Source organism: Aquarana catesbeiana, linkage group LG01 (genome assembly GCF_042186555.1).
Source record: "Aquarana catesbeiana isolate 2022-GZ linkage group LG01, ASM4218655v1, whole genome shotgun sequence".
In the NCBI taxonomy this organism is placed as follows: domain Eukaryota; kingdom Metazoa; phylum Chordata; class Amphibia; order Anura; family Ranidae; genus Aquarana; species Aquarana catesbeiana.
The window spans coordinates 543,964,813-544,036,901 of NC_133324.1; the positions used below are offsets into that span (position 1 = coordinate 543,964,813).

The 72,089-nt window shown below is 43.8% G+C and overlaps 2 pseudogenes; both read left to right on the top strand.

Moving 5' to 3' along the window:
- Positions 1 to 11,707: 11,707 nt before the first annotated feature.
- Positions 11,708 to 56,544, top strand: LOC141126377 (posterior protein-like; annotated as a pseudogene).
- A 2,820-nt stretch (positions 56,545 to 59,364) lies between these two features.
- Positions 59,365 to 60,619, top strand: LOC141126387 (uncharacterized; annotated as a pseudogene).
- The last annotated feature ends 11,470 nt before the right edge of the window (positions 60,620 to 72,089 follow it).

Genomic DNA, 72,089 nt, shown 5'->3' on the forward strand with positions numbered 1-72,089 from the left:
GCAGCTACACTGCAACACATAGACTACTCCCTCAGTGTGGCATCCTATAAAATCTCTGATATTAAAAGTTTGTCCTGTATTGGTGGCTGTAAAGTCTTTGCGTTCTCCTTGGAATTTCTGTGGATGTCGGCACGCATAGCAGTTCCAGCAAGGGTAAAATCCCTTGCCAGAGAAAAATGTGTGTGCAGGTGTAAGGGGAGGTTCAACTACAGATTTCACAATAAGGTCTCTGATAGTAGGTGCTATTTTATAGACTATATTAGGTCTTTCTGGCAGATCTTCTTGAGGTCCTTGTCGTTCTTAAGGATGTGCCAATGCTTCTGAATAAGTTTAGCTCCATCCTTATGTTTTATATTATAGTCCAGTAGAAGGCAAGGTGCTTCATATTGGAATGTCTTTTTAGGGTAATTGCAAAGCATGGTTGTTCTATCCATTTCATTTACATGTTGGATCTGATTTTCTATCCATAGATCATCATATCCCTTCATCTTGAATCTTTCTCCAACATGTAAATAAGGGATGGGGGGAAGGTAGTTTTCCAGTGTCTAGGGATTAGTTGCCGTCCTGCCCTGAGGAAAAATTTTAGGAGATTGTTTTTTTGTGATTTGACAGTACCGGCTAATATGGAAAGGAGGGCGATAGAGGGGGAGGGTATGAGTGGTTTGTCGTATATTTCTGTATAGATCTGGAATATTTGTGTCCAGAATGGGCGAAGCACATCACATTCCCACCAGATGTGTTTGTATGTACCTTTTAGATGAGTTGCATCTCCAACATATGTCGGAGGTTGAGGGGAACATGATCCTGAGGTTGGTTGGCACTCTATACCACCTAGATACCAGTTTATAGTTTTTTCCTGGGTGTAGCACGAGATGAATGATTTGTGGGTAAAAAGAAAGGCTTTACTCCACTCTGCCTCTGTTATATCTCTCCCGAGTTCCTCTGACCAAACAGTGGTGTATTTAGGTAGGGTCTCATAAGTGCATTCTAGAATCAGTTTATAAATCAGTGATAGGGTGTGGCGAGGGGTTTCTGAAAGTGTGCATAGCTGTTCAAAACCAGTCAAGGGCCTATGAATCTGTTTGGAGTCATGGAGTTTTTTACAGTAGGAAGTCAAGTGTAAACGCGTAAGCCATGTTACATTGGAGGTTGTATTAGTTTGGTTCGTTTCGAAAGTGCCGTTGGTATTGACAAATTGTTGTGCTGTGGGCCAGGAGTCCCTATTGTAGTCATTTATGGTGTGGGTTGCACTAACGTCTGGGAGGGCCGGGTTATCGAACAGAGAGGTGAGAGGGCTCGGTTCAGAGGACAGCGAGTAGCTCTCTTTTCTTCGATACCAGATTGCCAGAGCGTCTCTGGTGAGTGGGGACAACCTTGAAAGAGATTTATGAGACCAATCATAGCCCCATAGCAGTGCTCAAAGGTCGGCTGAGGATAAATCTTGTTCCACCAGGGTGGAGGCTTTGAGCAAAGGACGGGGAAACCACTCTAGTATGCGGGAGATCACTGTCGATTGTATGGTAAAGCTCAAAATCAGGAAAGGGAAGGAGGGGGGACAAATAATTTCAAACAGAGGTACCTCACATTTAAGAGGAGGTCATAATCCTGAGAAAAAAGTCAAAACCTGTTAATAGAAAATAACAAATTTGTTAGCAACTTAATGTCTCAATAGAATTGTATGGAGGGACTGCTTCACTGGTCTGGTGCCTGCGAAGGAAAAATAGTCAGAAAGTATTCAGTGAAGGTTCATCCATCTGTCACCTTGGCGGCTTCTGATTTAAAGCGTTTATTCTTCTTCTTTTTTTTCTGTTTTTGCCAGCCTGAGGCGATCGGGAGTTGCAGCTTGTAGTAGCCAGTCTGGTATAGGGATCTGTGGCAGTTCAAAGGTCCTGAAGAACTTTGGAAGATCACCCAATGTTCGAATGTCACAGACTTCCCTTCGTAAGAAGCAAATAGGTTGAAAGGGAACCCCCAGCGATATTTCATTTGTTTTGCTTGAAAGGCTCCTGTGAGGGGTTTCAAAGCATGCCCCATGTCCAGGGTAAGTTTGGAGATGTCTGGGAGTAGGGACACTTGAGTGCCGTTGAAGTATATGGCATCTTGAGCACGTGCAGCATGCATTATGGCATCTTTAATCGCATAAAAGTGTACTCTTCAGATGACGTCTCTGGGATGTTCCAGGTTCAGTTTTTTGGGGCCAAGGGCTCTGTGTACACGGTCAAGTTCCAGAGGGGCATCCTTGTCTTTTTGGAGCAAGTTATTAAACATGGCGATGACTGCTGGGGCCAGGTCTTTAGTTTCCACCGATTCTGGGAGGCCATGGATGCATATATTGTTAGGTCTGGCTCTGTTCTCTTGGTCATCTTGGTGGTACATTAATTGCTGAATCTGTAAGGTGTGATCATGCAAAATGACTTAATGAGATTGTAGTGTGGAGACAGTCTCCTCTCCATTGTGTTCCACTTCTTCCAGCCTGCTTGTGACATCCCTGCACAGCTCTGACATCTCTTGTTTGTATGAGCACTCAAGTCTCTGTACACAGGCTTCAAAATCATGTCTGGTAAGGAGGGCCTTAATGTAGGCTTCCATGTCCCATCCACCAAAGGATCGGTGTGATTCAGGGAAATGACGAGTAGAGCGTATTGAGCCGTTTTAATTGTCTGCAGGAGACCTGGCACGCTGCCTGGTTTTCATATGAGGTGTGGAGCGCTGTGAATCAGCTCCCTGTAAGGCTGCATATGTGCCTGTGTGTGGTGGTACTTCTCCACCACCTTTCCTCCCCATTACCGACCTGTTTGCTGGGTCTGTGAAGCGCTGAGAGGTTTGAATTGTCCGGCGTGTGCGGGAGCTCCAGGAGGACACGTTCTACTGCTCCATGCGCTTGGCCACGCCCCCCCTTTACAACTCCTTAAAATAATGTTTGCTTACTATAGAGTTCTATATACATTTTTTTTATCATCCTTATTAGCCTGTTTCTTTCCTTTCAGTTTCCCAGCAATCCACAGCAGTGGAAGGAGGTTGCCAGTGATTTCCAACAACATTGGAGCTTTCCTAATTGTGGTGGAGCCATTGATGGCAAACATGTTCGTATTGTACCACCTCCAAATTCGGGCTCTTACTACTGTAATTATAAGGGCTTTTTTAGTATTGTCATGCTTGCAATAGTTGATGCCAGCTACGAGTTCCTTTATTTAGATATTGGCAAGAACAGGTGGAACTCCGATGGAAGTATCATCAACCAAACCGAGTTCTACAAGCTGCTCAAGGAAGGGATACTCAATATACAATCTTATGATGAAACCTTTGAAGGCATGAACTTTGTCTTTGTTGCAGATGATGTGTTTGCGCTCAGTGAACATATCATGAAACCATTACCCGTGAGAAATCTCACAAGACACCAGAGGTTGTTTAATTACAAGTTGTCCTAGGCATGCAGGGTTGTTAAAAACACCTTTGGCATCCTTCCCAATCGTTTTAAATTTTTTCTTACCACAATTAATCTAGCATTGTACAAAATTGACTCCCTTGTACTATACTGTTGTGTCCTTCACGACTATCTGCGGAGAAATTCCTAGGGATAGATGACATTTGTGCCCTTTGAAAGAGAGCCAGTGAGGTTAAAGGCATATGAGAGAGCCAGTGAGGTTAAAGGCATATGAAACAATTAGCAAAATATAGAAAAATAACATTGTTTATTATGAACATACAGTATATGCATAGAGCAATCAGAGGTTAAAAATCATGTATAATGATACAGAGTATACAATGAGCTCTTGTGTATCACAAGGGCTTATTGTATACTCTGTATCATTATACATGATTTTTAACCTCTGATTGCTCTATGCATATACTGTATGTTCATAGTAAACATTGTTATTTTTCTGTATCTTGCTAATTGTTTTGTATGCCTTTAAAGTCCGACCAAAGGATACCTACCAAGTATGCTTTCTTTTTCTCTGTTCCCCTTAAACTTTTGGATGTGGCAATGTGAGTGCTTTCCTCCCAATTTTTGATCATATGGGGGTTCTCACTCCCCTGAACAGTGGACATCCCAGGCTTCCCACACAAAATGCCTGGCAATGCCAATTTGATTACATGGAGTATTTTGTTGAAAGGGGGTTAGTTCTCTGGCAGGATGACAACTAAAAACACCACTTGGCCACTTTGGCCACATTCCCCAAATAAAATTCTCAACTTACGTCATCAGGAATTTTACTCTTTATTGTTCAAAAAAACAATGTTATGTGTTATTGCATTATTGTGTTTACTTAAAAAATATGCAGATTCTGGTCCCTTAAAGCAGATTACACAGCACAGTGTGTAATCTGCCCCCTCTAAACTATAAAAAAAAAAAAACCCTGAACATTGCACTTCCTGTATGGCCTCTCTAAACTCTGCTCTGCTCTCCTCTCTCCCCCCTCCTTCCTGCCTGTCATCCCCCTCTGTGTCTGTCACTGGCAGCCTCTCTTTTAGAGGTTCGCATAGCACACTATGCCATTTGTTTTCAAAAGCAAGCAGTGTAAATACCTAATTTGAGCTGTCTTCAGGCCGGTCATGTGACTCGCGGACGCTTTACAGCTCCGATACATGGCTTGCCACCTGCCCGGGTTTCACCTGGACAGTCTGGATTTTGAATCATGTGTCCAGGTTTCAGACTGGCTGAAACCCGGACACATTATTCAGATGGGACTGCAACCCCCCCTCCAACTTAGGCACAGATTCACCCTGTTGCCTGTGTTGCACACACTTATGCTACCCGTTAACCAAGTACCACAACCACCCAGTGCATAGGCCCTCCTCCCTCCCTTCTCTGTCCTGCCCCTGAGCAAATGAGTACACTAAGGTAAGGGGGACTCAGATGTAAGGGGAAGCTTTGGGAACCCTGATTTAATGGGGAATGCTGGGAATTCTTATGTAAGTGGGGGCTATGGTAAGCAGAAACCCCCTTACATCAGAGTTCAATTTTATACCACAGTCCACAGTGTTCCCCCCCCCCCCGGAAAAAAAAAAAGATTGCAGTGTGCCACTAAAGTGTTCAGGTTTGGCTTGAAGAAAAGGTGGCAACCCTATTCTGCGGAGGAGACGAGCGGCCACGTGATCTCCCCGGCTGACATCAGAGGGAGATCACGGCCCCTCCCGCAGAAGCAAATCATCAGAGCTGTAAAGCGTAAAATGTGACCGGCCTGAAGACCGCTCAAATTAGGTATTTACACTAAGAAAAAGGGAAAAAATAGCTGCGCTAACAGTGAAACATAGAACCAGTGATGAACCAGTGCTGAATTGAAAATTGGTGATAAATAAACCTATAAACACATATGTGACCTATTAGAAATATTACTGAAAATCCCCCAAAAAATTAAAATCCCAAAAATGTAATAATAAAGAAAGTCCCAACAATGAACATTGAATGAATAGTGTCCATGAATCACGTAATTCTAAACGTACAAATAGCATTGATTGAAATAAAACGGAATATGAATGTGCAATCTTCCACTACCAAAGTGTGCCAAATGAATTGTGCGCTTACCAAAAGTCAAGCAACACAAGCTTGCGGCTATACACCCAGCCGGGGCCCACAAATGGACATCAGGTATCACCCAAAAATGAGAGAGAGGGAACTTTCCATAGTGTAATACTGGTATTGCCATTTAATAAAGAAAAGTGAAAACACACTTACAAAAGTACAGTTAAAAACAGCGAGGATCATTACAGGATAGAGAGGTGGGAACATGGCGGCGTGAAGACACGTTTTTCAAGAGCTCCGGGACTTACATGCCTGCCCCGACTAGCAATCGCCGACTAGTGGCTGATACTGCGGCATGAGTGTAGGCAGAAGTTACAAGACCCGGTCCTCAACTAGGAGAGCTCACCCTCGTACCCCTCAGGGGGATATAGAGCAATGTTTTACAATATCCTCGAGAACACCCCCAGGCACCATAAGAAAATACGAAAGAACCCCCTAACGGGGCTTTAATGCAGCCAATAAATTCAGAGTGAATACATAGTCAAATAGTTTATTAGTACAAAAAAATTTATAAAACAAGTGGGTTCTGACCTACGGCCAGGACATGAACTGGAGTACAATGTAAAGTAAACAACAGCAACAACGGACAGTGCCCGTAATCAAGAACAGTGTACAATACAATGTATTTTAGACAACAAGATCATGAGTATTAAAATCCTGACGCGTTTCGACCCTAACTGGGTCTTCTTCAGAGGATGGTTGTCAGCTGTAGGGATGTAAACATATATCAAACATAGCACAAAAACACCACCAACAATAGACGTGTGTATATGTCACACGACATATCTTCATAAATTGCATAGTTACCAGTCACAAAGTTCCTGATAGCTCAGAGTGTTCATGATGAAAAAGGTATGGTCCCTCCTGTGTCCTTTACCTCCCCAATGACAGGCCAGCTCCCTGGAGAGCGGGTGATAGGCCAACATGCCTTACACGGGAGCACGCATAAACTACCCCCCAGAGGGGGAACCTGAGGGTGAGGAGCACACACTGCACCCAAAGCGGTGACGCTGGAATCAAATTAGAAGTAAGGAATCATTAGTTCCTCAAATCATACAGAAAAATAATTTACCCTAGCTTAGGACAGTTTTACTCGTACTGGGATATATGAGGGTCCATGGGTATACAGGGAACAGGGTGGGAAAAAAAGGGAGGGGAAAAGGGAAGGAGAGAGTGTGGAAGGGAGGGGGGGGAGGGGAAGGGGAAATAATAGGGGGAGGATAAAGACAGAGGGAAGATGGGGGGAAGAACGGGGAGGGGAGGGGGAGAAAAAAAAGGGGGGAGGGGGGAAGGAAGGGAGGGGAGTGGGGAAGGAAAGGGGATGGCAAAAGGTGGGGGGGAGAAAAGGGAGGGGGGTTTGGGGAAGGGGAACAAACAAGAGGAAAAAGAGCAGTGAGGGTTGGAGTGTGAAAGGAAAAAATGGCGGGGAATGGTGGGGAAATTGTGACATAGACTAACGTGGACGAGTACCCTGCTACCCATTAAGGACCATACAAAGATGAAGGTGTAGGAAAAGGTACTTGCCGTACACCAGTAAAAGGGAACCAGGGTGCAAGGTGAGGAAGACCAGCCATGGGCTGAATAAAGGGAAAACAAGTGAGGGTAGTGAGGTGGTGAAGGTGATGAAGTAGAGGAAGGTGACTAAGAGAGGAGAGGAAGGGAAGGAAGAGAGCATGTGTGTGAAAAAAACAACAACAAGGCGACAAATCGACAAAACACAGCCAAACCATACGTGATATATAGACAAAAGAGGTGGGGGAGTGCATGGGGTGACGGCAGTGCTAATTACCTAATACTGGGGGCAGGAGTGGTTTGAATCAAAATTGCCCAAGGTTCTGAAACGTTATAATATGTCAGCATCAGACATCACAGGTTAAAGAAAATGGGTATTAATACTATAAAGCTGTTATGTGAACCACACATCAAGGAGGATAGTTAGAAAGGTTTCAAGGGTTCTTACCAGTCGATCAGACCAGTGGCTGCATGCAGACGTTTGACCGAGTCAGGAGAGACTCAATAGATCTCCCCTGAAACTTGGTGCGTTTAAAAAGAAGTGCTGATTAGCTTGGCATCATCAGGTGCGGGTGCTCCTCCACTCCCCTCCCCTTTCCCCCTCCAATCGGGGGAGAGGGCGGCACAGGACTGCGCTCGATGCGAGACCCCCCCGGCGTTCTGTAGGAGAAATCTCTCGGGTGCCCCCGTCGCCTCCACCGCAACTGCGCAGGCGCCGTGACGTCACACGCACGAGGTCGCGTGCGTGTGAGCACGGCGTCCGGAAGAGATCCGGGACGCCGCTGGCAGGCAAGAAGGTGCCCAATCCCAGGAGTCGCCACCTGGTGGGCGCATCAAGGAGACGTAGGGCCCTTGCGTCGCCTCTCTTGTCCTGCCAGGAAGGCATGTGCGGCACAATCCCGCCCCCTGGGTGGAAGGCACGGCCAGTCAGGGGGAAACAGCCACAAAGACACAGGAAGAGGCATAGGAGTATATATAGAGATAGTACCAAGTAGTGGAAGAATCCACACATGCCATCATCAAACACTGACTAGGCATTATGTGTGGAGTGTGCAAGATCGTTGGTTTATATATCACATTATACATTACCACTGTCACATTGAAGTTGATTGTATTAAATTACATAATCCAATGTATTATCAAACTAATAAAGGTAAAGAAATTTAGATACTAAATACATGGTGGAAAAAACTGTGAACTATTATTCAAGGCTATGTACCTCTGAGATAGGGAGAATTACTGTTAAAAAACAGATACCTACTTCTATACGTTACGCTGTAAGCAAGGGAACATATCACATAATTGTGGATGTTTATAAATAATCAAATAAGATTACTAAGCACTGGGTAAGCCAGGCGGGGGTGGGCCATGAGATGGAAGACATGGTTCCACTAACTTTTGGAAGCTGTCAGCAGGGCTAAAGGGGGGGGTACATAAAAGTAAAATTAAAATTAAAAATGTCCCTGACACACCCCAAGGGCGTATCGCAGAAAATAGGAATTCGGAATTTTCTCCAATTCACTCATTGTGTCCTGCCAGAGGAGAACCCCTGCAGGAAGGGAGCGAATGAGATAGATTCATTGAGGCCTAGTGGACAGGTGGCCTGTAATTGAAATATCCATCTCTGCTCTTTTTGTAGCAGGGCCTTATTCCAATCGCCACCTCTGGTTGGAATACGCATCCTATAAAGGGCCACAAAGGTAACTTTAGGAACTCTATAGTTATGTGTTGAAACCACATGTCTCCCGATAGGGAGATATGGGTTCCCCACCTGCATGCTATATACATGTTGAGAAACACGCTTCCCAAACTCCTGCCTGGTTTTCCCCACATAGTAGGTGCCACATTCACATTCCATAAGATATACTACTCCACGTGTGTGGCAATTCACAAATTGTGTGGGTGTGAATGCGTTTCCATTGGGGAGAACAAAAGTTTTGTCTTTTTTAATTAGCGGACAGTAGGAACAATGTCCACAGGGGAAAGAACCTGCTATGGAACAGTGTTTCAATCTCCTATTCTCATTTGTATATTCACTCTGGACAAGTTTATCTCGTAATGACATAGCTCTTTTATATGTTATGGTAGGTTGCTCATGGACAAAATTGCGCAGTTTGGGGTCATCCGTAAGAATGCTCCAATGACGCTTTATAATCTTTTTGATGGCTGTGTGTTATTGCGAGTAGCGCATGATGATCCGAGTAAGGTTACATTCAGGGCTTTTGGGGGACTTGGATCTAAGTAGCAGCTGGAGTCTAGATTGTCCTATTGCTTGATTATACGCTTTTTTAAGGCAGGATCGGCTGTATCCCCTTGCTAGCAGAGGGCTCTGAAGCCCCTCAGCTTCTTTTTTAAATAAAGCATCATTGGAACAGTTGCGACGAAGGTGCAAATATTGTCCATAGGGGATTGAGTTCTTGAGTGGTGTCGGGTGAAAACTGTCCGAATGAAGAACCGAATTGCCAGCGGTTGTCTTTAGGAACAGAGTACTAGATAGCTTCCTTTCGGCAGTGACAAAAATGGAGACATCTAAGAAGGTGACACTGTGGAGGTTGTGGGTCATTGTGAATCTCAAGTTGCGATTGTTCACATTAATCCGATTAAAAAATTAAAGTAATTTGGCCTCAGGTCCCTCCCAGATGATGAAGACATCGTCAATATACCTCAGCCATTTAGATATATGGCTGGTGTATACGACAAGGCCCTCATCCTCCAGGAGGAACTTCTCCCACTCCCCCAGGTACAAGTTGGCATAAGAGGGGGCACAACAGGTCCCCATAGCCACACCCTGTACCTGGAGGTAGTGGGAGTTGTCGAAGCAGAAGTAATTGTGATGTAGTATGTATTGCAGACCATTCAGAATGAACCTGATCAATGCCGGATTGTATTGGGAGTGCTGTTGCAAGGCCCTCTGCACAGCAGACAGACCCAAAGAATGGGGAATCGCTGCATGGTCAGATTGGACCTCGTGGAAAAACGATTGTGCAATGGGAGAATCGGTCTCCATCGTCCGTTTCTTAGGATCGTGTTCAGGTGAAGTTCTATAACTACGATCTCTTTTTTGTTGTTTGTTATGCCCTTGACCGTGTTGGGAAGAATTTTTTCGTTCAGGTTCAAGGACTGGAGAAGTCAGAGATTTTGGAATTTGAGTGTTTTTAGATTCCCGACGCGGATGGTTATTTGATGGAGGCCCATACTTATACCATCTGTAGGCACGTCCCTCCGAAAAGGCGTGTTTGTCTCTCCAAAATTGCGTTTCCTTATTGTGTAAGATATTTTTGTTGAAGGCTGATAGATTCTCCTCCAAGAGGATCTGAGATTCAGATCCCAATGTTGACCTAATAAGTGACGAATGCAAAGCTGAATGGGAGGTCCAATCTTAAGCTGTGCTCCCGGGAGATGATGTCCATCCTGTCCAGGGAATACAGCAAACAAATTGCCCTCCTATACAGGGTCATCAACAATTTAGAACAAGCATTGATTCCGTATGCCCAACACCCCCTATTCTCTGAATCTCAGATCCTCTTGGAGGAGAATCTATCAGCCTTCAACAAAAATATCCTACACAATAAGGAAACGCAATTTTGGAGAGACAAACACGCCTTTTCGGAGGGACGTGCCTACAGATGGTATAAGTATGGGCCTCCATCAAATAACCATCCGCGTCGGGAATCTAAAAACACTCAAATTCCAAAATCTCAGACTTCTCCAGTCCTTGAACCTGAACGAAAAAATTCTTCCCAACGCGGTCAAGGGCGTAACAAACAACAACAGAAAAGAGATCGTAGTTACAGAACTTCACCTGAACACGATCCTAAGAAACGGACGATGGAGACCGATTCTCCCATTGCACAATCGGTTTTCCACGAGGTCCAATCTGACCATGCAGCGACTAAGGACTCTCTCGCTGACATGGGTCAGACATCCATTTCTGAACCTAACACCAGTACCTCTTTTTCACAGGAGCCCCATAAACATTCTAATCCATCTTTAGGCCCAACCAAAGCAGCTACACAAAAAGCTTTAAAGCCCGTTCGGGGACCCGGATCCCCGCAAACCAACAGAACAGGCAAAGGCCTGGACCCCTTTGTGGTGAGGATTTAACAAACCACTTAAGTGTGATTAACCTATCCTCTATGAACTTGTTACCAGCTGAGATACAACTCTTATCTCGTGGACTAACCTTTTGCCCCGAACAGAACTTTTTTTTTTTTTGAAACTATCACGGACTTACAACTTTTCGCACGCAAGTTATTATTATTAAAATACTTGCATGCCAAGGATGACTCTGATGTTGACACTGTGGAAGGGTCTCTTTACAGCATGAAGGAATGTAAGGCCTTATGCAATTTAACCCTTCTCTATCAAGAAAACAACACAGTGAATTTAATAGACCAAATTGATTTGGATGCCTTACTGCAGGAGGCTGACAAATCGACTCCAAATCCTCTATTGATGTTTAAAAAGGCCTCCACAACATTTCCCTCCTCCAGCATTAATCCTAATGTAGCAGTATTTCTAAAGCAGACCATTCGAGACATATGCAAATTACCACAAATCAAATTCAAGCCCACAAATGTCTCATATGGTGAAAATCAAACCCTCCATCGCCTTATAAAAAATCCCAAAATTGTAATAAAACCCTCCGACAAAGGGGGCAACGTGGTCGTCATGAACAATGATGACTACACTTCAATGTGTTTGAACATCCTAGAGAACAAGGAGTGGTACAAACTAATCTCGCCCCTTAGCATCAACCAATATAACTCTATTTTTTATAATATGGTTGACCGTGCATTCCACACAGGAGCAATCACCAAGAACATCTATGAATTTATCAGGACTCCACATCCCAAGGTAGCCACTTTCTATAGTCTACCCAAGATTCATAAAAACTCCACTAAACTCGCAGGCCGTCCCATTGTCTCTGGCAATGGGGCCATATCTGAAAACCTAAGCCGTGTCATAGATGCCCACCTTCAACCCCTTGTTCTGTCTTTGCCCTAATTTGTCAGGGATACAATACAATTTTTACAACTCATTAATGATTTAAGAATACCAGATGATGCCATCCTGGTTACCATCGATGTTGAGGCGCTGTACAGCAGCATTCCCCATTCTTTGGGCCTGTCTGCTGTGCAGATGGCCTTGCAACAGCACTCCCAATACAATCCGGCATTGATCGGGTTCATTCTGAATGATCTGCAATACATACTACATCACAATTACTTCTGCTTCGACAACTCCCACTACCTCCAGGTACAGGGTGTGGCTATGGGGACCTGTTGTGCCCCCTCTTACGCCAACCTGTACCTGGGGGAGTGGGAGAAGTCCCTCCTGGAGGTCGAGGGCCTTGTCGTATACACCAGCCATATATCTAAATGGCTGAGGTATATTGACAACGTCTTCGTCATCTGGGAGGGACCTGAGGCCAAATTACTTGAATTTTTAAATCGGATTAATGTGAACAATCGCAACTTGAGATTCACAATGACCCACAACCTCCACAGTAGGGATGAGCTTCGTGTTCGAGTCGAACCCATGTTCGACTCGAACATCGGCTGTTCGATCGTTCGTCGAATTGTGAACGATATGGGCCGTTCGCGCCAAATTCGTGTGGCGCGTCACGGCCCATAATTCACTGCGGCATCGCAGTGCATTGCTTGCTGATGATTGGCCAAGCATGCACTATGACCCGCATGCTTGGCCAATCACAGCGCCGCCTTAACAGAGAGCCATAATTGGCCAAAGCCAAGGAGGCTTTGGCCAATTATGGCTCAGGGGATTTAGTACACGCCCCACACTATATAAGGCCGCCTGCACGGCGGCCCTGTGCAGTGTGTTCCGGTGTGCTTAGAGAGAGAGAGAGAGACAGTGTCATTTCATTTGAGTTAGCTAGATTAGGCAGGACAGTCAGTCAGTTAGCTGCACTTAAAGTGTATTGTGTATATATATGCATCCCAGGTGTTGCATATATATATATATATATATATACATTGTATTCAGTTTAGCTAGATCCATTCCTGTTATCTTCTAGACTATTTACATTTAGTGCAGTGCGTCCTGCTCACAGTGTTCAGCTAGATCCGTTCCTGTTATATTCCTACTGACAGGCAGGCTTGTCTTGTTACAGTATTTTGAAGAAAATTACTGGTGTTCTTTTGATCCTATTAGTACCACAGTCAGGCAGCTAGACTATTTACAGTTAGTGCAGTGCGTCCTGCCCACAGTGTTCTGCTAAACCTACAAGTAAGTGGGGTGCGTCCTGCTCACAGTGTTCAGCTAAACCTACAAGTTAGTGGGGTGCGTCCACCTCACAGTGTTCAGCTAAACCTACAAGCTAGTGGGGTGCGTCCTGCTCACAGTGTTCAGCTAGATCCATTTCTGTTATCTTCTTACTGACAGGCAGGCTTGTCTTGTTACAGTAAATACAGCTAGCTGAAGAAAATTGCTGGTGTTCTTTTGATCCTATTAGTACCACAGTCAGGCAGCTAGACTATTTACAGTTAGTGCAGTGCGTCCTGCTCACAGTGTTCTGCTAAACCTACAAGTTAGTGGGGTGCGTGCTGCTCACAGTGTTCAGCAAAACCTACAAGTTAGTGGGGTGCATCCACCTCACAGTGTTCAGCTAAACCTACAAGCTAGTGGGGTGCGTCCTGCTCACAGTGTTCAGCTAGATCCGTTCCTGTTATCTTCTTACTGACAGGCAGGCTTGTCTTGTTACAGTATTTTAAAGAAAATTGCTGGTGTTCTTTTGATCCTATTAGTACCACAGTCAGGCAGCTAGACTATTTACAGTTAGTGCAGTGCGTCCTGCTCACAGTGTTCTGCTAAACCTACAAGTTAGTGGGGTGCGTCCTGCTCACAGTGTTCAGCTAAACCTACAAGTTAGTGGGGTGCGTCCACCTCACAGTGTTCAGCTAAACCTACAAGCTAGTGGGGTGCGTCCTGCTCACAGTGTTCAGCTAGATCCGTTCCTGTTATCTTCTTACTGACAGGCAGGCTTGTCTTGTTACAGTATTTTAAAGAAAATTGCTGGTGTTCTTTTGATCCTATTAGTACCACAGTCAGGCAGCTAGACTATTTACAGTTAGTGCAGTGCGTCTTGCTCACAGTGTTCTGCTAAACCTTCAAGTTAGTGGGGTGCGTCCACCTCACAGTGTTCAGCTAAAGCTACCTGTAGAAGGTTGGTGGTGTTCTCATACTACAGGCAGGCAGTTGATTTTGCTAGCTGCAGTATCAGTACATATATATATATATATATCCCAGCTTAGTGCAGCTACAGGCCATTAGTATGTCTGGAAGGCCAAGAAGGAGAGGCAGACAGTCACAAGCCAATAAGAGAGGGCAAGCAGGCTCTGTGTCTAGTGCTGGTCGTGGAGACGGTGCATCCTCATCAGCACGTGGCCATGAGACACGCTTGGCCTTTTTTTCGGCAGCTGGCCATGTTGAGCCGCAACATGCGGAAGACTTGGTCGAGTGGATGACCAAGCCGTCCTCATCCTCCTCATCCTCTCTCACCCATGCCCAGGGTACTTTGTCTGGCAAAGCAGCGGCCTCTTCCCTCGGCTCAATGTCATCAGTGACTCCTTCCCTAGCCCCACCATGTCCTCCTGAGGAGTCCCTCGAACTGTTTGACCACAGTGTTGGGTACATGCTCCAGGAGGATGCCCAGCGTTTGGAAGGCTCTGATGATGATACTGAGCTCGATGAAGGCAGTAACACGAGCACGGACAGAGGGGGTGCCCAAGAAGGACAGCAATCTGGCAGTCATGCTCCCCCTGCTGCAGCATACTGCCAGGTTTGCTCCAGTGATGAGGAGGGAGGGGATGATGAGGTCACTGACTCAACGTGGGTGCCTGATAGGAGAGAGGAGGAGGAGGAGGAGGAGGAGGCGGCACATCACCAACGAGGCAGGATGCCCTCCAGGGGCCAGCCTAAGGGCAGCACATTGACTGCATCACACCCCAAAGCTCCACATGTGCAGGGCGCTGCAGTCTCTGCGTGTTATTCAAAAAGTTCTTTGGTGTGGGCCTTTTTTGAGACGAGTGCATCAGATCGCACCGCTGCTATTTGCAACATATGTCTCAAGCGTATCTCGCGTGGCCAAAACATCTCCCGCTTGGGTACCACATGCTTGACCAGACATATGTTGACCTGCCATGCAGTTCGTTGGCAAGCGTATCTAAAAGACCCACACCAAAGAACAAAGAGGACCTCTGCTTGCTCCTCATCAGCTGAGATTTCCAACCCCACTAGACCTTCAGTCCTCTCTGAGACCTGCACTGAGAGGAATGAAGGTGTAGAATTAGGTGTGTCACAGCCACGTACTTGTGGGCAATCTGATTTTGGTACACCGACGTCAGATTGTACCAGGCAAATTTCCCTGCCCCAGCTGCTGCACCGCCGAAAGAAGTTTGCTCCCAGCCATCCACATGCCCAGCGGTTGAATGCTAGCTTGGCAAAATTGCTAGCACTTCAACTGCTGCCTTTTCAGTTGGTAGACTCTGCCCCCTTCCGTGAGTTTGTGGAATGTGCAGTTCCTCAGTGGCAGGTACCCAAACGCCACTTTTTCTCACGGAAGGCGATTCCGGCTCTCTACCAGCATGTGGAAGGCAATGTCCATGCCTCGCTGGACAGGGCGGTCAGCGGTAAGGTGCATATTACCGCTGACTCATGGTCCAGCAGGCATGGACAGGGACGTTACCTAAGTTTCAGGGATCAGTCCCAAGAAACACATGGACTTGTACGTGGCTGGGAGGAGGTGGCTGCGGACCATGTCGTCCTTAGTGACCCAGAGGACTCCGGACCGAATGCCTCAGCAAACCTACGCTGCATGGCCTCCCTGATCCTGCAAAGCCTGCGTAAGGATCCTCGTATTCGTGGTATCAAGGAGAAGGACCAATACTGGCTGGCAACCCTCCTTGATCCACGTTACAAGGGTAAGGTTGCGGACCTTATCTTGCCATCGCAGAGGGAGCAGAGGATGAAACATCTTCGGGAGGCCTTGCAGAAAGGTCTGTGCAACGCGTTCCCAGAGACTGGGAGGTTACAAACTCCTGTTTCTGGACAACGTGTTGCTGAGGCTTCGGTCAGTCAAAGAAGGAGCGGTGGAGAAGGTGGCCGTCTGACCGATGCGTTCAGACAATTTTTTGGTCCGCAGCCCCAAGGTATGATCGGTTCCAGCAACCATCGCCAGCGTCTGTTTTACATGGTGCAGGAATACCTAGGGGCAAGATCAGACTTGGACACCTTTCCCACCGAAAATCCTCTGGGTTACTGGGTCTTGAGGATGGATCACTGGCCAGAGCTTGCACAGTATGCAATTGAGCTACTGGCCTGTCCTGCATCCAGCGTTCTTTCGGAACGCACATTCAGTGCTGCTGGAGGCGTGGTAACCGATCACAGGGTGCGTCTGTCCACTGACTCGGTCGATCGACTGACCTTCATAAAAATGAATGAGTCTTGGATCACCACCAGCTACCAAGCACCTGATGCTGATGTAACTGAATAATTTTTTTTGAAATCTCAGATCCCTTCAAAGACTGCCTATGCTGATGCTGAGTGACTATTCCTGAGTAATTATCCTCTTCCTCCTCAATCATCAGGCTGATAGCTTGTAAGAGCATTTTTGGTTCTGGGCGCCACCACCAGTGCCTAAGGCATAATTTTTCAGCCCCTGTTTAACAGGGGCGTGTAATTACGATTTTTGATGTAATACTTTGCAGCAGGGCTCGTTCCTGCATTCCAACTAGAGTGTCTGTGAGGGGTTGCAGTGTTGTGGCACCAGCACCAGTGCCTAAGGCCCAATTTTTCAGCCCTTGTTTAACAGGGGCGTGTAATTACAATTTTTGATGCAATACTTTGCAGCAGGGCTCGTTCCTGCATTCCAACTAGAGTGTCTGTGAGGGGTTGCAGTGTTGTGGCACCAGCACCAGTGCCTAAGGCCTAATTTTTCAGCTCCTGTTCAACAGGGGCATGTAATTACAATTCTTGATCTAATATTTCACAGCAGAGCCCTGTGAGGGCTTACAGTGTTGTGGCCACAGCAACACCTAAGGCCCAAATTTCTGCTGAGTATATAGGGCAGGACCCTACTTTCAAACAACTAACTTACAAACGACTCCTACTTGCAAACGGAAGGAGACAACAGGAAGTGAGAATAAATCTACCCCTAGGAAGGGAAATTCTCTCCTGTAAGAGTTAATATGGGAAAAACATTTCTCCTTTCCACTGATGCTTTCCAATCCATTGGGACAAAAAGTGAGGTGAAATCTTCTGAAGAGGAGGAAAGACAGCAAAACAAATGTCACAGGGGTGATAACCCTTCCCTATGTTTTCCAAAAAGCTTAAAAAAGATTTTTTGGCTGGAGCTAAACACGTTAAAAATGTACCCGTTCAAAATTACAAAGAGATTCTACTTAACAACAAACCTACAGCCTGTATACTGCTGTTCAGAGTATATAGGGCCTGGTGGCCCCACACCTTTCCTTATTTTAATTTGGGTGCGGGGTTCCCCTTAATATCCATACAAGACCCAAAGGGCCTGGTAATGGACTGGGGGGTACCCATGCCGTTTGTCTCACTGATTTTCATCCATATTGCCAGGACCCGACATTACATTAAACCCGCAAGCAGTTTTAAATGAGATTTTTTCCTTTAAAAATGACATTTGGTGCAGGGACTGTTCTAAACACGGGAAACACGCGTCACTTTACAGGCATACTATAGACACCCCTCAGGTACGATATTTAAAGGAATATTTCACTTTTTTTTTTTTACTTTAAGCATCATTAAAATCACTGCTCCCGAAAAAACGGCCGTTTTTAAAAGTTTTTTTTGCATTGATACATGTCCCCTGGGGTAGGACCCGGGTCCCCAAACCCTTTTTAGGACAATACCATGCAAATTAGCCTTTAAAATGAGCACTTTTGATTTCGAACGTTCGAGTCCCATAGACGTCAATGGGGTTCTAACGTTCGTGCGAACTTTCGGTCCGTTCGCAGGTTCTGGTGCGAACCGAACCGGGGGGTGTTCGGCTCATCCCTACTCCACAGTGTCACCTTCTTAGATGTCTCCATTTTTGTCACTGCCGAAAGGAAGCTATCTAGTACTCTGTTCCGAAAGACAACCACTGGCAATACAGTTCTTCATTCGGACAGTTTTCACCCGACACCACTCAAGAACTCAATCCCCTATGGACAATATTCGTCACAACTGTTCCAATGATGCTTTATTTAAAAAAGAAGCCGAGGGGCTTCAGAGCCGTCTGCTAGCAAGGGGATACAGCCGATCCTGTCTTAAAAAAAGCATATGATCAAGCAATAGGACAATCTAGACTCCAGCTGCTATTTAGATCCAAGTCCCCCAAAAGCCCTGAATGTAACCTTACTCGGATCATCATGCGCTACTCGCGACAACACACAGCCATCAAAAAGATTATAAAGCGTCATTGGAGCATTCTTACGGATGACCCCAAACTGCGCAATTTTGTCCATAAGCAACCTACCATAACATATAAAAGAGCTATGTCATTACGAGATAAACTTGTCCAGAGTGAATATACAAATGAGAATAGGAGATTGAAACACTGTTCCATAGCGGGTTCTTTCCCCTGTGGACACTGTTCCTACTGTCCACTCATTAAAAAAGACAAAAATTTTGTTCTCCCCAATGGAAACACATTCACACCCACACAATTTGTGAATTGCCACACACGTGGAGTAGTATATCTTATGGAATGTGAATGTGGCGCCTACTATGTGGGGAAAACCAGGCAGGAGTTTGGGAAGCGTATTTCTCAACATGTATATAGCATGCAGGTGGGGAACCCATATCTCCCTATCGGGAGACATGTGGTTTCAACACATAACTATAGAGTTCCTAAAGTTACCTTTGTGGACCTTTATAGGATACATATTTCAACCAGAGGTGGCGATTGGAATAAGGCCCTGCTACAAAAAGATCAGAGATGGATATTTCAATTACAGGCCACCTGTCCACCAGGCAGTCTATCTACCTGTCTATCTCATTCGCTCCCTTCCTGCAGGGGTTCTCCTCTGGCAGGACACAATGAGTGAATTGGAGAAAATACCGAATTCCTATTTTCTGCGATACGCCCTTGGGGTATGTCAGGGACTTTTTTCATTTTAATTTTACTTTTATGTACCCCCCCCCCCTTTAGCCCTGCTGACAGCTTCCAAAAGTTAGTGGAACCATGTCTTCCATCTCATGGCCCACCACCGCCTGGCTTACCCAGTGCTTAGTAATCTTATTTGATTATTTATAAACATCCACAATTATGTGATATATTCCCTTGCTTACAGCGTAACGTATAGAAGTAGGTATCTGTTTTTTAACAGTAATTCTCCCTATCTCAGAGGTACGTAGCCTTGAATAATAGTTCACAGTTTTTTCCACCATGTATTTAGTATCTAAATTTCTTTACCTTTATTAGTTTGATAATACATTGGATTATGTTATTTAATACAATCAACTTCAATGTGACAGTGGTAATGTATAATGTGATATATAAACCAACGATCTTGCACACTCCACACATAATGCCTAGTCAGTGTTTGATGATGGCATGTGTGGATTCTTCCACTACTTGGTACTATCTCTATATATACTCCTATGCCTCTTCCTGTGCCTTTGTGGCTGTTTCCCCCTGACTGGCCGTGCCTTCCACCCAGGGGGCGGGATTGTGCCGCACAAGCCTTCCTGGCAGGACAAGAGAGGCGACACAAGGGCCCTGCGTCTCCTTGATGCGCCCACCAGGTGGCGACTGCTGGGATTGGGCGCCTTCTTGCCTGCCAGCGGCGTCCCGGATCTCTTCCAGACGCTGTGCTCACACGCACGCGTGACATCACGGCGCCTGCGCAGTTGCGATGGGGGCACCCGAGAGATTTCTCCCCTGGAACGCCGGGGGTCACACAGCGAGCGCAGTCCTGCGCCGCCCTCTCCCGCAAGGGGAGGGGAGTGGAGGAGCACCCGCACCTGATGATGCCTAGCTAATCAGCACTTCTTTTTAAACACACCAAGTTTCAGGGGAGATCTATTGACTCTCTCCTGACTCGGTCAAACGTCTGCATGCAGCCACTGGTCTGATCGACTGGTAAGAACCCTTGAAACCTTTCTAACTATCCTCCTTGATGTGTGGTTCACATAACAGCTTTATAGTATTAATACCCATTTTCTTTAACCTGTGATGTCTGATGCTGACATATTATAACGTTTCAGAACCTTGGGCAATTTTGATTCAAAGCACTCCTGCCCCCAGTATTAGGTAATTAGCACTGCCGTCACCCCATGCACTCCCCAACCTCTTTTGTCTATATATCACGTTTGGTTTGGCTGTGTTTTGTCGATTTGTCGCCTTGTTGTTGTTTTTTTCACACACATGCTCTCTTCCTTCCCTTCCTCTCCTCTCTTAGTCACCTTCCTCTACTTCATCACCTTCACCACCTCACTACCCTCACTTGTTTTCCCTTTATTCAGCCCATGGCTGGTCTTCCTCACCTTGTACCCTGGTTCCCTTTACTGGTGTACGGCAAGTACCTTTTCCTACACCTTCATCTTTGTATGGTCCTTAATAGGTAGCAGGGTACTTGTCCACGTTAGTCTATGCAACAATTTCCCCACCATTCCCTGCCATTTTTTCCTTTCACACTCCAACCCTCACTGCTCTTTTTCCTCTTGTTTGTTCCCCTTCCCCAAACCCCCCCTCCCTTTTCTCCCCCCCACCTTTTGCCATCCCCCTTCCTTCCCCATTCCCCCCTCCCTCCCCTCCCTTCCTTCCCCCCTTCCCCCCTTTTTTTTTTTTTCTTCTCCCCCTCCCCTCCCTGTTCTTCCCCCCCATCTTCCCTCAGTCTTTATCCTCCCCCCGTTCTTTTCCCTCCCCCCCCCCTTTTCTCCCCACCCCTCCCTTCCACACTCTCTCCTTCCTTTTTCCCCTCCCTTTTTTTTCCCACCCTGTTCCCTGTATACCTATGGACCCTCATATATCCCAGTATGAGGAAACTGTCCTAAGCTAGGGTAAATTATTTTTCTGTATGATTTGAGGAACTAATGATTCCTTACTTCTAATTTGATTCCAGCGTCACCGCTTTGGGTGCAGTGTGTGCTCCTCACCCTCAGGTTCCTCCTCTGGGGGGTAGTTTTTGCGTGATCCCTAGTAAGGCATGTTGGCCTATCACCCGCTCTCCGGGGAGCTGGCCTGTCATTGGGGAGGTAAAGGACACAGGAGGGACCATACCTTTTTCATCATGAACACTCTGAGCTATCGGGAACTTTGTGACTGGTAACTATGCAATTTATGAAGCTATGTCGTGTGACATATACACAAGTCTATTGTTGGTGGTGTTTTTGTGCTATGTTTGATATATGTTTACATCCCTACAGCTGAAAACCATCCTCTGAAGAAGACCCAGTTAGGGTAGAAACGCGTCAGGTTTTAATACTCATGATCTTGTTGTCTAAAATACATTGTATTGTACACTGTTCTTGATTACGGGCACTGTCCGTTGTTGCTGTTGTTTACTTTACATTGTACTCCAGTTCATGTCCTGGCTGTAGGTCAGAACCCACTTGTTTTATACAATTTTTTGTACTAATAAACTATTTTTGACTATTCACTCTGAATTTATTGGCTGCATTAAAGCCCCGTTAGGGGGTTCTTTCGTATTTTCTTTTGCATCTTCTGGGGTGCGCAACCCATTTGTCTGCACTCCTATGAGTGTCCTTGTTCCCTCAGGCACCATAGTGGCGGCATCACGAGGTTCGGGTCGTGCTGTAAGCACTAGGCTGGGTTCTCCGGCATCTCCTACCTTGTCTCCCAGGTCGGACTCCCTGTCAGAGACCTCGGCGCTCTCTCATCCTGACCCGTCGAAAGCAGCTGACTCATCGCAAGCCGAGGTCACAGGCATGCTGGAGGGGGATATTCGAGCATTATTGAGGGCACTGCCCACAGGCCAGGATATCGAAGGCCCTGATCTTCCGGGTGGAGGAGACGCACTGTCAAGACATCCAGGTGGTAAGGACGGACATTAATGTACTTGCAGAGAGGGTGAACACGGAAGAGGAATTAGTTTTCTCCCTGGAGTAACAGGTGGGGGCCCTTGAAAGAGCACAGACCTCCCATGCAGCTACAGCGGTGGACCTCGAGGATAGAAGCCGCCGGAACAATCTACCGCTCCGGGGCCTTCCTGAAGCGACTGGCGTGGAGGACCTCCAGGGTACATAAAGCCCTAGGCCCTAGATGAAGTGACCCAGAGAGACCCAGGGATGTTGTCTGCCGCCTCCACCGTTACCCGCTGAGGGAGCAGATACTCAGGGCAGCATGGGAAGCAGGTGACACTGTTTTCGATGGGGCTCATGTCAAGATTCTACCTGATTTGTCCCGGGCCACTCTCCAGCGCAGAGCCCAACTGCACCCAGTCCTAGATCTAGCCAGAGATCGGGGCTGCACATACAGATGGGGATACCCGTTGGCGGTGACATTCCGCAGAGAATCATCCTCATTTACCCTCCGCACACCGGCTGACCTTCCAGGACTATTTACATTCCTAGGCGCGGGTACCCATCCAGATCCCTAACTGGCTGTCGTTTATCCCACGCACGGGGGAGTCGCCCGGGCCCCTTGAGCGCGCAAGGGCACCGGAGTCGCTCTCAAGCACGTCAGATACAGTCCCGATGTGGATCCCAGGGTAATCCTGTGGACCAGAACCGAGATTCATGAATAATCGTTACCTGCATTTTCAATGAGTGAGGTAGGGGATAGTGGGGATATTGGTGGACGTTCTAAATAGTCCCCCCTACCCCTGGATACTTTGGGGGATCTCAACTCTAGTCCCTGCCTCACATACAGAGACATTTACTCTGCAGTCCCTGATGTGAAGTTATGGGCACTTGCCCTCAGTCCCTTGGGGGAACCAACTGAACAGAACTATTTGTGGGATTAGAAAGCTGCAAGCTCTTCATTTAGGGGGGTTGCCTTTTCATATTTTATTTGTTCCTGTTTTTTTTTGTTTTTTTTTCATTTTTTCTTGCTGCACAAGCAGTATGGAGTCAGAAGACGCATGCTTATTTTCTGGCTATAGTATTCATTTTTTTCTTGTTTTTATTATTTTGTCTTGCCCCTCCTTTATTTGTAATAGTGTTTTGTCCTTAGTTTTTTTTTTCTCCCAAAATATAACTGATTTCCTTTGTAGCACATTTGTAGCACTCATCTCTCTTTGCTGCATCTTTTGCAGCTTGTATATATACAGTGAAATGTTTCACTCTTTGTTATATTGCAGCCATTTGCTAAAATCATTTAAGTTCATTTTTTTTCCTCATTAATGTACACACAGCACCCCATATTGACAGAAAAACACAGAATTGTTGACATTTTTGCAGATTTATTAAAAAAGAAAAACTGAAATATCACATGGTCCTAAGTATTCAGACCCTTTGCTGTGACACTCATATATTTAACTCAGGTGCTGTCCATTTCTTCTGATCATTATTGAGATGGTTCTACACCTTCATTTGAGTCCAGCTGTGTTTGATTATACTGATTGGACTTGATTAGGAAAGCCACACACCTGTCTATATATGCTGATATAAGCACTATATATCTTACAGCTCACAGTGCATGTCAGAGCAAATGAGAATCATGAGGTCAAAGGAAGTGCCTGAAGAGCTCAGAGACAGAATTGTGGCAAGGCACAGATCTGGCCAAGCTTACAAAAAAATTTCTGCTGCATTTAAGGTTCCTAAGAGCACAGTGGCCTCCATAATCCTTAAATGGAAGACGTTTGGGACGACCAGAACCCTTCCTAGAGCTGGCCGTCCGGACAAACTGAGCTATCGGGGGAGAAGAGCCTTGGTGAGAGAGGTGAAGAAGAACCCAAAGATCACTGTGGCTGAGCTCCAGAGATGCAGTCGGGAGATGGGAGAAAGTTGTAGAAAGTCAACCATGACTGCAGCCCTCCACCAGTTGGGGCTTTATGGCAGAGAGGCCCGACGGAAGCCTCTACTCAGTGCAAGACACTTGAAAGCCTGCATGGAGTTTGCTAAAAAACACCTGAAGGACTCCAAGATGGTGAGAAATAAGATTCTTTGGTCTGGTGAGACCAAGATAGAACTTTTTGGCCTTAATTTTAAGCGGTATGTGTGGAGATAACCAGGCACTGCTCATCACCTGTCCAATACAGTCCCAACAGTGAAGCATGGTGGTGGCAGCATCATGCTGTGGGGGTGTTTTTAAGCTGCAGGGACAGAATGACTGGTTGCAATTGAGGGGAAGATGAATGCGGCCAAGTGCAGGGATATCCTGGATGAAAACCTTCTCCAGAGTGCTCAGGACCTCAGACTGGGCCGAATGTTTACCTTCCAACAAGACAATGACCCTAAGCACACAGCTAAAATAACGGAGTGGCTTCACAACAACTCCGTGACTGTTCTTGAATGACCCAGCCAGAGCCCTGATTTAAACCCAATTGAGCATCTCTGGAGAGACCTAAAAATGTCTGTCCACCAACGTTTACCATCCAACCTGACAGAACTGGAAAGGATCTGCAAGGAGGAATAGCAGAGGATCCCCCCCAAATCCAGGTGTGAAAAACTTGTTGCATCTTTCCCAAAAAGACTCATGGCTGTATTAGATCAAAAGGGTGCTTCTACTAAATACTGAGCAAAAGGGTCTGAATACTTAGGACCATGTGATATTTCAGTTTTTCTTTTTTAATAAATCTGCAAAAATGTCAACAATTCTGTGTTTTTCTGTCAATATGGGGTGCTGTGTGTACATTAATGAGGAAAAAAAATTAACTTAAATGATTTTAGCAAATGGCTGCAATATAACAAAGAGTGAAAAATTTAAGGGGGTCTGAATACTTTCCGTCCCCACTGTAAGTACCTGTAATAAATAAATAAGAGAATTTTATCCTCTTATGAAATCTTCCTCTTTTCCAAGAAACTTTTATTGCTGTCTGAACAGAAATTTTATTTTGTTTGAAACTATTTTGGATGTAAATATATTTATAGGAAATATTATGGTCAGAAGGCATTATTTTACAGAATCGGATGATAATGATTTAAATGTAAGATCAACATCCATGAGTAAGGATGGTGGCCAGATAAGTTTCAATTTTCACTATCCGTGTGCTTTAAAAGATTTGAGCTGGTGAGTGTAGTTTCCCTTCTGGGTTAGGTGGAGATGTAGTTAAAAAGGTTGTGTTTAAAATGCAGTCTGATTGGATAAGTTTCAAAAGCTGATTGAATGTGATTTGTCCAATCTTGCTATTAGAGTATCATCAGGTAATTTCACATGATAATTTGACGAGGATAGCACTAAAAATCTTGGAAAATTATACACCTATTGTCATTTGTAATACAGACAAGGCAAGCTTAGTCATAGGTATGGGCACTGATGTATAAGAATGAAACAATGAGACAGTTGTTGGATGGTAAGACATATACAGTTGTGGTTGAGATTTGGGCCCTGAAGGTGATGGACATTATTATTAATGTTACTTGCAGTGACTTTTCAATGACTATAGTTTGAGAACCCTAGTTTGGAATCAACAGAGACATCTTGCCCTGCTGTGGAATGTTATCTGGAGTGGCTATCTGACCATTTGATAGTACAGTGTCACTTCAAAAGAGGTGGGAGGTGTGAAGGGAACAGGAATAACCTGGTCATGATATGGTAGCTGGTAAGGGAGCCCCCCACCCCCATTGACTCAATGTAGCAGTTTTGGCATATGGAAGGAAGGGGGGGTTTACAAGTGTATATATTGCAGCACAGATCACTGCCCATTCTCTTGTGCTGATGGTCTAGATCAGTGGTTCTCAACTCCAGTCCTCGGGACCCACTAACAGGCCAGGTTTGCAAGATAATTGAAATACATCACAGGTGATATCATTTGCTGCTCAGTGATTGCAGTATTCTAGTCTGCATCTCCCCCAAGGTAATACTTAAAATCTGGCCTGTTAGTGGGTCCTGAGGACCGGAGTTGAGAACCACTGGTCTAGATGAAGGATGGTTACGTAAGACTTCTCTATACAATGTATCTCTATTATCTTCTGTCTCTTTTCTTTTCTGTAACCTTTTCTACTGTAGGATTTTGCCTTAATATATTATTAATCTCTAGCTAGCATGTGTATGACCATTATAGCAATATTTTGTATCATTGGTTTCTGTTTTACGGTTGTATCCTCCACGTTGTATTTGGTAATCTCTAACGTTCCTTTTCTGTATAAATAAATGTAAATGTTTATCTTTTCGCACTGTTATCATTCTTTTTTTAATCCTTATATAGGAAAAGGTTTAATCACTCCATATAAGTGAGGTAGGTATAAAAATCTCCTTATCACAGTTGTTCTCATAAGTTTACATACCATGGCAGAATTTATCATTTCTTGGCCATTTTTTAGAGAATATGAATGATAGCACAAAACATTTCTTTCACTCGTGGTTAGTGTTTGGTTGAAGCCATTTATTATCAATCTACTGTGTTTACTCTTTTTAAATCATAATGACAACAGAAACTACCCAAATGACCCTGATCAAAAGTTTACATACCCCAGTTCTTAATACCGTGTATTGCCTCCTTTAACATCAATGAGAGCTTGAAGTCTTTTGTGGTATTTGTAGATGAGGCTTTTTATCTTCTCAGATGGTAAAGATGCCAATTCCTCTTGGGAAAAAAGCCTCCAGTTCCTGTAAATTCTTGGGCTGTCTTGCATGAACTGCAAGTATGAGCTCTCCTCAGAGTGGCTCAATGATATTGAGGTCAGGAGACTGAGATTGCTACTCCAGAACCTTCACTTTATTCTGCTGTAGCCAATGATAGGTCAACTTGGCCTTTTGTTTTGGATCTTTGTCATGTTGGAATGTCCAAGTACGTCCCATGAGCAGCTTCCTGGCTGATGAATGCAAATGTTCCTCCAGTATTTCTTGATAACATAATGCATTCATCTTGCCATCAATTTTGACCAAATTTCCTGTGCCTCTTGTAGCTCACACATCCCCAAAACATCAGCGATCCACCTCCATACCTTTCATCATAGGCCTTGTTGACTCCACTCCAAATGTAGCATTTATGGTTGTGGCCAAAAAGCTCAATTTTGGTCTCATCACTCCAAATGACTTTGTGCCAGAAGGTTTGAGGCTTGTCTCTGTGCTGTTTGGCGTATTGTAAGCGGGATACTTTGTGGCATTTGCGTAGTAATGGCTTTCTTCTGGCGACTCGACCATGCAGCCCATCTTTCTTCAAGTGCTTCCTTATTGTGCATCTTGAAACGGCCACACCACATGTTTTCAGAGAGTCCTGTATTTCATCTGAAGTTATTGGTGGCTTTTTCTTTGCATCCCAAACAATTTTCCTGGCAGTTGGGGCTGAAACATTAGTTGGTCTACCTAACCGTGGTTTGGTTTCAACAGAACCCCTCATTTCCCACTTCTTTATTAGAGTTTGAACACTGCTGATTGGCATTCTCAATTCATTGGATATCTTTTTATATCTATTTCCTGTTTTATACAGAACTACCTTTTCTCGCAGATCCTTTGACAATTCTTTTGCTTTCCCCATGACTCAGAATCCAGAAATGTCAGTGCAGCACTGGATGAAAGATGCAAGGGTCTGTCAAGAGTCCAGAAACTCATTGACTTTTTATATACACACACACTAATTACAAGCAAACAGATCACAGGTGAGGATGGTTACCTTTAATAGCCATTCAAACCCCTTTGTGTCAACTTGTGTGCATGTTATCAGGCCAAAATCACCAGGGTATGTAAACTTTTGATCAGGGTCATATGGGTAGTTTCTGTTGTCATTATAATTTAAAAAGAGTATACACAGTTGATTGATAATAAATGGCTTCAGCCAAACCCTAACCATGAGTGCAAGAAATGTTTTTGTGTTATCATTCATATTTTCTGAAAAATGTCCAAGAAATCATAAATTCTTATGGGGTATGTAAACTTATGAGCACAACTGTAGAAAGCTTAGGAGTGATCCTACTAAGTGTCATAAGGGGTAAAATCCCTTACTTGGGAAACCGATTATAGCAGGCATTGGATCCCTGAATGAAAGGATTAGCCATTGGCTTGACAGTCAGCATGAATCCTTAGTCATACATTTGTTTTTTGAGGGACGCAAAACATCTGCTCTATGTTCTGAATGATTTTATTTGGGAGGAACAATTTACTGTATATGGGTCACATACGATGTGGATAATCTTTATTCCTCCATCCCTCATAAACAGGCTGTTGAAGCAGTTTATTTTTATTTAGAATGCTACACTGCACTTGGTGTTTAACATCAACTTTTTATTTGAGGTTTTTCAGTATTTGACGCATAATTATTTAATATTTGGTGGTATTTGTTACCTGCAGAGAGTCACGGTCGCGATGGGTGTCAAAGTTTTCGCCCTCACTAGCCAATCTTTTTAAGGGTTGGTGGGAGCAGTCTGTTTAGGTCTTATGCTGGCCATACACTATACGAAAAATCGGCCGAAAAATCGTTCGTATGGACACTTCGTTCGTTTTTCGGCAAGTTAGTGGGTACAAATCGATAATCGTTTGTGACGTTTTTGTGGAAAAAAAACGAACGGCATGTTTGGAAAATTTCTGCCGAACGTACGATAAATTGCAAGGTTAATGTGTTTCCCGTCCGAACTGCTTGCACTAGGTATATGTAAAAAAACGAACACAAAATTATTTATTCATGTCCACTGAACAGATTATCGGACATTATATGATGGCACGATCGTTTGCGGTCACGGTCGAACGTTCGTTTTTCGAAAATGGGTTCGGCCGATTTTCTGTATAGTGTATGGCCAGCATTATATCAACATTTATTTGCCCTATGTTGATGAGTTAATTTTTGTATGTGACAAGTTGGGTGATTTTGACAGGTGCTTGGCTTATCTTAACCACCGGAAGGTTTTACCCCCTTCATAACTATTAAACATTGCGCTACTTTAACTGACAATTGTGTGGCCATGCAAAGCTGTATGCAAATTCAATTTATATAATTTTTCCACACAAATAGAACTTTCTTTTGGTGGTATTTGATCACCACTGGATTTTTTATTTTGTATTATATGAACAAAAAAAGTCTCAAACTTATGAAAAACATTATATTTTCTACTTTCTGTTATAAAACTTATCCAATAAAGTCTAATTTCTTCATAAATTTATGCCAAAATGTATTCTGTTACATGTATTTGGTAAAAAAAGATCCCAAATGTGTTTATTGGTTTGTGTGAAAGTTATAACTCTGGGCCCCGATCGTGTAGACAGGAGGCGCAGGAGTACAGATTGCATTAGTGCCTGTAAGTCTTGCTAAGCAGTAGGGCAGATATCCACGCTGGACAGGAGAAGTCATCAGACGGCTACAGAAAGCAGGTGAGCAGGTGGGCAGCTGATACTGGTGACAGCAGAAAGAATAGTAGAATCAGGCAGGCCAGGTCATACACAGACAGGATGGATTGGGTACAGGGCACAGGCAGGTGCGTGGTCACAAAACAAGCTAGGTCTGGAACTCCATCCCCCATCTCGATACCTTATAGCCACAGTACACGTGTATGGTCACTCCCCATATGCTGGTTCTATTACCCATATTTTACCGGTCTTTCCTAACCTGTTTTCTTACCTACTCTGTTCCCCCATATTTATGTTGATCAGCAGCTAATTGTTACAAAATCATGTATTCAGGTGATCCATTGTGATCTTCCACAGGAAATCTTCCCACCAATTGAATTGATACCGCTGCTGACCATCATAAAGCGTCCGGACCGTGTTCAGTGTCGTTATGTATTGTGTTTTTGAATATTGTCCTGTCTACAGAATTTTATCTGGATATGGTTACTTTCCAATAGCCATAATGTGTTTGCTTTTATGAATTACACCAATATGTTTGAACTATTTTTGACATTATAATAAATTTATATTTTTGATAAAATTAAACACTCTGGTTAGTTCTTTTGCTACAGTAACCCCTTTCTTACTCGGTATTCTCAATACCGAGTACCCTTCCCCTTTTTTTCTGGGTCTGGAACTGATCAGTAAAGCAGGAACCAATGGAGCAGACAAAAGTGGAGGTCAGGGGATAAGCCGAAATCGGTGCAGGCGGAGTTCAGAAAGTGGTCAAGACAGGCCGGGTCGGCAACTGGAATCAGGATACAGAATCACAGGGTCACAGAATACACAGGAGGCTGAAGACAAAGCAGCACTGATCCAGAGCACAGGCCAATTTTAAAAAGCCTGTTTGGGACCAACATCTGTCACAGGTGCATGCGAGCACTGGTGGACAAGAGAATACACGAGGGCGTATGCGTGCAAGTATACGCATATGCATTAGCCAGTGCCCGATTTTTGCGAGCACAAAAGGGAACATGTTTTAGCCTATGCTAGAGCAGCACGATTCTGGGCAAAATGAGAATTACAATTTTTTTGCTTAGAATAAAGATCACGATTCTCGCGGCGTAAAATCTTTCACTTTATACAAAAAAAATTTGGGCTAACTTTACTGGTTATTTTTTTTTTTTTTAATTCATTAAAGTAATTTTTTCCCAAAAAATTGAATTTGAAAGACTAGTGTGACATAAAATATTGCAGCAACCACCATTTTATTCTCTAGGCTCTCTACTAAAAAATATATATATATATATAATGTTTGGGGGTTCTAAGTAATGTCTAGCAATTTATAGCAAAAAAAAAAAAAAAAATGATTTTAACTTGAAAACAACAACTGTCAGAAAAAGGTTTAGTGTTTAAGTGGTTAAACCTTCCTAAATTACATACAGAAGTCTATTCCTTTGATGTAAAAGACAAATTGATACAATTTTTAGACTTAACATTCCACTGATAGAATGTTTTAAAACTTGGCAGACTGCCCAAACTTTGACTTTTGATGGCTGAGAGTAGAGAGAAAATTCTCTGCATACCAAAGATCTGGAAAATCGGGAAACCCTTTGTCAAGATCGCAAAGGGGAGAAAATTGCGATAACGATTCTTGATGATTAATTGTGCAGCTCTAGCCTGTGCACAGAAGTCCGTCCAGAGGAGTCATCTCGTCTATTGGCAGGCCTTTCCTTACAGGTATATACTGTATACTGGAATTTATGCAGCTCTAATTTTATGACTGCCTATAACATTTCTTGAGGCGCTAAAATACCAGGACAGTATAAACACCCTCCAAATGACCCCTTTTTGGAAAGTAGACACAAGGTGTTTGCTAGGAGGCATGTGTAAGAGACTTTTTGGCAGCCTTAGCACATACAGGGTCCCAAAATCCAATGATCACCTTCAGGCTTTCAAGGGGCATTAATTACGCATTGGATTTCCTGACTATCTATCACAGTTTCAGCGGCCCTAAAATGCCAGGACAAGACAATATAAACATCTCCCAAATGACCCCTTTTTGGAAAGTAGATACCCCAAGGTATTTGTTGAGAGGCATGTTGAGCCTTTGGAAGATCTTAATTTTTGCCAAAAGTTTTTTGAAAATGAAAAATATTTTTTTTTAAAAAAGAAAGGTGTCACTTTACTGAGATATTTCTCACACATGTCATGAGTATACAATATGTGACATTACACTCTTAAACCACATTCTGATACTTTTCCTGTGTACTAGGATACCACATATGGACTTTTTGGGAGCCTAGTGATTATTTTGCAGATCTCATTTTCTGTCCTTTCATTATACGCCTAGTAGTTCTTCATTGCGCAAGCAGGCTTCCTCCCCACAGGTAATTTATGAGGGGCCAAATTTTTTGGAGCTGATTCATAGTCAGGGTTAACCCAGGGACGACAGAGGGTATTGTCACTGAAATGCATTATTTTCTTATATTTTTTCCTGGCCGTTGAAGCAGAGAACATGTGCATTTAATGAATCGGATCTGGGGAAAAACATTCTTTTTTGTAATGCCTGTGTTAAGGGTTTGGGCCCAAAAAAGTTTACAATTCTAAAACCATTATAGATTTCCACTCAAATTGCCTGGCAAGGTATGAATTTTGGTTTGGCGATGATGTATTGTTGGGCATAAAGATTATTTTGGTCCACAATTAAATTATAGAGGTCTTCAGTGAAAAACAGCTAAAAAAAGTCAAGGGGTATTGTTAAGTTCCACCTCAAATTGCCTGGCAAGGTATGAATTTTGGTTTGGCGATGATGTATTGTTGGGCATAAAGATTATTTTGGTCCACAATTAAATTATAGAGGTCTTCAGTGAAAAACAGCTAAAAAAAGTCAAGGGGTATTGTTAAGTTCCACCTGAACCCCCATGCTAGGCTGTAAATGGGGGATAACGGGTGCTGCTGAATCTGGGGACAGCCAATTAGGGTTTTCAAGCACCTATGGTAGGCTACGATGGGCGTGTGCTCGAATTCTTGCTGGCTGCGGTTGCAATAAATTACTAGTGCTAGCCACCTCACCAGTTTGTACTGCACTGCCGGTGCATGCCACTTCACCATAAAATACTGCAGTGTTGGTGTCTAAAAGGCCAGGATGTACTATGCCACTGGTCCTGGACAGAAGTAAACTTGCGCCCTACTGAATACTGTCATACTGAATACTGAATACTTCTCTCACATCTGTCATGCTCAGAATCCTGTTGGCTTTCTGAGTAAAGCATTACATTGCCTCACATGATAACAGAGATCACTGCACATTAGACTCAGCCTTATTTCCTCCCAGGCTGACACTGATATCTCAATCTCCCATTGTTACAGGATGCCAGAGAGCTCTGCTATCCCTTCTTGAACTTGTCTCCATTTGCAGAAGCCAGTTATACTGTCCACCCAGCAATAAATAAGACTGCACTAAAGGTTCTGTTATCAGGTGAGGAGGTTAACCTTTTACTTCCCTGCATTTGTTTACTTGGCTTCTGTTAATGCAAGCTGGAGGTAGAGCTTAAAGGAGAAGGATCACCTCTTAAAACCAGAGCTGGTGCTCTATGTGTGTAGATTAGAAGAACCTACTATTTTAGAATTTAGCTTTTAGTTAGGTCCATTATTCTTACAATACTTTTTAAGTTCCTGTTTGGTGATCTTTCGATTGGCCTTCAAATGTGGACTTGACTGATGGACTGAAGTAGTGCATGCACTATGAAGACTTTCAATGAAAAGAGAGAAGATTCTTTCCTAAACAGTCCAATCTTCGCCTAGGCATCATGGCATTTTTCAATAATAAAGACCAAATGGGCTTGTTCACAAGTGATTGTCACTCCTCTGAACAGTGATCCAAGCTTCAATTGCTTTTCAAGCTGTTTGAGAGGTGGTGAGGTGATATGATGCCTCCTCATTGCCTGATTTAACCCGATAGTTACCATACTACTAAACCATACCAGGGCGGTTGCAGGGTAGCCCACTGAACTACATTATTTGCATTTGGTTGCAGAACCACCCACCAAAAGTAACCTGTTTATACATTTGTTCAGGAATTTGTTTCTGATGAAACATATACTCGTTACCCACACTGATACCTCACAGCTCCCTTGTTTTAGTGAGGGGATCTCTATACAGAATCTCTGTACTTATATAATTTTATAAGAGTGACTGCAATGTCACTCCAGTCAGCAGGGAATTTTTTTTGTCTGCGGCCAGGTGGTACTCGATGCCACCACCTCCAGCCCTAGCACTCTGCTCGCCGCAGTCATTTGGTCTAAAAACCGAATCCGATTTCCTGTGCCGGCTTCTGTGTTTACAAGTGAGAGTGTGCCTCCTACATAGAGGACTTGTTAAGTATTTGGGGGTGAGGAGGGTGGAAGGGCTGTGTACGGAGGGGGGGGTGTTAAGAGAAAGCTTTATAGTGGGGGTGGGAGGAAAGAGCTGTGTACTGGCGGGTATTTGGGAAGAGCTTTGTAGAGGGGGATAGGGGGTGAAGCTTTGTGGTGATGTTTCTTCCACCACTGACATTTTTCTGATTCGGGTCACACTACAGACTCGGGTGAATTTTTTATTTCAGTGACATGGCAATTGCAATGACCCACCAACCCAGGGACAGAATGCCAATACTGGTGCAGCAATTTTAAGCTCTTCAGCTCCGGAAGGTTTACCCCCTTCATGACCATGGCCATTTTTTTCGATACAGCACTGCGTTACTTTAACTGACATTTGCGCAGTCGTAAGACACTGTACCCAAATAACATTTATGTTCTTTTTTCCCACAAATAGAGCTTTCTTTGTGGTATTTGATCACCTTTGCGTTTTTTCTTTGTTGGGCTATAAACAAAAAAAGACAGTTGTGTGGCCATGCAACACTATATGCAAATTTAATATATATATTTTTTTCATACAAAAAGAGCTTTTGTTTGGTGCTATTTGATCAGCACTGGCTTATATATATATATATATATATATATATATATATATATATATATATAAAAATAATGAAAAAAGACCGAAAATTATGAAAAACATTATATTTTCCACTTTCTGTCATAAAACCTATTCAATTAAATTAAATTTCTTCATCAATTTAGGCCAATATCTATTCTGCTACATATTTTTGGTAAAAAAAAAAAAAATAAGCATTTATTGATTGGTTTGAGCAAAAGTTATAGCGTCTACAAACTGTGCGATATATTAATGGAATTTTTATTTCTTTTTACTAGTAATGGCGGCAATCAGTGACTTATAGTGGGACTGTGATATTGCGGCAGACAAATCGGACACTAACTGACACTTTTATGGGAACCAGTGACACTAATACGGTGAGCAGTGCTAAAAATATTCACTGTCACTGTACTAATGACACTGGCTGGGAAGGGGTTAACATCAGGGGAGATCAAAGGGTTAACTGTGTGCCTAGTCTGTGTTTTTGTACAGTGTGGGAGGTGCTTTTACTAGTGGAAGACATGGATCCTTGTCCCTGCTTTGCAGGAACACAGGATTCATGCCTTCCCTTCTGACAAAGCGGCAATCTGCCTTGTTTACATAAACATTCTGACGTTCTGCCTCTGCACTGAATGATCAGCGTTTGCCATCAGACATCGAGTCTGCAGTACCTGCTGATCGACTCCCGCTGGGTAAAATTACAGCTGGCTGCACTGTAGTGTACCTCAAATATTGGTACTCTTTAATTGAATGCTACAAATATTACCTTCTCCATCCAACAGGGAGCAGGAGTTGATGGGGGTAATAGGTGGGGGGAGGTGCAGTTTCCCATTTTTGCTCTGGGCACTGGATGACCTTGGCACTGGGTAGAAATAAAATGAACTGCTAGTGCCAGCAAAGACCAGACCTGATCTTGCTAATATTGCACTTTTGTGGACAATGTATCAGAGGTGGCCTCCTATTTCAGGATGTCAGTAAAAAATGTGCTCCTTCAGTAAATTTTCCATGTGTTGTCATTAAAAAAAAAATCATAGGGGTTGGCAACACTATTTGGGGGGGAAGCCCACCTCCCCCAAATCCCCCCTCCATGTTGAGAACATGTGGCCTGGTATGGTTCAGGGGGGCACTCGCTCTTATCCCTCCTCCTGAACTATACCAGGCCACATGCATAGTTGCCAATATTGTAAAAAAAAATTTAGGGACACTACCCACTACACTACCCTACACTGATTACCCAGTACACTACAATACCCACTACACTCCACTACACCACCCACTACACTACATTGATTACTACAACACCGACTACACTAACGAGCAGGGCCCTCTGATTCCTCCTGTATTGATTTGTATTGTAAGTGTACTGTCTGCCCTCATGTTGTAAAGTGCTGCGCAAACTGTTGGTGCTATATAAAACCTGTATAATAATAATAATAATAATAATAATAATAGCAAACAACCCATCCTGGCTCTTGTAGTTCTTCAGCCTTGTTATCTGTAAATGCTGCAATCATACCAACATACCAAGTACCCAGGTGAATGCTGGCTCCTGTAGTTCTGTAGACTAGATATCTATAAATGTGGCAATGTTTACCAAGTACCCCGGTGAATGCTGGCTCTTGTAGTTCTACAGACGTGTCTCCTGGTGTTACTAGTATCAGGGACCCCAGATTATGCTGGATGATGCAATGTCATTATGCAGCAATCAAGGCATCTTGGCTCTTGTAATTCCTCAGCCTAGTTATCTGTAAATGCTGTAATCATAACAAGTACCCTAGTTCATTCTGGCTCTTGTAGTTCTAGAGACCAGACCATGCTGGGTGATGCAATGTCATTATATAGCAAACAAGTCAGGCTGGTTCTTCTAGTTCTACAAACCACTTATTGTATCTTATGGTGTCTAGGCTGGATGGGATTCCATTTTAGTACAAGCCAGGCATGCTGGCTCTTGCAGTTCCACAGACCACTTATCTCCTGGTGTCGCTAGGATCAGGGACCCTAGACCATGCTGGTTGATGCAATGTCATTATAAAGCAAACAAGTCATGCTGGTTCTTGTAGTTCTACAAACCACTTACTGTACCTGATGGTGTCTATGCTGGATGAGATGCCATTTTAGTATAAAAACAAGCCAGGCATGCTGGTTCTTGTAGTTCCTCAGTAAATTAGTTTACACCCAAGGCAGGCACAAATAATAAAGCCATGGACATAAATATAACAATCTCAGGCAAACATCTTAGCGTAACCCCTTAATAACTCACCTTGGAATTATATGGCTCTTCCAGGAAATCATTAACTGCCACATTGGCTTTAACAATAACAAAACAAGTATCTAGGCAGGTTAATCAGCATGACATGTTTTCCTTACTCTGTGCCACGTAGCTTTGCTTTCTCCCATACCGGAGGGGGCGATCTGAGCCACAATGAATCTGAAGGGGAGCGGTCACATGTTGCTCCACGGGGGCGGAGGGTTGGCGGCGGCTGATCTCTTCCTGTTGTGTTCAGTGGAGAGGGGTCTCCAATCCCTGCAGCACTGAAGAGAGAAGCCGATTGGCTGCCCTCTCCTTTCCACTGAACACAAGGGGAAACAATACTCGTGGCAATGGCAGCGGCCACCTTTGTGTAGCCCGCTGCCATTTTTAGCCCAAAACATTCCCGATTTTCCCGGGACAAAAGCAATATCCCGGGAAAATAACTGAGACAATCTTAAATCAGGACCAGGGTCCAAGAAACGGGATTGTCCCGGGAAAATCGGGACTGTGGGCAAGTATGCACATGCCCTCAACATGGGGGTGCTTTGGGTCACCTTGTCCCCATATTGATGATTACAAGGGCCTTTTCCCAACAACCCTGGCTCGGTGGTTGTGGTAGTGTGTGGGATGACTTATCCCTCTTGAGAAGAGGAGATTAAGAGGGGATATGATTAACATGTATAAATACATAAGTGGTCTATATAATGAACTTGGTGTTGAGTTATTAACTTTAAGGTCATCACAGAGGACAAGGGGGCACTCTTTATGTCTGGAGGAAAAGAGATTTAATCTCCAAATATGGAAAGGCTTCTTCACAGTAAGAGCTGTGAAAATGGGCTCCCTCCAGAGCTGGTTCGGTCCAGCTCAGTAGATTGCGTTGAAAAAAGGCGTGGATTCTTTCCTAAATGTACATAATATTTAACTGGATTCTAATATTTCTAGGTAAAGTTGATCGAGGGAATATCTGATTACCTTTTGGGGGATCAGGAAGAATTTTTTTTTGTCTGCTGGAGCAAATTGGATCACACTCTGCTGTTTTTTGTTGCTTTCTTCTGGTTAAACTGTGGATATAGGGTTGTGTATATAGGATTTTAAAAAAACTTTTTACCCTCTTATTTGTTGAACTAGTTGGACTTGTGTCTTCTTTCACCCAGACTAACTATGTAACTATGTTATCGGAATCTGAAAGATGCCTTTAACAAGGGGGCTCCCAGATCTTGGCTTCTCCCCATGTGAATGAGTAGGGGTACTATGTACAGTAACTCACACAGTTTTTGACACATAATTTATTAAATAAAAACATATCCCCTGACATAAATCCAGCATCAAACACAATGAATGACGAACCCGCACAAAATGAGAAAAAAAACTTGCAGCTCGCCAAACACGACATGTCACATTGAGAGACTTGCCAAATGACATGTAAACGTGGGGGCAGGGTCACCTGGTGACATGACGGGTTGTGTTTGCAGGCTTTTACTCATGTGGGTCTTCATTCATCATGATTAACACTGGATTTACATTGGGGGACCCTGCCAATTGACAAATCCTTTATTAACCAAAAATATGTTTTTATTTGCTTTTTAAATTTTTTTGGGTGAAGGAGTAGGCGTACTATGTACCACTACTCATTTATATGAGGGGTGCAGGATCTGGGGGCCCCCTTGTTCCAGATTCCAATAAGTCACCCCCTTCACCCCCACGGGACCAGGGCTGTGGGGAAGAGGTCCTTGTCCTCATGGTGACAAGGTGCTTTGAGGGCAGTGTTGCAAACTGTCAGTAATTTTTACAGCTGTCCATGAAAGTCTGTTACGGACATAAAATGTCTGTAAAAACACTTCCCCAGGAGATGGATTGATCAAATGGTCCATTCATCTTACACAAGCCCATATGATTTTTTTTTTCTGCTGATGCCTGCTGCTCGCTGCCTCTTGCCCGCCGCTGCCACAGCTAGTCGTATTGGTTGGTTGCTAAGACCCCCCCAGCATCCTAGCAACCCAATACATTCTTGCCAGAGGAGAAGAACAATGCTTCTCCCGGCACAGCTGCCATTGGCTGAGCAAAGAGGCAGGTGAGTGCTGATTGGCCTCGCGAATCTCTCACTTATTTGGCTCTGCATGTTATCATGTTGCCTTCTCCTCTGTTTTTGGGTAAAGTTCTGCTTTAATGGTGCTCCTTTAGGCCTCATTACTGTTAGGCAAGATCATACAATACTGTTCGCCGCAGAGTGCCCCAGGTCTTTCATCATCCTAGTCATGCTCAAATTTTGTCACTCTGTTTTGAGTTTTTTATTGTAAAGCCAAGCAGATTATTTGTTTTGAGTATTGCTAATGTTTACATATTGTTTATACTGCTTAAATATCAATAGTCTGAGTTTATAATAGTTTTTGTTGTCATATTTCAAAATGTCAGTAAAAATATGTGCTCCGTCAGTAAATTTCCCATGTGTTGTCAGTATAAAAAAATCATGAGGGGGTGGCACATTGCTCGCTCCTCCCCCCTACCTTTTCTTACATGTTGGGCTGCATGCTGGGATAAGGGTCTGGTATAGATTTTTTTTTTTTTTTTTATAAATACTTTAATACAACCAGATACAGGGTAAATAATACATCTTATGGTAATCAGATATTTAGTTCATAGGTCACTAGACAATTCCCATCACCAAAATTTGAAACCTAAAAACATATAATCTGCAGCACACAAACAAAAAAAAAAAGAACTTGGGTATGTAATCATGTATACACTGATTCGCCATAGTATTAGGGTCTTCACTAGTGTTGGGCGAACAGTTCAAACCAAGCAAAAGTTCGGCCCAAGCATCGACCTGTTTGCCTATTTTGAGAACACCTGAATTTGCAGGTCGCTCAGCAGGATGTTTGCCCACTGAGCAACCCACAATGCACTGTGCTCTAGTACATTCTGGGGCCCTAATTGGATGAAGCTTGGCACCTGACCACTGGTCAGGTGCAAGGCTTCGGCAATTAGGACACCAGAGCACTTTCAGAGACCTCATTGGACAAAGCGATGATGACTTTCTCCAATCATGGCTTAGTGCTCATAGTCCCACCCCATACTATAAAATGTAACTTCCCATAGGAAGCTTTTGCATTGTGTTAGAGTGTAGCAGGGCTGCTAGCGAGTGTTCACTTATTGTGACTCTCAGTGTAGAGCAGGGCTCAAAATGAGCTACTAGACAGGCCTCAAGGGTTACTCACCACCAGTTGCCCCACCCAACCCCTAAACAAACCCTCGTAAATTATCTCATGAAATTACACTTAAATGTTTTATGCAGAATTAAGTTATAAAAATAAATATTATCAACTTTATCCGTGCCCATCAGTGCAGCCTCACCTGTGTCCATCAATGCAACCTGTCCTTGTTCACCAATGCAGCCTGCCCATGCCCACCAATGCAGCCTACCGGTGCCCACCAATGCAGCCTACCGGTGCCCACCAATGCAGCCTACCGGTGCCCACCAATGCAGCATGCCTGTGTCCACCAATACAGCCTGCCTGTGTCCAACAATGCAGCTTACCTGTGCAGTGGAAGAGAGGAGAGGAAGAGGATTGCCAGGCTGATGATCAGAACCCCAAGGAAAACGTCGCTGGAACAGCTTTCATTTCAATTGCTGTGTGTTCCCGCCGCCACATACAGCCCCGCCTCCTGGCCATGGAACTTTCCCGGGACCAGGAGCCGGGGCTGTATGTCACAGCGAGTGCAGGGAACACACGGCAATTGAAATGAAAGCTGTCCCAGTGATGTTCCCCGCACTCTGATCATCCGGCCGGCTCTTAACTCTCTCTTCCCCTCTGCAATCGCTGTAGGGACCCATCCACGGTGCTTGACCCCCCCCCCCTCCCCCGTTCCCAGACAGCCCATCCTTGCCAGCCCTTATTTTCCACTCACAAAATGCGAGTGGAAAATTTGAGGGCTGGTGTAGAGTGTTAGTATAGGGTGTCAGTATAGTGTCAGTGTAATGTGTTAGCATTAGATAACATTTAGTGATAAAAGGTGAGTGTGTATCTCTGCGCTACCTCTGTGATAATATAATAATCCAAATAAATATATCCTCATGAAAATAAAGAATAAGTATCAGACAGAACCACAATAAACATAAAACATAGTATAGGTGAGTTGCTGCAACCTACCAATGTGTTCCCACCAGTATGGAGAATATTGTAGTAAAGAATTAAGTTGTGCAAACTCCGTATTGTGGTGTTTATGATAAAAATCATATACAATTCATACACTGTGGTGTAAACATATAAAGTGCATATAGTGCAGTCCATCTATAGGTGCAGATGAATAGCTTCTAAAATATGTGACAGTTTATAATCCAGCTGTGATGTGTCTGAATAATCACTTATTCCCAAATACAGTGCTTGTTAAGTGAACATAGATGAACGTAGTCGTGTATTTTCTCTCCTGGTGACACTTCTGTGCTCACAGAACTCTCACCTTAGTGAGTAATCAAATGTGCTTTTTGATTACAGTGAATCTCAGGTTGATGTTCCGTCAATCCTATTGGTGCTTAGGATGATGTTCCTCCAGTCCTGGCTTGGTTCCTGGTCTTTCTAGTGTGTTTAAAGGTATTAGGTGATTCCCTTGTTTTGGTCCCTTTAAGGCCCCGTCCACCATGCAGTATTCATATATTAAAGTAAGCAAAGTGACCTCCCATAGTGTAGTAGTTAAAATTGCAATGTTTATTTAAAAATAGCAACTCTTACTTTCAGTTTGGTAAAAAAATTCTTGGTATATGCAGATACAGGTAATATTTAGGCTTCCAACATCCCTTGCGGTCCGGCAATGCGTTACGTCACGGCAAGTAGGTGTATATTAATTGGTTTGCGTCTACAAACTATGGTATATATATTTGAAAACTGATCAGCCCTGATGCACTGACTGACTACAATTTCTTGAGGCCCTAAAATGCTAGGACAGTACAAATTTCCCCCAAATTACAATTTTTTGGAAAGTAGATAGTTTAAGGCATTTAGTATGGGGCATGGAGAGTTTTTTGAAATTGTAATTTTTTGTCTGAATTTTTTTTTAAATGAAGAAATTGAATACATCTTTTTTTCACAATTTTTTACATCACTGTCACCAGTGCAGTACAGCGTCATCATATGACTGATGTGGCAGCGATCAGGGACACTGACTGGTGACAGTATGTTAAAAAATAAAGACATTGTAATACATTTTATTAACAATTTTTTCATTTTTTACTATTTTCAGAGTAGTTCAGTGTCACCATAGTAACACTGTACTATTCTGAGGGGGTGATCAGGGATTTTTTCCCTTCTTTTTACAATTTGTCTACTGTTGCAATGAACATCATTGTAACAGCTATTTTCAACTGTCATGTAATCTAAAACAATTACACAGACAGCAACAAGAAACTGAGGAGGGTCTACTCTACTGTACTGAAAAGAAGTTTATTTTTGTCTGTGTTACCGTTGGAAATCCACTCCCGGTGACCAGGACAAGTAGTGAGGGGAAATTTCTCCTATGGAGCCCCACACAGGAGAAACTCAACAGGGGTTTTTAATTTTTCACATGCTATACAAATACAAAAAAAAATGGTCAGGCACATGTTTTTTTAAAATGTGAGAATACACTAGCTTGGAACAAGCCTATTTGACAAAACGCGCGTCAGGCACCAGAAGTGTTTGTAAGTGCATTTGTATTTTAATAAATGATTGCTTTTATGGAAAATGCTGCACTATGAAGCTTCTATGATATTGTTAAAAGGGGAACCTGAATATTGGTGAAGCGGGGGAGCTTTGATCTTTTTGTTAAGATTTTGTGAAAAGAGAAATGTTTACAACTATATATGTTTGGTAAGGTGCATGGAGTGACTCTTTGCTGGATATCGGAACTTGCTACACAATTCACAGTGGTTTAAGGGAAGCGTACATGGCAGCATGTTCAAATGTGAGTGATAATAAATGCAATCATTTAAAAAAACAAAAAACAAACAGGTAATACTTACCTGCTCCGTGCAGCACCCCCAATCCTCTTCTTCTTGGGTCCCCCGCTGGTGCTCCTGGCCCCTCCCTCCTACCCACAGAGCAAGCAGCTTGCAATGGGGGCATCAGAGTAGGCGCGCTCCTGCGCCACTGCTCTGTATGTGTCTATTCACACACACAGAGCCGTGACTTGGCCTCACACCTCTCTCTTCTCACTGGCTGTGATTGACAGCAGTGGGAGCCAATAGCTCCCACTGCTGTCTCAGCCAATGAGGAGGGAGAGACCCAGCAGAGCCAAGGCTCCTGTGCACAGCGCTGGAGAAAGATCAGATTCAGGTAAGTATTATGGGCGGCTGCTGCACAGAGAAGGTTTTTTTTATCTTCATGCATAGAATGCATGAAGGTAAAAAAAAAACCTTGAGCCTTTAGAACCACTTTATTGAGTGATATTTAAAGAAGTTTTACACTATATTATTTGTTTTTTGGCATCTTTGAATCAATACAATTGGAACCAAGTGGGAGGAATATTCTTTAGAAGTGACTGATTGAATTTGCAAATGAATTTTGAATGGTTGGTAAGGTGCAAGGTGAGCAGACTGGACACATTGCACGTGGTATAATCCTTATTGGGTTTAAGGGATATGCACACTGTAGGATAACTCAATATGATTAGTGGTGCCTTTTCTTATCTGGAGTGTTTATTGCAGTATTACACTATAGGAGTATTTTTGTTTTTTTTGCAGAATTCTCACCATCCATTTTGGAGCGAGGATTTGCTCTAAGGATACAATATAAAGAGATGGAAAAAAGCAAAAGAAGATTCAACAGTGATGTGTAGAAGGCTTACTTATAAAGCTGGAGGGTAAGAGTATATACAAAGGGATCATATGAACAGACCAAAAGGGTGTTGAGCACATTTATGGTATTTTGAGTATTTCTTAGAAGCGGAACATACTACTTTTCTTTTTTTTTGGCGATCATCCTGCAAATTAGAACTCCATTGTTACAAAATTCCAGAGAACAAGAGAGACAATTTTATTGGTTGAACTAGATGGACTTGTGTCTTTTTTCAACCAGACAAACTATGTAACTATATGTAACATCCCATAATTTGGATACATATACTTTATTGGGCATAAAGGTTAATGAGGAATGCATTGAGGGAACACTTCATGCACAAGTTTGAGAGTAACGTTTGTCTATAAGTGCTGGTTTGAATTTATAGAGAATACAGTTGAAAACGAAGGTGGCTTTAACATTTGGCCAATAGAACATCAAAGGACTAAGGGCCCTTTCACACTGATACATTTTTCCTTGCAAGAAAAAATTTTCCCTTTAAATCCTATCAGACTTTTTACACCACTACGTTACATGTGCAGTGCGTTTTGAAAATTCCTGCATGCTCCATCTTTTGTGAGGTTTTGAAAACCGCACCAAAAATGCAGCTTTCCATGGAAATGAATGGAAATTGTGTCAAAAATCATGGAAAAAATACATGCAGATTTGGCATTTTTGAGTCACATGTCCATTTTTTACAGGTGCAGACAACCCAAAAACACACCAGAAACGCACAGCAAACACATCTAAAACACAAATTGCGGTGAAAACGCATATGTGGTTTTACAGCGATTTTGCTACAGAGCAGTGTGAAAGTACCCAAACAGTATCCAGTTTTATTTTATACTTTAAGGATGCATTAGCAGTACTGGGTCTAGAGATAAACATTAAAGTGGAATTCCTGCCAAACTATTCTTAAAATTGTCCCCTTCCCCCTCCTGCTAACCCTATGTAAAAATATCTGTATACTTAACTTTTTTTTCAGCCCGCCCTGATCACAGCTTCGGCTTCCTTATTGAGTAATATTATGAACAAGGTAAGTTCAATGACTCAGAGCTCTTGTAAATCTGGTTTAACATGATCTAAATAAACTGCTTAGATCAGGGGTGTCAAACTCAATTTCATCGTGGACCGCATCAGCATTATGATTGTCCTCAAAAGGGCCGGTTGTATCTGTAAGATTAGATGTCCAGCTCATCCCCTCCTCTTACATTAGATGTCAAGAGCCACCCCACCATCAGATGTTGAGTCCCCTACTCTCCCTAACATCACAGTGTACCCCCTTCCTTATGCTGCTGGGAAGAAGCTGGATGCATTGATTGAAAGCAAGTAGGGGTCTGGAGGAGGACCAGAGGAGGGCTGGAGCTCTCCTGAGGGCCACATGAAATGGCCTGGAGGGCCGGATTCGGCCCGTGGGCCTTGTGTTTGACACCTGTGGCTTAGATTATGTGAAGATCCTTCTATATTAAGATTTGTTAATTTGCTGATATTCCATATCTAGTGAATGCAATAACCTTTCCTTACATATTTTTCTGCCGCTATCACCAGCCTAACTGTATCTTATGCACAATCACAGAATATACAGAGAAACAGGTGTCTACAACTTCAGCAGTAGGTGAATCCGAGAGAATAGTTCTTTGGCAATGTTCCACAGGCAATATTCAACACACAAACTGTCATGTGTTCTTTAAGAACACTGAGATGCAGTGTAACTTCAAAGCAATTCCTGGTGTCTGTCATGTGGACATACATAAGCACCTGGTTTTTAGCCAGGTTCTTACTCAGGACCAACAAACAACTTTTCCATGCAGAGTGAAGATAGTCTTATGTTTCTATCTTCCATGTCGCTTTATGAAAGAATAATGCCTCATGAGACGCAGTCTGTATGAAGAAATTATTGGCTTGCAGGCATGAAAACAAGGAGATATACTGAATAACTGCTAGAAAACAAAGGAATTCGAAAAAGTAGGATACTAAAATATAAACCTTACAAATCCATATCTAACCGTTTGTGGAAAGACATTCAATCCGATTGTGTAATCTAATGATTTTCTAACAGAAATGCAGTTTAAAGGACTTGCTAAGCTATATTGTTTTATATCCAGTAATGTACAACTTTGAGCTTCGTAGTTGTTGCTTGAAGTGATTGTCTCGTTTTTTTTTTTTTTTTTCAATGAAAATAACAAACATATTATACTTACCTGCTTTGTGCAGTGGTTATGCACAGAGCAGGGTCCCTCTTCAGGGATCCTGGCCCCTCCCTCCTGTTGAGTGCCCCCACAGAATGCAACTTGCTATGGGGGCATCCAAGCCGAGTCACAGCTCACTGTGTCCATTCAGATACGATGCTGCGGCCCGGCCCCCTCTCTCCTGTCTGGCTGACTGATTTTGATTGACAGCGCAGGGAGCCAATGGCGCTGCTGCTGTGTCTCAGCCAATCAGGAGGGAAGGTCTCGGGCAGCCGAGACACTCGTGGACATCGCTGGACAGAGGTGGGGCTCAGGTAAGTATCAGGGGGTGCTGGGGCAGCTGCTGCACACAGAAGGCTTTTTATCCTAATGCATAGTATGCATTAAGTTAAAAAAAGCTTCTGACTTTACAACTCCTTTAATCTAAAATGTTACTGTACAATCATATTGCATCATAAATTCGTAATGTAATATGTGTGGTAAACATATCCACCTGTTACAAACTTATTGAACAATTTCTTCATATCATGTGTCGTTACCTTAATTCTGCATGTGCAATCAAACCCTAAGTAGTAGTAATTATTTACTTTCAACTAGACTTGTTCTTAAGACCTCATGCACACTGGATGCTTTTACAGCTGCATCTAGGGGCGCCTGACGGGCGTTTTTTTTTTCCTGCCTCTCCATGTTAGCCTATGTGTCCATGCATACATAGGCTTTTAGCAGCGTTGAAAGGCAGAAGCTGTCAGAGGCAGAAAAAAACCCACTGCCAGTGCGTCCAGGAGCAGCAGCGTTTGGGCAGAAAAAATGCTTGACGCTCAGTGATGTCACAGGTGCAGTGCCACCAGATGACGTCACCAGGTGGCACCGCCCCTTACCTATTTAAAAACCGTCACACGGCAGAGCAGGCAGACGGTAGGAGCCTTAGTCACAGGCAGAACTATTTTTTCCCAGGTCCCACGGGCGTCGTAATTGACTATAGATCTACATCCGGGGACATTTTTTTTTTTACTTTTTATTAACCAGTTGCCGACCGGCGCACGCCGATGTACAATGGCACGGGCAGGCATAAGGGCTTACCTGTATGTCCCTGCCTGCCCGTGGGCGGGGGGTCCGATCGGATTAGCTCCAGGAGCGATCCGTGCTGAGGGGCCACCTCCTCATGATCGCTACTGGCGAATGACAGGCTTCCTCGGCTTCTGAACTGTAAACAGAAGCGGAGGAAGTGATGTCATCGCTCCTCGTGAAGCCTTTTCGTTACGGCTTCCGAGGAGAGAAGACATCAAGTAAGTTTGCACCAAACATTACACGTACAGTAGAACACACAGGAACACTTTTCACCCCCCAATCACCCCCCTGCACTCCCTGTCACAGTGACATCAATACCCCCCTAACCCCCCCTAACAAAGGTTTAACCCCTTGATCACCCCCCATCGCCAGTGTCACTAAGCGATTGTTTTTCTAATCGCTGTATTAGTGTCACAGGTGACGCTAGGCAGGTAAGCATTTAGGTTCGCCGTCAGCTTTTTATAGCGTCAGGTACCCCCATATACTACCTAGTAAAGGTTTTAACCCCCTGATTGCCCCCTAGTTAACCCTTTCACCAGTGATCACTGTATAACTGTTATGGGTGACGCTGGTTAGTTTGTTTCTTTTAGTGTCAGGGCATCCGCCGTTTATTACCTAATACAGGTTTAACCCCCTGATCGCCCGGCGGGTGGTATAAGTTAGGTTTTAGGGTCAGATAGGGTCTGCGTTGCCCCAGGCAACCTCAGGTTAGTGCTAGTACCACTAACACCCACGCACGCACCATACACCTCCCTTAGTGGTATAGTATCTGAACGGCTCAAAATCTGATCAGATCTATACTAGCGTCTCCAGCAGTTTAGGGTTTTCAAAAAACGCAGTGTTAGCGGGATCAGCCCAAATACCTGCTAGCACCTGCGTTTTGCCCCTCCGCCCAGCCCACCCCACCCAAGTGCAGTATCGATCGATCACTGTAACTTACAAAACACTAAACACATAACTGCAGCGTTCGCAGAGTCAGGCCCGATCCCTGCGATCGCTAACAGTTTTTTGGTAGCATTTTGATACAGTCGCTAACAGTCAGGAGCTTTTTTACCTGTGAGTCTCACTAGTGTACCACTAAATTTAGAGCCCAAAATGACAAATCGAAGTTACAGTAGTAAAGGGGTCTACACGTTTCTGAGCATGACAGATAGTGAAGAGGAAGTCACTCATCTGTCAGATTCAGTAGAAAAACAAGAGAAGGAAAGCGCCTCTGAGTGCAAGCATTTAATGTAAAACAATAAGCACGTATTCACACTTACAGTAAAGTAAATAAAATTCAGCTCCAGTGAAGGGATCATCCTAGGTCAGTCCTGCGTCCATTAGCAGAAGGATGTGGTATGGCTCAGAGGGGATAGCCGCGGACCTCCGCTCGGAGTGACAAGCCGCTGAGCTGCTAAGCTGGATGGAAGCTTCCGTGTTCTGGCAAGGCGCTTGTGGACGTGTGACGTCACCAGAATGGCTGAGATGGAAGGGAACACACGACGCGTTTCAGAGCATGCGCGAAGCTCACAATGGGCATGCGCGCTCCTTTATCAAGTGTAGGAAGGACGGGAAAGACGAGGACTTAAATAGCTCTGCATTAAGGACTAAAAACACTCCAGCTGGATAGGAGAGGAGCATGAATGTAACTAACAACAAACGAGTCTACTATCACAAACATTTAAAACATATCAGGGATATCTAAAAAATCTTAAAAACAATAAGAAACCAAAAGAAAATGATTATCAACAAATTATTATATATCAGACAAGGAGTTCTCTATATAAGGTATAATATATATATATGGGCAAAAGGTAGGTATAAAAAGCTCAAGTAATGATAGTTACATTTTATAAGCTGATAATTAAAAGGCACAGCTGTATGTACTCAAGATTGGGTTATTATATCTTGCTGCTATTGGAATTAAATATAAAATAAAAATATTCTTTCAATGACCTCCCGTGTGTCAGCGGCTTCTATATATGGGCTCAGTGACACATGAGATATCACGTCTTTTTTCATGGTGCGTGAGATGATGTACAGAAGGGGGAAATATGTGATAGTATAAAGTATAAAATTGCTAAAAATGCAAAACCGCTGCACCAAAAAGACAGTATATAGCATACGAAGAATCTATACAGGGGATTTTTATAATTATATGTATGGGAAAGGGAAAAGGAGGAGATAAAGAGAGGGTAAAGGCAAGAAGGGGGGGGGGGGGGAGGGGAAGGGGGGGAAAGGGAAAGGAGGGAAAAAAAACAGAGGGGGAAAAAAAGGATGAAAATGATAGGGGAAGAAAATGAGAAGTGAAGGGGTGGGGGGGGGGGGGGGGGAGAGAGAAAAGAAAAGAGAAAAAAAAAGGAGGGAAAAAAAAACAACAGGGGGGGGGGGAGGGGAGGGGAGAAAAGGGGAAGGAAACAGTGGGACGCAAGGCAGTACTCAGTAATCAGATACTATATTGTTATATTCTTAATATCTAAATTTTAATTGGCTTTATTAATAAGGATATGCATTTTCCATATTTGTGTGAATGATAGGACTTTGAGCTAATGATATTCACATGGCCATTCATTGACTGAAAATGCAGGTCAAGACCCTGTCAGAATTTGATGGATTTTGTAAATAATATATGTATGGGTTGAAAATCTTCCTATGTAACCGATACTCTGTTTGATTTATGCGTTTATGTTTTAAGAGGTCTGATGTTTAGTCTGATAGCCTCTCACATATATCTGGTTTCATGTTTAAAAGGTTTGGTTGAGTTAAAAACAGATGTTGCTCTCTGTTAGCCCCCACTTTTTGGAAGGAGGAGAAAGGGGAGTGTATGGGAGGGATTTGTGTTTGGGCGCGAATTTGAAAGACTGAGTTCATATATTCAAAGGATAAACAGCATCCTGTCTCTTTGCAAACATCTCCTGCTCCAAGCTACATACACCTATTCAAGCCAGGACACAAGAAGTTAATCGGCCATTTTTTACTAGGCCATGACAAAGGAAAGCACATGTCTAAAGACTTTCAGATCTTTGAAACAAATGAACTATATATTTTGAACATTTTTTGCATATATGAAACAACACTAATTCTGAATATGAATGTACTATTTTTGTAAGTATTTTCCAAGTTTATGTATGTACAATAAAACACACGGTTTTGATTTAAGCTGACTCAAGCAGAAATAATTCCAAAATTCGTCTCACGAGAATCATCATTACTGAAGGCTTTTTATACAATATTAAGCCATTTATTTCATATATGATGGTATTAACCTATATTTCTTCATTCAACCCGTTGGGCGCCAAAGTGTCTAAGTTGTATATCCAAAACATTTCGCGTTCTCACAATTTGGAAAAACGTTCAGCTTTGGATAATTTACGTGGTATTGATTCTATCACCCACACTTGTAGGCCTACAGTGGATTGGTTATGGTGCTTCAGAAAGTGACGAGGAACGATATGTTCATCGCAGCCTTTTTCTATGAATCGACGATGTTTACCAAAGCGTTGTCGCAATGGACAAATTGTGCGACCAACGTATAATAATTTACATGGACATGTTAAACAGTAAACTACGTAATCGGTGGAACAGTTATAAAATCCCTCTACCTGATAGCTCTTATCTTTATGTTGGAAGCTACGTTGGCCATGACTCACGATGGCACAGGTCTTGCATAAGGCTTTGTTGCACCTGTAAATACCTATAAGAGGGATAAGACACAAGGACTTTTCGGTTTGATGGTTTTCTTTTTTTACTGTATTCTATTCTGCAATGTTTTATTGCTATTATGTTTTATCATGTTTGCTTTTCAGGTATGTAATTTTTTTATACTTTACTGTTTACTGTGTTTTATTGTTAACCGTTTTTTTGTTTTCAGGTATGCCATTCATCTGCAGCGCGGATTTATTTATCTTGACAGCAACAGCGTTTGCTCCCACAATAGCATGGGGGCAGCAGGAGCGGAGGAGCGATTTGCTTCTACCTTTTGCGGGTGGATGCCCCCATGCTTCGACATATATATATTTTAGGCACAGGTTGCGTTAAAAAATGTTTTAATTTTTACTATTTTTTTGTATTTGCTTTGCAGGTATGGTATGTCTTACTGTAATGTTACTTTGTTTTATTGTTAACCATCATTTGCTTAGCAGGTACGCCATTCAGTTGCAGCACGGATTTATTTATCTTGACAGCAACAGCGTTTGCTCCCACGATACATAAAGCCGTGACTCCAGCGCTGTAGGAGGTGATTTCACCACCACAGTTAAAAAAAAAAAGAGCATATATGCCGAAGCATGGGGGTAGCAGGGGCGGAGGAGCGATTTGCTCCTAACTTTTGGGGCAGATGCCCCCATGCTTCGGCATATATAAATGGTGCATGTATACCCATCATTAGAAGTGGGTGGATGAAGGGAGGCATTCTAATGGTGGGTATACTCACCGATCAATCTCTTTTTTTCATTCAGCCCACAGGCTGCATGAAAAAAAAGATTACAATATATGCCCAACAAGGACCAGCATCGTACTGCTATGTTGCTGGACTTTGAGTGGTTATACCAGAATGATGTCTGTAGGTTTAGGTATCATCTTGGTATCATTCTTTTCAGCCAGCGGTTGGCTTTCATGTAAAAGCAATCCTAGCGGCTAATTAGCCTCTAGACTGCTTTTACAAGCAGTGGGAGGAAATGTCCCCCCCCACCACCGTCTTCCATGTTTTTCTCTGGCTCTCCTGTCCCAACAGGGAACCCGAAAATGCAGCCGGTGATTCGGCCAGCTGACCATAGAGCTGATCAGAGACCAGAATGGCTCCAATCATCTCTATGGCCTAAGAAACCGGAAGCTACAAGCATTTCATGACTTCGATTTCGCCGGATGTAAACAGCGCCATTGGAAAATTGGGAAAGCATTTTATCACATCGATCTTGGTGTGGTCAGATGCGTTGAGGGCAGAGGAGAGATCTAGGGTCTAATAGACCCCAATTTTTTTTTAAAAAGAGTACCTGTCACTACCTATTGCTATCATAGGGGATATTTACATTCCCTGAGATAACAATAAAATTAATTTAAAAAAATGAAAGGAACAGTTTAAAAATAATATAAAATAGTAGAAAAATAAATAAATAAATAAAAAAAGCACCCCTGTCCCCCCTTGCTCTGGAGCAAAGGCGACCGCAAGCGTCAGCCTGGCGTCAAATGTAAACAGCAATTGCACCATGCATGTTTTGTATCACTGTGAAGGTCAGATCGAGGGTAATTTTAGCAGTAGACCTCCTCTGTAAATCTAAAGTGGTAACCTGTAAAGGCTTTTAAAGGCTTTAAAAAATGTATGTAGTTTGTCGCCACTGCACATTTGTGAGCAATTTTGAAGCATGTCGTGTTTGGTATCCATGTACTCGGCCTAAGATCATCTTTTTTATTTCATCAAACATTTGGCCAATATAGTGTGTTTTAGTGTATTAAAATTAAAAAAGTGTGTTTTTTCCCAAAAAAATACGTTTGAAAAATTGCTGCGCAAATACTGTGTGGAAAAAAAAATGAAACACCCACCATTTTAATCTGTAGGGCCTTTGCTTTAAAAAAATATATAATGTTTGGGGGTTCAAAGCAATTTTCTTGCAAAAAAATTTTTTTTTCATGTAAACAAAAAGTGTCAGAAAGGGCTTTGTCTTAAAGTGGTTAGAAGAGTGGGTGATGTGTGACATAAGCTTCTAAATGTTGTGCATAAAATGCCAGGACAGTTCAAACCCCCCCCCAAATGACCCAATTTTGGAAAGTAGACACCCCAAGCTATTTTCTGAGAGGCATGGTGAGTATTTTGCAGCTCTCATTTGTTTTTGAAAATGGAATATATAAAACTGAATATTTTATATTGTGACACAAGTTGTGGGAAAATTTTTTTTTTTTTTGCACAAAGTTGTCACTAAATGATATATTGCTCAAACATGCCATGGGCATATGTGAAATTACACCCCAAAATACATTCTGTTGCTTCTCCTGAGTACAGGGATACCACATGTGTGAGACTTTTTGGGAGCCTAGCCGCGTACGGGACCCCGAAAACCAAGCACCACCTTCAGAGTTTCTAAGGGTGTCCATTTTTGATTTCACTCCTCACTGCCTATCACAGCTTCGGAGGCCATGGAATGCCCAGATGGCACAACCCCCCCCCCCCCCCCCCCCCCAAATGAGTATTTTGCAGACCTCGTTTTTTTAAAAAAATAAAAAAAATAAATTTTTCTTTTCTTTCTTCATTTTTAAAAACAAATGAGAGCTGCAAAATACTCACCATGCCTCTCAGCAAATAGCTTGGGGTGTCTACTTTCCAAAATGGGGTCATTTTGAGGAGTTTTGTGCCATCTTGGCATTTTATGGCCTTCAAAACTGTGACAGGTAGTGAGGAGTGAAATCAAAAATTTACACCCTTAGAAATCCTGAAGGCGGTGATTGGTTTTCGGGGTCCTGTACGCAGCTAGGCTCCCAAAAAGGCCCACACATGTTGTATCCCCGTACTCAGGAGAAGCAGCAGAATGTATTTTGGGGTGTAATTTCACATATGCCCATGGCATGTTTGAGCAATATATCATTTAGTGACAACTTTGTGCAAAAAAAAAAAAAAGTTTGTCATTTTCCCGCAACTTGTGGCAAAATATAAAATATTCCATGGACTCAACATGCCTCTCAGCAAAAAAAAGCTTGGGGTGTCTACTTTCCAAAATGGGGTCATTTGGGGGGGGGTTGTGCCATCTGGGCATTTTATGGCCTTCAAAACTGTGATAGGTAGCGAGAAGTGAAATAAAAAATTTATGCCCTTAGAAATCCTGTAGGCCTTGATTGGTTTTCGGGGGCCCCGTATGTGGCTAGGCTCCCAAAAAGTCCCACACGTGGTATCCCCGTACTCAGGAGAAGCAGCAAAATGTACTTTGGGGTGCAATTCCACATATAACCATGGCATGTGTGAGCAATATATCATTTAGTGACAACTTTTTGTAAAATTTTTTTTTTTTGTCATTATTCAATCACTTGGGACAAAAAACTTAAATATTCAATGGGCTCAACATGCCTCTCAGCAATTTCCTTGGGGTGTCTACTTTCCAAAATGGGGTCATTTGGAGGGAGGGGGGTTGTACTGCCCTGCCATTTTAGCACCTCAAGAAATGAGATATGAGAAATGAGAGGTAGTCATAAACTAAACTTCCACAAAATGTACCCTAGTTTGTAGACGCTATAACTTTTGCGTAAACTAATAAATATACGCTTATTGACTTTTTTTTACCAAAGACATGTGGCTGAATATATTCTGGCCTAAATGTATGACTAAAATTGAGTTTATTGGTTTTTGTATATAACAAAAAGTAGAAAATATCATTTTTTTTTTAAATTTTCCGTTTATAGTGCAAAAAATAAAAACCGCAGAGGTGATCAAATACCATCTAAAGAAAGCTCTATTTGTGGGAAAAAAAAGGACGCAAATTTCGATTAGGTACAGCATTGCATGGCCGTGCAATTAGCAGTTGAAGCAACGCAGTGCCAAACTGTAAAAAGTGCTCTGGTCAGGAAGGGGGTAAAACCTTCTGGGGCTGAAGTGGTTAATGAATTGTAAAAAATGATGTGTTTTTTGTATTTCTTTTTGACATTACTCATTCACATAGCGGGGCAGGATCTGGAGGGTCGGAGTTCCGCAGACCTCCTCAACCACCGCCCAGGGTTGTAGGGGAGAGGCCTTGTCCCCATGAACATGGAGGCTAGGTGCTTTGGGGTGGAGGGCCCCTCCACCCCGAAGCACCTTGTCCCCATGTTGTTATTTGTTTCTAATTGCAATGTAGGTATATCCCTATTTGCAAATAAACCCAAGCCCTTATTTTAAGATTTAGCCGGCCTTCTTTGGAATCAAGACACCCCACGCAGAGCACATTTTAAATTTGGCACCCCAGAAAGCATGTGGACATCCTAAAAGCCACATAGAACCTACAGGAGAGAATTGCTTTGATTTGTGGTTCCAGAAGGACAGGCAAGGCTTACTCTGAAGTTCTGATTGTAAAGTCAGCTGGATCTTGGATATTGCAGAAACTGGAAATGCTGGAAGCATGGTGAAACCTTTCTATGAATATGCAAACGTTTTAATTGTTTTGCGTGATTTCAAGTAAAAGTGTTAATGATTGAAGGATATTGAATGCTAGAAGAGTGATTTGCTTTTTTTTTGCTTGCTTGTTATTTGACTTGTGTGAGCTGTTGTAAGAGGCAATTGAGTTTTGTTTGTTGCTCAGTGCAGTATAGGAACATCAGAGTTGTGAATTGTGTGAATTGTATAGTTGTGAAATAGAACTTGTGTATACATATTTTAAAAATATGCCTCTGCCAGTTATCATTCATGTGCAGATGAACCTCTTAAAAGCCAGTGTAATGCACTTATGTCTCAGTGTCAGCAACATAATAGCACATTATTGAGAAACCAGATAACAAATAAAGTGAATAAAGCGAGATTAGCAAATGAAATTGCAGTTTTGCTTTGAATTAAAGATATATCTGAGCAAAAGGGGGAGCAGCGGGGAGAAAAGAAGTCATCCCAGAGAGGACATTGAGAAAATGAATGAAAACCTTCTAAAGGTTGTGACAGCCTCCAGTATCGAAATTGATGAATTGTGGGCTACAGCAAGCAATTTGTTAAAAAGAAAATGTGAGCTACAGGAACAACTTCAGAGATGCAGTGCGGACTGTGAAATGGAGACCACGCTTATGGAGTCATTGCAAATAAAGTTATCTGAGGTGGAAGAGTTGGTTATGTCTTGACAGAGAAAGCTCGCAGATGAAAACTCCAAGCTTCTTACTAAAGAGCAATGTATAGTATTTCTCAAGGAACACAAAAAATGTCAATTGGCTAATGTTTGCATAGTCAATGAGGGGAATGCCCAGAATGAAGTACAGTCAGCTATTTCACATAGGGCTTTGAATCGAACTGCCAGTTTGATTACAATCCAGGATAGACTTAATAGATTCCTGGTGAATTTAATACTCTGGATTCACCAGTAAGTCTGTTCAATAAATTTGAGGCTCTAGTGCTTAGATACCATTTGAATAATGAGGATGCATACCCTTTTTTAAAAGCCTGGCTACCAGGTCTTCTGGCAGTCCAGTTATCTGCACAGGTTAATCATAACTTAGCAGATGCCGATGAGTGAATGAGAGAGTTGCAGCGTATTTTGGACATGCGTGATAGAGGTATGAGTGATTTACAATAAATGACATTTAGTAGATGATATGACCAAATATTGTTCTGTAGTGATTGTCTTGCATTGTATAGGAAAGTGTACAACTGTCCTGACTTATTGGTAGATGATGCAAGTTTCATAGGCTCAGTGGCCAATAAATATTAATTAAATTAGAGATTGGGTTAGGAATGCCAGTTCATACCAATGTTTTATCAATATTCTCCAGGACTATTGTCGAGAGTCCAGTGCTAGTGGGTACAAGTCAAAGGCAGATGTATCAGTAGTAAGCAGAGGTACAGGAAGGCAGAAATAATTCAGATGGTATAGATGTGCTAGACCAGGACACAGACAAAGATTTTGTAGAACGCCTAACATTGCTAGTCTTGTGTAGGGGATTATAGAAATACAGGGGTAACCCACACCCAGGACAATAATAGCAGGGTGCAAGGGCCTGCAGTAAAAGATAACAGCCAGGATATAGCACACAATTCTGAAGAAGAGATAAGTGTAACAGATAGCCCACACCCTCAAAATAGCCAGCATCAAGGAGGGATGAACATTCCAATGTTTGCCTCCCTTTCTAAGCTGCCCTTTTGGCTTATATGCGGCTTGGCACAAATTGCGTTACCATTTTTGCTAAGTAATATGGCAAAATTTACAAATTCTGCCTGCTTAGTATAGGAGAATAGGGCATTTATTTCCCTAGTAATACTAATAACTGGAAAGGTTTAGGGATTAAGAAAAATAATTATATGCATTAATCATGTGTAATAATTGTCTGTGTTTTTTTTTCATGGGTCATGGAAGAAGGCTATAAGAAGTCAAAATAGGTGTTTTGTTAGCATGTCCTTTTGAAGTGAGAACAATATTGGCCGAATCTAGTTGAGCAGGAGTTAATTTTATGTAAATGTATAATCAAGCATCACATGGTACCACAAGCTCATTACCTAGTAATTATTTGCAAACAATTAAACAATAGTCAGCCATGGAAGGATTAAAAGTTACAAATACCATCTTGTGATGATATGCAGATGTTTTTTTTTTGCCATTAACGAATTGTTTTTCAAGGTTTGAATTAGTACTTACTCTTCTCATGAGAAATATCCATCAATGTTTTGAAATGCAAATAAAACAAAAGTTAAGTGTCCTTTGTCATTGTTCTATGGTGCTTGTCTCATGTTGTTTATATGTGTTAATGAACAGATTTTCTGTTTAAATCTTTTTAGTCAGTTTTTGAAATGACAATAAAAAAAAAAAATGTTATGATGAAGCAAAAGAAATTGCAGAATGACACCGTCATCAAAATCAATTGACAAGAAAATAGTAACAATAGCATATTAAAAGTCCATTGTGGGGTATCAGGAACATGACCAATGCAGTTACCTATAAAAAGTCTCATATAACAATACAGATTCAGCCATATGTTAGGAAAAGAGCAAACATCAGATGGGCCTTACTTCAGGCCAACATTGTAAGCTTAGCGAAGGGGTCAAGCAGAACTACACCCACCCACCCTTCCACCTGAGAAGACTATGACCATAATGATGGAACGAGCATAGGAACATCTATGACGCCTAACCCTAGACTTATATATCTTACTCTGGGAGCAACAAATAATTACAAAGGTCAAATATATCAATATACTATCCTTTAAGATAACTTGTCATGGGAGGGATAGAAAAAGCAAGTAAAAGGAAGAAAAAGAAGAGAACCAGAGAAAAGAACAAAGAAGTGGGACCTTATCAACCCAGGAATCCACCCCACCACCGGTCCAATGTCGGTCCCTAGTATCCGTTACCTGTAGGTAAGAAAGCCAAGGGGATCATACCTTTCAAACAAGGGTTGTTTGTCCCGGAGAACACTAACCATTTGTTCCTGGAGCATGATCCAGGTTAGCTTTTGCTTCGTTAAACACTTCAGCCCCAGAAAATTTGGCTGCTCAATGATCAGGTCATTTTTTGCGATACGGCACTGCGTTGCATTAACTGACAACTGCGCGGTCGTGCGACGCTGTATCCAAACAAAATTGATGTCCCACAAATAGAGCTTTCTTTTGGTGGTATTTGATCACCTCTGCAGTTTTTATTTTTTGCGCTATAAACAAAAGAAAAGCAACAATTTTGAAAAAAAACACAATATCTTTTACTTTTTGCTATAATAAATTTCCCACTTTTTTTTCAAAAAAAATAATTTTTTCCTCAGCTTAGGTCGATATGTATTCTTCTACATATTTTTGGTAAAAAAAAATCACAATAAGCATATATTGATTGGTTTGCGCAAAAGTTATAGCGTCTACAAAATAAGGGATAGATAAATGGCATTTTTTTAATTATTTTTTTTTTACTAGCAATGGTGTCGATCTGCGATTTTTATCGGGACTGCGATATTTTGTGGCAGTCAAATTGGACACTTTTGACACATTTTTAGGACCTTTGACAATTATACAGCGCTCAGTGCTATAAAAATGCACTGATTACTGTATAAATGTCACTGGCAGGGAAGGGGTTGACACTAGGGGGCGATCAAGGGGTTAACACTAGGGCGCGATCAACTGTGTTCCCTAGGTGTGTTCTAACTGTAGGGATGGGACTGACTAGGGGAAGAGGGAGAGAGAGATCGGTGTTCATACTTAGTATGAACACACAATCTGTCTCCTCTCCCCTAAGAGAACCGGGATCTGTGTGTTTACACGCATAGATCCCAGTTCTCACTCTGTCACGAGCGATTGCGACCAGTGCGAGTACTCACACTGGTAATGTTACACCTGACATTTATAGGGTACATCAGACCACTTCATCTCAGGAAGATTTACCCCTCCCATGACCAGGCCATTTTTTGCGAAACGGAACTGCGTTACTTTCACTTACAACTGCGCGGTCGTGTGATACTGTACGCAAAAAATATTGAAATCCTTGCCTTCTGTACTTACAGAACGGCAATCTGCCTCGTTTACATAGGCAAAGTGCTGTTCTGTCTGTGTAGAGAACGATCAGCGGGTGCCGGCGGACATCAGGTCTGCTGGACCTGCTGATAAGCTCCCGCTGTGTAGATTCACAGTGGGAGTGATCTGCCGGCGGTGCGCACTCACGCCCCCCCGGAAGTGCAGGATCACATATGCGCAGCACGGCCACCCTGTAGCAGTAAATGTGCTATAGGGTGGTGGGCAAGTGGTTAAGACAAAAATAAAACTAACAAAAAAAAAAGAAATCACTTCCGAAAAAAATTACAATTATACTACCTCCACCTTCTCTCTTTGGTACCAAACTACTTTGATCGCGTGCTATAAAACATAACTCTCCTTATCCAAGGTTCAACCCCAAAGTGCTCCAGCGGTATTCACCACACACATAACATCCCATGTACACAAAAGGAAAGATGCCTCATTGCGCAGTACATTGGGATAATGTTTAATCAGGTAAAAAATGAATAAAATTATACTCACATTGTTCACAAGCAAATCAAGCTCTGTTTGTATATATGCAGCCTTTCCCCACCACAAAGATGGCCATCGCGTCCCAGCATGCAGCAGCTTCTTGTCGTGAACTCCTCCCTACACCGTTTGGTCAGAGAATGACGTAGTCAGGGGCGTGATTCTCTGACGAAATGGCGATGTATTGCGCAATGAGGCATCTTTCCTTTTGTTTACATGGGATGTTATGTGTGTGGTGAATATCACTGGAGCACTTTGGGGTTGAACCTTAGATAAGGAGAGTTATATCTAAGTTTGCTGTATCCATTACCCAGTCTGCTGCTAGGAATTTATGAAGATTGAGGGGCTTCTGATATACTTCATATGTGCTGATGTGACCTTTGTAATGAGGGTCCATTAAATAGGGTAAGTGGCTGTATTATTGGGTGATGGTGATGGGTCTCCCTATCTTTAGCTTACCAGGGATTGAACCATTATTAAAAAAATAACTATGAATTACAGGCATCTGGTATTACTCCACAGCAAAAAGACGAAGCAAAACAAACAAATTGTTTTATCAGAAGGTCTTGCGCAATGCTTACTTTAAGGAAGGAAAATTCAGGCTGTTATTAAATGCTACATTCAAAGCATTACAGCAGACAGTACAAATCTACTGCTACCAGCAAATCGAGCCATGGCATATCTGAAAATCAAAAAAACATACAAGGAAGGAAGCTGAGGAAGGCTGCACAGGCCCTAGATCTAGATACTACATATGGGAAAGTGCATACCAGAAGAGTGGCTGCAAGAAAAAAGGCTTGAAAGCAGAAATAAGCAAAAGCAGATTTTGAAGTGGTTTTAAAATTGAAGCCTGCTAACAAGCAAGCAGCATCAGGACTGTAAAAAATTATCTCAAAAACTTGATGAGCAAGCATTATAGCTTAACCATGATGATCTTGCAAGTCAAAGTAAAGGAAAATATTCCAGGAACAATCTAAAACCAATAGAAAAACCTTACATAGTTACATAGTAGGTGAAGTTGAAAAAAGACAAAGTCCATCAAGTCCAACCTATGTGTGTGAACCTGCATATCTGATTGAAGATGTTAGAGGTGTAACCATATATCCAGTAAAATATGTTGCCTGAAAGTACTCCTTTTAATGTCAGCCAAGTTAAAAAAGATTTGAATGTTCAGGAAAAAAATCCCTACGTCTCCTAATATTCCCACTGCTAAGATGAGCAACAGGGAAAATCAATGATGTACCAACCCTGCAGAGCAATACAGACAACCATGTTCCATCTCAAACATTGCTGCCGAAAGTAATAAATGCCACCCTTGATTATTAACATTCTAGGTGCCCCTACAAATTAATTTCAGACAATTTAAAAACTGACCACATTAGGCAGGAGAGCTTACCATGGTCAGTCATCTTGCTGTCCTGGGATCTCAGACTCCTCTCCTCCAATGAACAGACTTGTCCTGTCCCCCCCGCACAGCCTTTCACTGGGAAGATCAGTGTGCTGTTACTTCTCCTCCCCCGAGCTCTTATACAGTTGAGATCAGAGGTAGTGTGATCAAAAAGAGGGAAAAAAAAGTATTTATGTTTTTTTTTTTATATCTATACATAAATGTTTGCTTTTCATTTCACTTTCAAACTGAATGGGTTGTTTTACAAGGTGATTGTTTACAATCACGTTAAGGGCAACCAGGAAATGCTATACATGTACATGAAAGTCGAGCCCCACCCACCCTCCACTGCCATATTTGGCACCTTTCAGTGTGCACTAGGGAACTGGCTGTGAAGTCGCAAGGCTTCAGTGCTGGTTTCCCTTAGCCGAGATGGCGGCAGCAGCACCCGAGAGCCGAATGACCAATCGGCTTGGGTGAAGACACCGCTGGTTTCGTGGACAGGTAAGTGTCCTAATATTAAAAGTCAGCAGCTACAGTGTTTGTAGCTGCTGACTTTTATTTTTTTCTGAAGGAGCCTGAAGCTCCTCTTGAAGCATATTGAACCATCCTTGTACACAAAAATTTTCCAAAAAGCATTGGTTACAGATGTGTTTAGTGAAATGTTAAAGATCCTGAGACTTAAATACATTGAGCTAGAGCTGCGCGATTAATAGTTAAGAATCGTTATCGCGATTTTTTTTCCCCCCTTGCGATCTTGACAAAGTATTAACTGATTCTTTCTATGCAGAGAATTCTCTCTGCTCTGCTAAAGCCAACAGCCCTCAAAAGAAAGGAAGAAGAAAAAAAAAAACGGGCAGTCTGCCAAGAATCACAACATTCTTTAGCAGTGAAACTTAAAGCGGGATTCCGGCCACTATAATTTTTTTTTAAAAGTCAGCAGCTACAAACACTGTAGCTGCTGACTTTAAATAAGTAGACTTACCTGTCCTGGGTGCCCGCGATGTCGGCCGCCCGAGGCCGACCCGTCCCTCAGCTCTCGGGTCCCGGCACCGCCATCCTAAGTAAGGGAAACAGGCAGTGGAGCCTTGCGGATTCACTGCCAGTTTCCTACTGCGCACGCGCGAGCGGCGCTCTGTGAATGGCCCCGTGGTTTTCTGGGAACACACACAGTTCCCAGAAGGCAACAGGGCCGCTCAGCTAGGAGCAGAACAAGCCGCGGAATAGGAAGAGGCAGATTAGGAAGACTGCCTAGCAACAAGGGTTCAGGTGAGTTTAAAAAAAAAATTTTTTCAAATGTTTTTTAAATTTTTTTTTAAAGATTTTTCATGCTATTTTCTATTTTTGGGTGGCCCTCCATTTTAAGTATAAACATTGCAACGATTTGTCCTTTAGATCAAAAGAATACACTTTGGTGTGTAAATGAGGGAAGTTTAACCACTCAAACATTTTAAACCTTTTTCTGACATTTGTTGGTTTCAAGTTAAAGTCATTTTTTTTTTTTTGCTAGAAAATTACTTAGAACCTCCAAACATTATATATGTATTTTTTTTAGTAGAGACCCTAGAGAATAAAATGGTGGCTGTTGCAATATTTTATGTCACATTGTATTTGCGCAGCAGTCGTTCAAATGCTATTTTTGGGGAAAAAATTACACTTAAATTAAAAAAAAAAAAAAAACTAACCAGTATTGTTAGCCCAATTTTTTTTGTATAATGTGAAAGATTTTATGCAGTGAGAATAGTGAGAGAATCGTCATCTTTTTATTCTAAGCAAAAAAATTGTAATTCTCATTTTGGCCAGAATAATGCAGCTCTACATTGAGTTAATGTTTTTGAAATTTTACAGAGAATGTCTGAGCATAAATTTGATATGACAGTCCAAACTGATGCGACAAGCGCTCTGACCTTGGAGCACTTCTCAATCAAAAGTTGGACCCCATTCAGAACAATGGAACCATTCTAATCCGTGCGACTTGAGTCATTCTGACTTAGAAAAAGATTCCTGCACTACTTTTAGTCTGACTTTGATACGACCTGCATTGACTTCTGTTAAAGAAGTTGCGTGCAAGTCATTCCGAAGTCACGCTAGGTTCCGGCTTCAAAGTCATGCGACTTTGAAGCTGCCACGGTATGAACCGGGGCTTAATTATAAAGAACGGTGACTAAAGACAAGTGATTATTTTAATGCCCCAAGGAAGAAATATGGCATTTGATTATTAAACCAAGAACAAGAAAGATATTAAAAGGCAGTTACTAAGATTAAATCTTTTTTTGGCGAAAATAATGAACTCTGTATAAAAGTATTTAAAATACAAAAGCATTTTCTATCTAAGGTTCTAGTGCCATTGATCTACTATTTCAAGCATGTATAGGGTGCAAGGCAGGGGTCAGGAATAAGTAAAGCAGCATTCAGTAATACGTAGCAACAAACGCATAGTTCAAGGGTCAGGAGTAAGTAACGTGGAGTCCAGAGGTCAGTAATATGTAGTGCAGATTGCGGGGGTCAGCTGTAACTAATGCACAGTGCAGGGGTCAGGTGTAAGTAATGCATAGTTCAGTTGTATATAACGCACAGTGTAGCGGCAGTCATGAGTAAGTAATGCAGAGTTGAGTTGTATGTAACCTACTACTCACACCTTCCTGCCATGCCCACTGGCTGGAGGTGCACCTCAGGTATCTCTAATGGCCATTGCAGCCTCTCATTAGACAGTTACAATGTAGAACCACCCGCTGTCTGCCATCTTCTTGAGCCGGGCATCTCTATACCCAAGCAACTGTCCTCTGCACAAGACAGTCTAAGACCCAGGGTTCCCTGCTGGTCTGATCTCTGCGCCCCCTTGTCTGCCAATTATCTCTGCACCCTTTGTTCACTTCTGACCTCTACACCACCTCATGCTCTTGATAACCATTGCATTGCTGATTCACCACTGCTCACCCCTTCTACAACATCTCACATCTGCATCCACTGCACCCCCTTAATCATTGCAAATACCGGAACATCTGCACCCCTTCCACCATGTGTGGTGGCCTGTCCAAGCCGCACCCCTAATCCATGTGTCCGGCCCCCTAATCTACATGCAGGGCGCCGGACTCATGGATTCCAAAGGGGTTTTTTTTTAAGCACATGATTAGAACCTGAGGCTCTAATTGGCTTCAAAAAAGGGTGGATTTAGGGTGCAGAGCACTGTGCCTGAGCCCACCCACTTGTAGGACAACAGTAAATTATTATTCGCTATTGTCATCCTGATTCTCCTCCCGGCCAATCAGGAAGCCCCAATTGGCCAGAGAGTCTTGGGACTCCCCGGCCAATCGTGTCTCAGGACACACTTCCTGTTCACCTGAGAGGAGAATGTCTCTCTGTTTGCTGCAGACGATGTATTTGAGAAGTGGTCAGAGCGGCCCAGGCTCTTCCTTCACCCTGCCTCCTAAGGTAAGGCATCTGATTGGCACAATTATGTCCGTCTCCCGCAGGGTGGGGGATGCTCGCCCGTCTCCCGTGGGGGGGTGGGTGGTGTTAGTTTGCCACCCCCCCCACCCAAAAAAAATATTGAGCACCAGCCACCACTGCTGGCACTCACCCTTTCATCGATGCAACCCCTTCCACTGTGTTGCACCCACACTTTCATCTATGCACCCCCTCCACTGTGTTGCACCCACCCTATGCACCCTCTTCCATGTTGCACCCACCTTTTTTCATAGCTCCCAACTGTCCCTGATTTCGAGGGACTGTCCCTGATTTGGAGCAATGTCCCTCTGTCCCTCATTTCTCCTCATTTTGGTCTGATCTATATAGTTGTATATAAAATGTACTTTTTATCTTTCAAAAAGTGTTTCCCAGAGCTAAACCTTTCATCCAAATTTTAAATTGCTGCATTTGTAAATTTTAAAAGCCAATACAGTAAAATCTTGGTTTGAGAGCTTTTTAGCACGACAAGCAAAATGTTTTAATAAATTTTGACTTGATATAAAGCGATGTCTTGCTATACAAGTAGCGTAATGCCACAACTGAGTATAAAACAGAACAGAGGCGTTTCTAAGTGTAGCAATATGGTTACATTAAATAAAGGTACAACATTTAGCAACTCACATTGTTGATGATTAAAACAGGCACATCTAAGTAAGCAGGCATCGGGGTAAAGATGTCCACATTGTCCCTTCCACACTGCACTCCATGAGCGCTTCAAGTCTCGCTTTCAAATCACTCTACTGCAGGGTAGTTCTCCTGGTCACGATTGGACTGACAGCGTTAAGAGTCGTGGGTGCGGAGGATGGTCTATGTGGACAGCTTTACCCCGGATGCCTGCATACTTAGATGTGCCTCTCTTAATCATCAACCATGTGAGTTGCTAAATGTTGTACCTTCATTAAATGTAACCATATTACTACACTTAGAGGCGCCTCTCTTCTCTTTTATACTTTCTAGCTCCTGCTGGATTTTGCTTCTAATCCCCTTGTGGAGGCTTCCATATGTGAACGGACATTTTATGGTTACACAACCTATCACATTACTATAAACTTTTTATATGGACTATAAACTGAAGGATTTATGAATAAATGGTTGTGGAACGAATCATTGGAGTTTCCATTATTTCTTATGGGAAAACTTCTTTTGATATACAAGTGCTTTGGATTACAAGCATGTTTCCGGAACGAATTATGCTCGTAATCCAAGGTTTTACTGTATAAAGGAATAGTAGTGGTAAGAAAAAAAAAAAGCCCTTGTGGATTTAATTAATCTTTTTTGGGGTTAATTCTCCTTTAAGGGGGTGTGGAAGGGGGCGTGTCCTATGCCTGCATACGTTTGCTAATAAGGATGAGCTCAGGCGTGTTCGCACAGCCCACGTGCAGAGCCCGCCAGGAAGTCGTCAATGCGCTGCGCTAACCACAGGCAGTGAGACATTTCCCGATCTCTGCAGCCGCGCATTGGGACAATGTCTCACTGCCTGTAATTAGCGCCGTGCCAACTTCCTGGCGGGCTCAGCATGTGGGCTGTGCGAACCGCCTGAGTTCATCCTTATTTGCTAGTAGGTGTCCCTCATTACCATCTCAAAATGTAACGGGGTGTGTTTTTTATCCACGCACCCCGTTCCACGGTGCTGCTCCCATCCTTTCATCTATGCACCCCCTTCCACAGTGATGCACCCACCCTTTCATCTATGCACCCCCTTCCACAGTGATGCACCCATCCTTTCATCTATGCACCCCCTTCCAAAGTGATGCACCCATCCTTTGATCCATGCACCCCCTTCCACAGTGATGCTCCCATCCTTTGATCCATGCACCCCCTTCCACAGTGATGCACCCACCCTTTCATCTATGCACCCCCTTCCACAGTGATGCACCCATCCTTTCATCTATGCACCCCCTTCCACAGTGATGCACCCATCCTTTCATCTATGCACCCCCTTCCACAGTGATGCTCCCATCCTTTGATCCATGCACCCTCTTCCACAGTGATGCACCCATCCTTTCATCTATGCACCCCCTTCCACAGTGATGCACCCATCCTTTCATCTATGCACCCCCCTCCACAGTGATGCACCCACCCTTTCATCTATGCACCCCCTTCCACAGTGATGCACCCACCCTTTCATCTATGCACCCCCTTCCACAGTGATGCACCCATCCTTTCATCTATGCACCCCCTTCCACAGTGATGCACCCATCCTTTCATCTATGCACCCCCTTCCACAGTGATGCTCCCACCCTTTCATCTATGCACCCCCTTCCACAGTGATGCACCCATCCTTTCATCTATGCACCCCCTTCCACAGTGATGCACCCATCCTTTGATCCATGCACCCCCTTCCACAGTGATGCACCCATCCTTTCATCTATGCACCCTCTTCCACAGTGATGCACCCACCCTTTCATCTATGCACCCCTTTCCACAGTGATGCACCCACCCTTTCATCTATGCACCCCCTTCCACAGTGATGCACCCATCCTTTTAATCTATGCATCCCCTTCCACAGTGATGCACCCACCCTTTCATCTATGCACCCCCTTCCACAGTGATGCTCCCACCCTTTCATCTATGCACCCCCTTCCACGGTGATGCACCCATCCTTTCATCTATGCACCCACTTCCACGGTGATGCTCCCACCCTTTCATCTATGCACCCCCTTCCACAGTGATGCACCCATCCTTTCATCTATGCACCCCCTTCCACAGTGATGCACCCATCCTTTCATCTATGCACCCCCTTCCACAGTGATGCTCCCATCCTTTGATCCATGCACCCCCTTCCACAGTGATGCACCCATCCTTTCATCCATGCACCCCCTTCCACAGTGATGCACCCACCCTTTCATCTATGCACCCCCTTCCACAGTGATGCACCCATCCTTTCATCTATGCACCCCCTTCCACAGTGATGCTCCCACCCTTTCATCTATGCACCCCCTTCCACAGTGATGCAACCACCCTTTCTTCTATGCACCCCCTTCAACAGTAATGCACCCATCCTTTCATCTATGCACCCCCTTCCACAGTGATGCACTCATCCTTTCATCTATGCACCCCCTTCCACAGTGATGCACCCATCCTTTCATCTATGCACCCCCTTCCACAGTGATGCACCCACCCTTTCATCTATGCACCCCCTTCCACAGTGCTGCACCCATCCTTTCATCTATGCACCCCCTTCCACAGTGATGCACCCACCCTTTCATCTATGCACCCCCTTCCACAGTGCTGCACCCATCCTTTCATCTATGCACCCCCTTCCACAGTGATGCACCCATCCTTTCATCTATGCACCCCCTTCCACAGTGATGCTCCCACCCTTTCATCTATGCACCCCCTTCCACAGTGATGCAACCACCCTTTCTTCTATGCACCCCCTTCCACAGTGTTGCACCCATCCTTTCATCTATGCACCCCCTTCCACAGTGATGCACTCATCCTTTCATCTATGCACCCCCTTCCACAGTGATGCACCCATCCTTTCATCTATGCACCCCCTTCCACAGTGATGCACCCACTCTTTCATCTATGCACCCCCTTCCACAGTGATGCACCCACCCTTTCATCTATGCACCCCCTTCCACAGTGATGCACCCATCCTTTGATCCATGCACCCCCATCCACAGTGATGCACCCACCCTTTCATCTATGCACCCCCTTCCACAGTGATGCTCTCACCCTTTCATCTATGCACCCCCTTCCAGTGATGCACCCATCCTTTCATCCATGCACCCCCTTCCACAGTGATGCACCCACTCTTTCATCTATGCACCCCCTTCCACAGTGATGCACACACCCTTTCATCTATGCACCCCCTTACACAGTGATGCACCCATCCTTTGATCCATGCACCCCCTTCCACAATGATGCTCCCAACCTTTCATCTATGCACCCCCTTCCACAGTGATGCTCCCAACCTTTCATCTATGCACCCCCTTCCACAGTGATGCACCCATCCTTTGATCCATGCACCCCCTTCCACAGTGATGCACCCACCCTTTCATCTATGCACCCCCTTCCACAGTGATGCACCCACCCTTTCATCTATGCACCCCCTTCCACAGTGATGCACCCACCCTTTCATCTATGCACCCCCTTCCACAGTGATGCACCCATCCTTTGATCCATGCACCCCGTTCCACAGTGATGCTCCCATCCTTTCATCTATGCACCCCGTTCCACAGTGATGCACCCATCCTTTGATCCATGCACCCCCTTCCACAGTGATGCACCCATCCTTTCATCTATGCACCCCCTTCCACAGAGATGCACCCATCCTTTGATACATGCACCCCCTTCCACAGTGATGCACCCATCCTTTCATCTATGCACCCCCTTCCACAGTGATGCTTCCAACCTTTCATCTATGCACCCCCTTCCACAGTGATGATCCCAACCTTTCATCTATGCACCCCCTTCCACAGTGATGCACCCATCCTTTGATCCATGTACCCCCTTCCACAGTGATGCACCCACCTTTCATCTATGCACCCCCTTCCACAGTGATGCACCCACCCTTTCATCTATGCACCCCGTTCCACAGTGATGCACCCATCCTTTGATCCATGCACCCCCTTCCACAGTGATGCACCCATCCTTTCACCTATGCACCCCCTTCCACAGTGATGCTCCCAACCTTTCATCTATGCACCCCCTTCCACAGTGATGCTCCCAACCTTTCATCTATGCACCCCCTTCCACAGTGATGCACCCATCCTTTGATCCATGCACCCCCTTCCACAGTGATGCACCCATCCTTACATCTATGCGCCCCTTCCACAGTGATGCACCCATCCTTTGATCCATGCACCCCCTTCCACAGTGATGCACCCATCCTTTGATCCATGCACCCCCTTCCACAGTGATGCACCCAACCCATCCTTTGATCCATGCACCCCCTTCCACAGTGATGCACCCATCCTTTGATCCATGCACCCCCTTCCACAGTGATGCACCCACCCTTTCATCTATGCACCCCCTTCCACAGTGATGCACCCACCCTTTCATCTTTCCCCCCTCTTCCACAGTGATGCACCCACCCTTTCATCTATGCACCCCCTTCCACAGTGATGCACCCACCCTTTCATCTATGCACCCCCTTCCACAGTGATGCACCCACCCTTTCATCTATGCACCCCCTTCCACAGTGATGCACCCATCCTTTGATCCATGCACCCCGTTCCACAGTGATGCACCCATCCTTTGATCCATGCACCCCCTTCCACAGTGATGCACCCATCCTTTCATCTATGCACCCCCTTCCACAGTGATGCTTCCAACCTTTCATCTATGCACCCCCTTCCACAGTGATGATCCCAATCTTTCATCTATGCACCCCCTTCCACAGTGATGCACCCATCCTTTGATCCATGTACCCCCTTCCACAGTGATGCACCCACCTTTAATCTATGCACCCCCTTCCACAGTAATGCACCCACCCTTTCATCTATGCACCCCCTTCCACAGTGATGCTCCCATCCTTTCATCTATGCACCCCGTTCCACAGTGATGCACCCATCCTTTGATCCATGCACCCCCTTCCACAGTGATGCACCCATCCTTTTATCTATGCACCCCCTTCCACAGTGATGCTCCCAACCTTTCATCTATGCACCCCCTTCCACAGTGATGCTCCCAACCTTTCATCTATGCACCCCCTTCCACAGTGATGCACCCATCCTTTGATCCATGCACCCCCTTCCACAGTGATGCACCCATCCTTACATCTATGCGCCCCTTCCACAGTGATGCACCCATCCTTTGATCCATGCACCCCCTTCCACAGTGATGCACCCACCCTTTCATCTATGCACCCCCTTCCACAGTGATGCTCCCACCCTTTTATCTATGCACCCCCTTCCACAGTGATGCACCCACCCTTTCATCTATGCACCCCCTTCCACAGTGATGCTCCCATCCTTTCATCTATGCACCCCCTTCCACAGTGATGCACCCCTTTCCACAGTGATGCACCCACCCTTTCATCTATGCACCCCCTTCCACAGTGATGCACCCATCCTTTGATCCATGCACCCCCTTCCACAGTGATGCACCCATCCTTTCATCTATGCACCCCCTTCCACAGTGATGCACCCATCCTTTGATCCATGCACCCCCTTCCACAGTAATGCACCCACCCTTTCATCTATGCACCCCCTTCCACAGTGATGCACCCACCCTTTCATCTATGCACCCCCTTCCACAGTGATGCACCCATCCTTTCATCTATGCACCCCCTTCCACAGTGATGCACCCATCCTTTGATCCATGCACCCCCTTCCACAGTGATGCACCCATCCCTTGATCCATGCACCCCTTTCCACAGTGATGCTCCCATCCTTTGATCCATGCACCCTGTTCCACAGTGATGCTCCCATCCTTTCATCTATGCACCCCGTTCCACAGTGATGCACCCATCCTTTGATCCATACACCCCCTTCCACAGTGATGCACCCATCCTTTCATCTATGCACCCCCTTCCACAGTGATGCTCCCAACCTTTCATCTATGCACCCCCTTCCACAGTGATGCTCCCAACCTTTCATCTGTGCACCCCCTTCCACAGTGATGCACCCATCCTTTGATCCATGTATCCCCTTCCACAGTGATGCACCCACCTTTCATCTATGCACCCCCTTCCACAGTGATGCACCCACCCTTTCATCTATGCACCCCCTTCCACAGTGATGCTCCCATCCTTTCATATATGCACCCCGTTCCACAGTGATGCACCCATCCTTTGATCCATGCACCCCCTTCCACAGCGATGCACCCATCCTTTCATCTATGCACCCCTTTCCACAGTGATGCTCCCATCCTTTCATCTATGCACCCCCTTCCACAGTGATGCTCCCATCCTTTCATCTATGCACCCCCTTCCACAGTGATGCACCCATCCTTTGATCCATGCACCCCCTTCCACAGTGATGCACCCATCCTTTGATCCATGCACCCCTTTCCACAGTGATGCTCCCATCCTTTCATCTATGCACCCCCTTCCACAGTGATGCACCCATCCTTTGATCCATGCACCCCTTTCCACAGTGATGCTCCCATCCTTTGATCCATGCACCCCTTTCCACAGTGATGCACCCATCCTTTGATCCATGCACCCTTTCCACAGTGATGCTCCCATCCTTTGATCCATGCACCCCATTCCACAGTGATGCTCCCATCCTTTCATCTATGCACCCCCTTCCACAGTGATGCACCCATCCTTTGATCCATGTACCCCCTTCCACAGTGATGCACCCACCTTTCATCTATGCACCCCCTTCCACAGTGATGCACCCACCCTTTCATCTATGCACCCCCTTCCACAGTGATGCACCCACCCTTTCATCTATGCACCCCCTTCCACAGTGATGCTCCCATCCTTTCATCTATGCACCCCGTTCCACAGTGATGCACCCATCCTTTGATCCATGCACCCCCTTCCACAGAGATGCACCCATCCTTTGATCCATGCACCCCCTTCCACAGTGATGCACCCATCCTTTCATCTATGCACCCCCTTCCACAGTGATGCTTCCAACCTTTCATCTATGCACCCCCTTCCACAGTGATGATCCCAACCTTTCATCTATGCACCCCCTTCCACAGTGATGCACCCATCCTTTGATCCATGTACCCCCTTCCACAGTGATGCACCCATCCTTTTATCTATGCACCCCCTTCCACAGTGATGCTCCCAACCTTTCATCTATGCACCCCCTTCCACAGTGATGCACCCACCCTTTCATCTATGCACCCCCTTCCACAGTGATGCTCCCATCCTTTCATCTATTCACCCCGTTCCACAGTGATGCACCCATCCTTTTATCTATGCACCCCCTTCCACAGTGATGCTCCCAACCTTTCATCTATGCACCCCCTTCCACAGTGATGCTCCCAACCTTTCATCTATGCACCCCCTTCCACAGTGATGCCCCCATCCTT